The sequence below is a fragment of the Phyllopteryx taeniolatus genome, chromosome 8, assembly GCF_024500385.1.
Source record: "Phyllopteryx taeniolatus isolate TA_2022b chromosome 8, UOR_Ptae_1.2, whole genome shotgun sequence".
Taxonomy (NCBI): Eukaryota; Metazoa; Chordata; class Actinopteri; order Syngnathiformes; family Syngnathidae; genus Phyllopteryx; species Phyllopteryx taeniolatus.
Window position 1 is genome coordinate 16,886,617 of NC_084509.1, and position 70,594 is coordinate 16,957,210.

At 41.6% G+C, this 70,594-nt stretch overlaps 5 protein-coding genes across 17 annotated transcripts in view; 2 read left to right on the plus strand and 3 right to left on the minus strand.

The window, feature by feature from the left end:
- Positions 1-3,787: 3,787 nt before the first annotated feature.
- Positions 3,788-10,779, minus strand: exosc5 (exosome component 5). Of its 3 annotated transcripts, none has more exons than XM_061781774.1 (6): positions 10,608-10,779; positions 6,698-6,811; positions 5,403-5,524; positions 4,640-4,780; positions 4,171-4,260; positions 3,788-3,947 (listed from the first exon to the last, which is right to left on the minus strand). In XM_061781774.1, exons 1-6 carry the CDS (start codon positions 10,681-10,683, stop codon positions 3,849-3,851), a joined length of 642 nt encoding a protein of 213 aa, XP_061637758.1. In that variant the 5' UTR covers positions 10,684-10,779; the 3' UTR covers positions 3,788-3,848. The 3 variants fall into 3 exon arrangements, with proteins under 3 accessions (XP_061637758.1, XP_061637757.1, XP_061637759.1); XM_061781773.1 differs by lacking the exon at positions 10,608-10,779 and adding an exon at positions 8,471-8,628; XM_061781775.1 differs by lacking the exon at positions 10,608-10,779 and adding an exon at positions 6,889-8,408.
- Positions 10,780-10,888: 109 nt separating this feature from the next.
- Positions 10,889-23,042, plus strand: bckdha (branched chain keto acid dehydrogenase E1 subunit alpha). Of its 3 annotated transcripts, XM_061781770.1 has the most exons (9): positions 10,889-11,186; positions 12,900-13,076; positions 13,514-13,600; positions 13,680-13,788; positions 15,309-15,470; positions 15,637-15,843; positions 16,302-16,443; positions 16,579-16,701; positions 17,877-18,013. In XM_061781770.1, exons 1-8 carry the CDS (start codon positions 11,061-11,063, stop codon positions 16,688-16,690), a joined length of 1,122 nt encoding a protein of 373 aa, XP_061637754.1. In that variant the 5' UTR covers positions 10,889-11,060; the 3' UTR covers positions 16,691-16,701; positions 17,877-18,013. The 3 variants fall into 3 exon arrangements, with proteins under 3 accessions (XP_061637754.1, XP_061637752.1, XP_061637753.1); XM_061781768.1 differs by lacking the exon at positions 16,579-16,701 and having other exon boundaries at positions 10,891-11,186; positions 17,877-23,042; XM_061781769.1 differs by lacking the exons at positions 10,889-11,186; positions 16,579-16,701 and adding an exon at positions 11,364-11,485 and having other exon boundaries at positions 17,877-23,042.
- A 669-nt stretch (positions 23,043-23,711) lies between these two features.
- On the minus strand, positions 23,712-28,301 carry b3gnt2l (UDP-GlcNAc:betaGal beta-1,3-N-acetylglucosaminyltransferase 2, like). Its single transcript, XM_061781772.1, has 4 exons — positions 28,144-28,301; positions 26,544-27,100; positions 26,185-26,300; positions 23,712-24,513 (listed from the first exon to the last, which is right to left on the minus strand). Exons 2-4 carry the CDS (start codon positions 27,054-27,056, stop codon positions 23,916-23,918), a joined length of 1,227 nt encoding a protein of 408 aa, XP_061637756.1. The 5' UTR covers positions 27,057-27,100; positions 28,144-28,301; the 3' UTR covers positions 23,712-23,915.
- A 3,775-nt stretch (positions 28,302-32,076) lies between these two features.
- Positions 32,077-42,900, minus strand: napab (N-ethylmaleimide-sensitive factor attachment protein, alpha b). The gene is made up of 11 exons (XM_061782170.1): positions 42,659-42,900; positions 41,064-41,143; positions 40,868-40,984; positions 39,650-39,696; positions 39,478-39,555; positions 37,869-37,924; positions 37,689-37,773; positions 36,170-36,274; positions 36,021-36,089; positions 34,941-34,991; positions 32,077-34,863 (listed from the first exon to the last, which is right to left on the minus strand). Exons 1-11 carry the CDS (start codon positions 42,754-42,756, stop codon positions 34,762-34,764), a joined length of 888 nt encoding a protein of 295 aa, XP_061638154.1. The 5' UTR covers positions 42,757-42,900; the 3' UTR covers positions 32,077-34,761.
- A 6,745-nt stretch (positions 42,901-49,645) lies between these two features.
- bicra (BRD4 interacting chromatin remodeling complex associated protein) overlaps positions 49,646-70,594 on the plus strand; it is a 57,219-nt gene continuing 36,270 nt past the window's right edge. For 3 of the 9 annotated variants that reach the window (XR_009789701.1, XM_061781849.1, XM_061781850.1), the window contains exons 1-4: positions 58,240-58,285; positions 58,395-58,440; positions 60,903-60,968; positions 63,154-65,295. Coding sequence is in view for 8 of the 9 variants with exons in the window: in XM_061781849.1 (XP_061637833.1) it covers positions 58,245-58,285; positions 58,395-58,440; positions 60,903-60,968; positions 63,154-65,295 (2,295 nt within the window). In the remaining variant the exon portion in view is untranslated. Of the gene's footprint in view, positions 49,719-58,039; positions 58,158-58,216; positions 58,286-58,394; positions 58,441-60,902; positions 60,969-63,153; positions 65,296-70,594 lie in introns of those variants that run through there. The other 6 variants (XM_061781844.1, XM_061781843.1, XM_061781845.1 and 3 more) reach the window with 6 other exon arrangements.

The window sequence follows — 70,594 nt, forward strand, 5'->3', positions numbered from 1 at the left end:
GATCCCATCGAAATCTGATGTTGCATTTCACAACAAAAGTACCCTGAATTCTACATATTTCGCTGTCACTACCACTGACAACGTTGACATCAGCAAACCGCTCACCCACACGACGTCACACACCCTGTCTGCCATCTGCCCTGAACAGTGAAAACTGGGATTCATCCGTGAAGAGAACACCTCTCGAACGTGCCATACGCCATCGAATGTGAGCATTCGCCCACTCCAGTGAGGCCGGTTGGATGTACTGCCAAATTGTCTGAAACGCCTTTGGAGACGGCTTATGGTAGAGAAATTAACATTAAATTCATGGGCAACAGCTCTGGTGGACACTCCTGCAGTCAGCATGCCAATTGCACACTCCCTCAGAACACATCTGTGGCATTGTGCTGTGTGATAAAACTGCACATTTCAGAGTGGCCTTTTATTGTGGGCAGCCTATGGCACACCTGTGCAATAATCATCCTGTCTAATCAGCATCTGATATGCCACACCTGTGAGGTGGGATGGATTATCTCGATAAATGAGAAATGCTCACTAACACAGATTTAGACCGATTTGTGAACAATATTTGAGGGAAATGGCCTTTTTTGTGTATGTAGAAAAAGTTTTAGATCTTGGACTCCAGCTTATGAAAAATGGGAGCAAAAACAAAATTGTTTTTTATATATTTGTTTATGGCGGCACGGTGGGCGACTGGTTAGAGCGTCAGCCTCACAGTTCTGAGGACCCGGGTTCAATCCCCGGCCCCGCCTGTGTGGAGTTTGCATGTTCTCCCCGTGCCTGCGTGGGTTTTCTCCGGGCACTCCGGTTTCCTCCCACATCCCAAAAACATGCATTAATTGGAGACTCTAAATTGCCCGTTGGCATGACTGTGAGTGCGAATGGTTGTTTGTTCCTACGTTCCCTGCAATTGGCTGGCAACCAGTTCAGGGTGTACCCCGCCTCCTGCCCGATGACAGCTGGGATAGGCTCCAGCACGCCCGCGACCCTAGTGAGGAGAAGCGGCTCAGAAAATGGATGGATGGATATTTGTTTATATTTGTGTTCATATGTATATATATATATATATATATATATATACATACATACACACACACGCACACATATATACATACATACATGAATCCCCTCCTTGAGCTGTCACCTTATCGTGGTGGAGGGGTTTGTGTGTCCATATGATCCTAGGAGCTAAGTTGTCTGGGGCTTCACGCCCCTGGTAGGGTCACCCATGGCAAACAGGTCCTAGGTTAGGGACCAGACAAAGCACAGCTCCAAAACCCCCTATGATGTTAAAGATTTCAGGAAGATGTTTTCCCTTGCCCAGACGCGGGTCACCGGGGCCCCCCTCTGGAGCCAAACCTGGAGTTGGGGCTTAAAGGCGAGAGCCTGGTGGCCTGCACCCATGGGGCCCGGCCGGGCACTGCCCGAAAGGGTAACGTGGGTCCCCCTTCCCATGGGCTCACCACCTGTGGGAGGGGCCATAGATGTCCGGTGTAATGTGAGCTGGGCGGTCGCCAGAGGCGGGGAACTTGGCGATCCTATCCCCGGCTACAGAAGCTGGCTCTAGGGATGTGAAATGTCACCTCTCTGGCAGGGAAGGAGCCTGAGCTGGTGTGTGTGAGCTCGAGAGGTTCCGACTACATATAGTCGGACTCGCTTCCACACACGACTTGGGCTCTGGTACCAGCCCTCTTGAGAGGGGTTGGACTCTCTTCCACTCTGGAGTTGCCCACGGTGAGCGGTGCCGAGCAGGTGTGGGTATTCTTATTGCCCTCTGGCTCAGCGCCTGTACGTTGGGGTTCACCCCGGTGGACGAGAGGGTAGCCTCCCTCCGCCTTCGGGTGCACCAAACAGTAGTTCAGTGTACCCACACTTTTTGGAGTCCTTGAAGGGGGTGCTGGAGAGCGCTCCCGCTGGGGACTCCATCGTTCTGCTGGGGGACTTCAATGCTCATGTGGGTAATGACAGTAAGACCTGTAAGCGCGTGATTGGGAGGAACGGCCCCATCGATAAGAACCCGAGGGGTGTTCTGTTATTGGACTTCTGTGCTCATCACGGATTATCCATAACGAACAAAATGTTCAAGCATAAGGGTGTCTATACGTGTACACTTGGCACCAGGACGCCCGAGGTCGCAGTTCGATGATCGACTTTGTGGTCGTGTCATCGGACTTGCAGCAGCATGTCTTGGACTCCTGGGTGAAGAGAGGGGCGGAAGTGTCAACTGATCACCACCTGGTGGTGAGTTGGCGCCGATAATGGGGAAAGATGCCGGTCCGACCTGGCAGGCCCAAACGTAACGTGAGGGTCTGCTAGGAACGTCTGGGAGAATCCCCTGTCAGATGGAGTTTCCACTCACACCTCCTGCAGAACTTCACCCACGTTCCGGGGGAGGCGGTGGACATTGAGTCCTAGTGGAACATGTTCCATACCTCCATTACTGTGTATAGTGGAGATGGGGCGCTGCTGACCTCGACTCGGGACGTTTTGAGTCGGTGGGGAGAATACTTCGAAAACCTCAATTCCACTGACACGCCTTCCAATGAAAAAGCAGAGTCTGGGGTCTCTGAGGCAGGCTCTCCTCTCTCTGGGTTTGAGGTCACCAAGGTGGTTAAAAAGCTCCTATGTGGCAAGGCCCCGGGGGTGGCTGAGATTCGCCTGGAGTTCCTAAAGGGTCTGTGATATTGTAGGGCTGTCCTGGTTGACACCCCTCTGCAACATCGCGTTGACATCGGGGACAGTGCCTCTGGATTGGCAGACTGGGGTGGTGGTCCCCCTTTTTAAGAAGGGAGACCAAAGTGTGTGTTCCAACTACATGGGGATCACACTCCTCAGCCTCCCTGGTAAGGTCTATTCAGGGGTGCTGGAGAGGAGTGTCCGTCGGGAAGTCGAATCTCAGATTCAGGAGGTGCAGTGTGGTTTTCGTCCTGGCTGTGGAACAGTGGACCAGCTCTACACCCTCGGCAGGGAACATGGGAGTTCGCCCAACCAGTCTACATGTGTTTTGTGGACTTGGAGAAGGCGTTCAACCGTGTCCCTCGGGGAGTCCTGTGGGGGGTGCTTCGGGAGTATGGGGTACCGAACCCACTGATACGGGCTGTTCGGTCCCTCTACGACCAGTGTCAAGAGTTTGGTCCGCATATCCGGCAGTAAGTCGGACCAGTTTCTGGTGAGGCTTGGACTCCGCCAAGGCTGTCCTTTGTCACAGATTCTGTTCATAACCTTTATGGACAGAATTTCTAGGTGCAGCCGAGGTGTAGAGGGGGTCCGGTTTGGTGGCCTCAGTATTGGATCTCTGCTTTTTGCAGATTATGTGGTTCTCTTGGCTTCATCAAGCCGTGATCTCCAACTCTCACTGGAGCTGTTCGCAGCCGAGTGTGAAGTGGGCACTCCGGTTTCCTCCCACATCCCAAAAACATGCATGGTAGGTTAATTGACGACTCTAAATTGCCCGTAGGTGTGACTATGAGTGCGAATGGTTGTTTGTTTGTATGTGCCCTGCGATTGGCTGGCAACCAGTTCAGGGTGTACCCCACCTCCTGCCCGATGATAGCTGGGATAAGCTCGAGCACGCCCGCGACCCTAGTGAGGAGGAGCGGCTCAGAAAATGGATGGAGGGATTGATGGAAGACCTCATAAAGATTCCTACCTCGTGAATACAGGAGTTCTTCAAGCTTTCATCTCACTTGCGTCATTCCATCCCTTTGTATCTGTTCTAAAATGAACACGATACACACACAACACAAATGACCTAGAAGTGAAATGAAGCAGAAGAGGCCCAAAGTGTGTGAGGAATATTTTATTAGAAAAATTGGTCTTTGTGCAGCGGGTAAAGTTAAAAAAGATCAGACGACGCTTTTGGAGTAACGCCGCCTTAGTGACTCTCTGTGGAAGCTGAAGATCTTCTCGGATGCTGTTTGACTGACAGCAATGCACTGCTGCATCTGTATGCAAACATACACACGTGCGCACACACACACACACACTGGTTTATTATGTTTGTTTTATTGCCGCCCCAGTCCCCATATGTAGGTATGCACTTATATTTAAATTATATAACATAATAATTCATTACAAAAAGTATTTTGCGGACACCCAAGTCACAGCTCATGGTCCCCTGGGGGTCCCCAGAATCCAGGTTGAGAACCACTGTTTTATTTTACCCACCTCGTGCACTGAAAACGATCCTTTGGTTGAGGTCATCATCACTCGCCGCTTTTTGCTGTCGATAGCGAAGGTCATCAGCGCTCGACTCTCCTGATGAGGGCAAAAGCAGATGAGCACATTCATGAATTTAGCATTGATAGTACATCAGTTTCCTTTATAGGCCTCCATTTTATTTTGAAATTACATAAAGTCAAGTTTAAAACCTCAGACGTACTAAATTCTCAGGACAAATATGTCTATATAATCTACATTGTCCATAGGTACAAATGTAAGTGCTTTTTTTGTCTGAATGTCTATTGCAATTGACTGGTAACCAGTCCACACAAGCGTAATGGAAAATGGATGAATGGAACATGCTTAACTTTAACAGTTAATTTCCAGCTCATCCTTAGCTTGCAAAGCGAAAGGGCGACGTAATTCACTGACAACTCGTTTTGGACTCTCTCCGACACGAGAAATTCACACTTACCGCTTCCTGAGCAGCAGTCGGGTCAGTGATGATTCTTCCGTCCGCATGGATGGCGCAGGTGACGCCGCAGAACAGGCAACTCATCGGCAAGCCGGCGTCCATCATTGCCATGCAGGCGCCGTTTAGGAAGCAGGACAACAGCTGGACAACAGGTCAGGGAGCAAAAGACAGACATACTGTACATGCAGACCCCAGTCCACTCTTGTAGCTGAATGTGCTACCTTGTGAGATTAAAAATCATACATGGGTAAAGACATGTAAGGCTGACAATAGGATCATGTAAACAACACTGCCAGAGATGTAATGAGTTCATAGTAGGTGTATGACTGATCAACAGGGACACCGCTAAGGCGATTTTCGGGGGTTGAAGCACCACCAAAAATGTCCTAACCCAGCCCCAAAATGTTGTGTTGTATGTGGTTTTGTTAATTTTTTTTTGTCTTAGCCCACCAAAAAAAAAAAAAAATCGTACACAAAAATACAAATAAGATAATTCCTAAAAATAAACAATCCAAATATTTCCCTCAGCACCCAAACCAACACACACATTTCTAAATTTGGATCAAGGTCTCAGACTCCTAAGGTACTATACTTAGCGACACCCCTGCTAATTAATAAGCAATAATATTGGCAGAAATAAAGTGCGTCAAAATAAATTTTTGCTTCAGATCCCATTGAGGCGGTGGCCGGCTCTGTGTACACGGACAGGTTAGGCTGCATGGAAGAAAAGCTGCAGAAGTCTTGCTGTGTTAGCGAAGGATACAGACCCGTCATTATGGAGCTCCTGTAAAACAAGCGTGAGGGACGAGCGAGGGTGAAGGGACAGCAGCAGAGACGCCTCGCAACTTTCCCGCACACACTGTTCTTGAGCACGCTCCTTCACACCTACAAAAAGACAAACCTCATTAACAGAGATGCAGCAAAGTTGCGACATCACAGCCGTAAGTGTAGATACAGCATTTATCCGCTAATGCCTTTTATAGAGAATTCAAATGAGGACACGGCATAAGAGTCAGATAATGAAATGAGCGCCAGAGTCTAGTGTTGATGTATGAAGGATACAGTGGTACCTTGACTTACGGAGTTTTTGCAGATAGGAGCCATCGCTTGGTTGATATTTTTGCTAGACTTTACACCGATTTGATCGGCTTGGTCGGTATCGGCCGATAATTAGCATTTTATGCTGATCGGCTTTAATGTCATAATTCGCCGATCCGATAGATGACATCATTGATCCGTTCCGCAAAAGACATTTACTCCGCGTCGCCGTCGTACACAGTATATTTGAATCCAAAAGCCAGTTTATTTTTAGCCTTGTGGCGTGTCTTTTGACGTAATTTACGATCACTGGGCTTTGTCAATCAAACGTGACCTGATACACTCGTTACCGTGGCCACGAGAACAACAATGGATCGCGCGTGTGTTGTGTTGTGTTGGTAAAAAAAAAGAACAAAATGGGGAAAAACGTGTGGTGGTGGTGGTCACGGGTGCTCGGGAGAAGACGTTCGTTCAAGGATTGCTTGAGCTATGGTCACGTACTTTTAATACAATACGGCTCAAAAGCAGCCAACAAAACATTATCTAGCCTAGAAAGCTAGTGCTAGCACTAACGGTTGTACCGGCGTTCTGTTGAATCATGCTCTAAAGTTTCGTTGTGTGTGAAGTAATTTGATTACAATAAGTTAGCACCCATTATTTCTATCATGTTGTAATGTTGGTTTGACCTGACTGATTAGAATACATGACCTGACATGAAGATACTCAGTGTACAGTACACAAGTATATACAGCAAATGAACAAGTCATTTAAATAGACACATTGCTCCATCTTGTGATCGTTATCGTTTTTTTTTTTAAACTCGCACACCCCTGTCCCTCCCTACACACAGGCGCTGTCTTGTCTCAGTCAGACAGCAGCCTTTACAGGCAATATGAAAGCGGCTCCTGTGTGTAATTTACACAAGTATAGCTCGCTGACTCCACTTGGTGGTGACGCTTAGAATGACAGCAACAGACATTTCCAACAAAGCCCTTGACTGCTCGTTAGCTCATGACTTACTTGGAAGTCCAACTTTGGGTTGTATGATCACCTCCAGCGTTGCCCGGTCATAAATCTCCTTACTTACTTTGACTTCAGCTGGGCCGTACACTGCAGCCAGTACGCTTGTGTCACCTTTAAACAAACAATATTGTTAATTAAACAGAAAATATCCTTTGTGATCCAATTTTTGTATATGGATATACACTCACCAGCCATCACATGACATTACATACACAGTTATTGTCGTTGCTGCTGTCATCATGTAATGATTACTGTTGCTGATACGGCTGTTATGCTCATTGATCTCTCATCCCTCCATCAGTTGCTCAACCCCTCTATATCATGTTTTCTCTCTCAGGCTACCCTCTGTAACCCTACTCTGTCTCTCAATCTCAACCCAACAGGCCGAGACAGACGGTCACCCCACAGACCCTGGTTAAGTTTGAAGCTTCTTCCGTAGGCCTGGTACACACAAGGATTTTTTAAATCTGAAATGATTTTTTAAATCTGTTTCAGATCACATAAGTGAAGATACAAAATCAAGCATTTAACAGTTTTGGTCATACTGCGTGTGGTGTGCTCCAATAATCGCAACACGGAAGATCACACACAAAGATTGTGTTCTGCTGCCTCCAAGACACAAATCTCGCGTGATCTGAAACAAACACCTCCAGATATGTTGTGCCAATGTTTCCCCGAGTGCTTCCGAAGAGACAGGAGGCGGGAGTATTGCAGAATGGTGATATTGTAATGACTTGCTTGCTTTGGAAAATACTTCTTGCTGTCTGGGGAAATCCAATTTTATACAAAAAAAAAGGGTAGGACATGTTTGTTTTTATGTACGGCCATTTTGTTGTTCATCAGTGAAGTCGCTTCTTGATTGGCTACATTCTGTTTCACGACAGAATTCACAGTCATGAGTAGTCAGCTTTCTACACAAATGAAGATTTTTGGTTGTAGAAATTGAACAGGTTTAATATTTAAGCTTATTGGACTCTGTTATTGGGGGAACAAATTCACTCTTAACACACCTCAGACCATAGGATAATCTCACAGGATAATATACTAAACTAGTCTGGTGTTTGTCGTCTTTGGTGGGGATGGGGCAAAAACAGTCTGATTATTGTTACGCGTGTACCGGGCCTTAGAGGGAGTTTGCCCCTTGCCTCCATCGCCAAGTGCTTGCTGTCTAGCTTGAGGAATGTGGTTGTTGACTTGCTCAATGTGTAAAGTACCTTGACATAACTTTCTTTTGTGAATTGGTGCTATATGAATAAAATTGACTGGACTCCTAACAGCTATGACATTGTTTTTATCATAATAATGACAGTTTGACACATGGACATTTTTTAAAACAATAGATACATTGTGGTTGTTGTATGAAAGCTGTTCTAAAATGTGGACAATACTGTAGTATAAATAGTTCGAATGATGACGCAGTACAGTTGTACACCACTGCAAACTACAACCACAATAATTAACACGTTTTTGTATGAACATCTGTTTCATTCAGAAGTGAACTCTTTACATCTCATTTACCTCCCTAGTAATATACTATGTGGGCCAAATAGAAATGGGTCATAGATTTAAAAGCACGTGCTAGTTTAAGGGCTTAAACGTCGCAGTGTTTTGAGAATTGATACATCACGGCTGTCTGTCTTTACATTTGTTTTGAATAGCACAAATATTTCTAGAAGACAAACCGTTAAAATCATTAATATTCAAAATGACAATTAGCTAAATGCTAACTCTCTGAAACTGAGTCATAGTTATAGTTATACAAGTTGTTACCTTGTATGAAAGACGCCGAACCGTCAGGACGAGAAAGTAAATTTTGCTCGCAACCAAACTCTCTCAGAGTAACTGTGGACGAACTACACTCCTCCATCGTGCACACAAACGTGTGGGTCGCAGGGTATTGACGTCAATCGTGTTTACCGTTTGGGGAGGCGCTCACTGACGACTTCACAGTATTGCACACACTCCTGCTGTGCGCCATTCAGGTACATTCAGTGAATAAGAAAGTGGCGTGTTATTATTATAAAAGCTTATAAATACTGTAATGATATCAGGTAAGGTACATTCGTAAAAAGCTGAGTATATACTCTTTTATTTATTATAATTCAGCGATATGTTATACAGTTTGCAAACTCGTATTGCTGTGCAGCCCTATGGGTCAAATCGAGTGATGAGGCTAAAACTTGAAATTGAGGGTGTTATGGATAATGTAATTAGTGGCTATGCCCCACAGGTAGTGTGGATGTGACCAAGAGGTGAAAGAGATATTCCGGAAGGAGCTACACGAAGTAGTTCTGAGCATCCCAGACAGAGAGAGAGAGAGTCGTGACTGGTGCAGATTGCAATGGACATGTTGGTGAAAGAAACTGGGGTGATGAAGAAGTGATGGGTAAGTTTGGCATCCAGGAAAGGAACTTGGAGGGACAGATGGTGAATCAAAGTAAGACAGAATATATGTGCATGCATGAGAGAGGTGGAGGGGGAAGAGTGAGGCTACAGGGAGAAGAGATAGCAAGGGTGGAGGACTATAAATATTTGGGGTCAAACGTCCATGGCAATGGTGAGTGTGTTCAGGAAGTGAAGAAACGGGTCCAAGCAGGTTGGAACGTGTGGAGGAAGATGTCACTTGTGTTCTGTGACAGAAGAGTCTCTGCTAGGATGAAGGGCAAAGTTTATAAGACAGTGGTGAGGCCAGCCATGATGTAGGAATTAAAGACAGTGGCGCTGAAGAGACAACAGGAAGCAGAGCTGGAGGTGGCAGAAATGAAGATGGAGGTTCTCTCTAGGAGTGAGCAGGTTGGATAGGATAAGAAATTAGCTCATCAGAGGGACAGCCAAGGTTTGATTTTTTGGAGACAAAGTTAGAGAGAGCAGACTTTGATGGTTTGGACACGTCCAGAGGAGAGATAGTGAGTATATTGGTAGAAGGGTGATGAGGATGGAGCTGCCAGGCAAGAGAGCTAGAGGAAGGCCAAAGAGAAGGTTGATGGATGTCGTGAGGGCAGTTGGTGTTAGAGAGGAGGATGCAGGAGATAGGCTTACATGGAAAAGAATGACGCGGTGTGGCCACGCCTAAAGGGACAAGCCGAAAGGAAAAGAAGAAGAAGAAGAAGTCATTGCAGTCAAGAGTTGCAGTCAGCACAATGCAGACACACTCATGCAAAATACTGGAACGCATCCTCCCTGCAAATGAAACATCAATATATTCGAAATATGGGCTTGTACAATCTAAAAATACATACAAAAATATGTGATGACAAAATGGCAGTGGTGGGAAGTAACAAAGTATAAATTCAGTACATTATACTGTACAGTCATACTTTTCTGACGAGGTTTTACTTTTCCCTCCTAAATTTAAAAACATATCTCTTTTTACTCCTTTGTCAAAAATATGCTTGTTACTTTCATCAATTTCCAAAGATGACGACATGACGTAAAAAAAGACGAAACAGAGAAGTAGAGTCAATTGTGGTTGAGATTTTGATCATTCCAATCTTGGGGCCTTAAGGCAGAAAAACAGGCAGCGACATGGAGGAACGTGAACCAGGGAGCATGAATGACGATTCGCAGAAGCAAGATATTACCCATCCGTGGTCTTATTTCAGAGAATCGTGTGGAATGTGTCTTGTTTCAGCCTACAAACTGTCAAGTTTGTGCGTTCAATAATTCTGGGTCTAAGCCTGGAAAAAGACACATAACGTGTGTTTTTCACTTGTTATCATGAACTAATTTAGCTTTTGTGCTTAGTTCACAATGTTATCAAAGCTATGGGAACACGTTGTTTTGAAAATATTTCTTTTTTCTTTATTATAATTATTTTTACTTTGGTTGAATCCGTATTTTTATCTGAAGTATTCCAGCACCCGTATTTCTACTGCAGTACTGTACAAACGAGACTGTGGGTACTTACCACTGTAAAATGACAACAATGCGGAAAAGTTGAGTGCCTTTAATGTAATAAAGTCCCGATAATCTACCACGAACATACCGGAATTTTATGGTTGTAACTCCTGATTGAACATGTGAAAGATATATATCACTATAGTGAGGGGTAGTTATTGTAAGCCATTCATGTCGGAAAACGGCAACAAATGTGCAGCATTATATACGAAAACAAAAGAAAAATGACAGAAAACAAAATGTCTTATTTTGAAGCCTTCTTTGTTTTCCGTTGTGGTCTCGAAGCGGTGTGTGTAGCTTTTTTTCCCCCCCTCTCGCCCGGACTGTGTGCAGTTGCGCGTTTGAAAGTGACAAATCCAGTGTCGCGATCGGGTGACTACCATTATTTCTCAAGGACGTGCAACTGCCCATGACCACTGAACGTATTGCTTCTAAGTTCTAACTGTGTGCGCGGACGGTGCCAATGGCGGCTATTGTTAGCAGCGTTAGCCCTGCGAGCAAAATGTTTAGGACGTGTTTCCACGCTGCTTGTGGAGCGGCGGCACTGAATGCGTCGAGGCTCCCTCAACACAGAGCCTTTCGACTCAATGTAAGTAAACGAATCATGTTTCCATTTTGTGGCATCGCTTCGCTTAGCAACGAAGGTCGCGTTAGCGTAAATGCCCCCCAAAAATATGACGTGAGCCGGGACACCCGGAAGGGCAATTTGGACCACTAAAACGCGTCATTTCCCATTTCATAATGTGAGCAGGTGTATGGTTTAAAAAGAAAACAATGAGGTGGTTTGACTTATTTTTGCCTCGTTTCAATGAGCCTTCGTGAATAGCAGCGTTTTCAAGTCTCGCGATACTTTATAACCCACTTTGACGACCAACACACGCCAAACAAGTAAGTCTTTGTGTGGTCTAGCAGCAAAACATATGGCTTTTACACTGCAAACATAATACAATACGACAATGTCGCTTGTGATTGGACGAGCAGTGGGAGCGTCCGGAAATGTCGTCACAGCAACAAACGTGGTATAATAATAATAATACATCTTTAGCTTTACACAAAAACATATATTAGGCACCACTGTATATAGCTAAAAAATAGCTTGAAACCTTAACCCATGTTTGAAACTAAACCCTGGCTTGATACCACAGTTTGAAACACTAATATTGGCTTGAAACCCAACTTGAAACGCTTGTTATAATCCTAAAACAGGTTTCCAACCCTGTCTTCAAACAGATTGCAATGGTTCAATCATCAATCATGTAGCCAGTACAGTGGTATCTTGATTTACGAGTATGATTTGTTATGTGACCAAGCTTGTAACTCAATATACTCTTACATCAAAACATTTCTCATTGAAATGAATTGAATTCCATTAATCTGTTCACATTTTTTGTTCTGTTTTTAATAAAGAAAAATAGCATGGTATTGCAACTGACAATTATTTTAATAATTGACTGATCTGATGATTATTTTTTCGATTCATCAATGAAAAGGATTTTTAAAAAAAATATTTCCATTCCTTTATTTAAAAAAACAGGTCATTATTTCAAATTGACAGTGCAGAAAAGGCACAAACACAAATTAATCATGATGCAGTTACTGGTTTGGTCCGTAACATCTCAGAAAATATGCAAAAATGTTGATAATTTTTTTCAAAAGTAAAAGATGTTTGCAAATGTCTTTTATGATGAAACACAAACATAATCTGTCTGCTTTATTGTTATCCATCCATCCATTTTCCGTACTGCATAGCCTCACTACAATACATTTAATTATTATTATTTACTACTCAATTAGTATAATAAATATAATTATTAATATTTACTGTTGAAAGGCTGAAATTCTGAGGATTTGGACAATTTTAAGTTAATTTCCATCATCAAAAATTTTTATTGATTAGTTTAATAATCGATTCGTTGTCAATTAATCGATTGTTTGCACCTCTAAAAAAAAACATAATAAAACAATGGAGAGGAATAACTTGATTTCATAAAGCATAATTACTGCACATTAAGTGGGACAAGGTGCAAGTCAAAACAACTGTGCACCTGGCCTGTGTATCTTTTAAAGAGGCCTTGTCCAAGAGCCCGGCGCCAGGAAGCTAGGCGGTTCGCCTCCATGTCAGCTATGGGGTATCTAAAGTTTGCTTGTTAATTGAATTTTGTCTTGCAACACAAATTAAAAAAACAAAAACAAAACAATAGACGAGCGACAGCTTGTAACTAAAAAAACTCAAAAGTCGGGGCACTTGTAAGTCAAGGTACGGCTGGATGTAATTAATAATGCCCTGACTCGACCTTTCTAGGCAATGCATAGACAGCAGCCATTTGACTCAACGCTGGAGAAGCCTCAGTTTCCTGGTGCCTCTGCGGAGTTTGTGGACCAGCTGGAGTTCATCGAGCCCAATGTCATCTCGGGCATCCCGGTGTACCGGGTGATGGACCGCCAGGGCAACATCATCAACCCTTCTCAAGACCCTCAGGTAGAGCCCATCCACCTTATTGTCCTGAGCCGGCCCACGAAAAGCAAAATGTGATTTGGAGGGCCCTCTATTTCTGACAATAATATTGATATTTTAAGTTCCCCTTGAGGGAATGCAGAGTTGAAAGAAGTTTTGTCACAGGTGATATGGCATGACTCTTCCTTGTGACTCACTCCAGTTCAGCCCTATATAAATAATTTTCTGACTTTTTTTTGCCACGTTACAGAAAATCAGCAACAGGTGAGTTTTTCTCTGGATAAAGATAGGTTCCAAAAAAAATTAAATTCGCAAATGCCAAACTGTGAATATGCGGGGGTCAACTGAAATTGTGCTTGGGGGGCCCCCTATTGGTCACGAGGGCCTTAAGCAGCGACTTTGGTGGATTACTCTGTTACCGACAAATTGCCTCCTAAAACAAAAAATTGTGTTTTCTTCAGCTCCCCAAAGACACAGTTCTGAACTTTTATCAAAAGATGACCCTGCTGAACACAATGGACCGCATTCTTTATGAATCCCAGAGACAGGTACTTTCTGTCCGGCACTCGTTTCCTGTTTTTAAACGTTGGGCAAATATGAATGGTGTTGATTTGTTTCCAATCACAGGGGAGGATTTCTTTCTACATGACCAACTACGGCGAGGAAGGCACACACATCGGCAGCGCTGCCGCTCTTGAGCCAAACGACATGGTCTTCGGCCAATACAGAGAAGCTGGTGGGTCTTAGTGTATTTATTCCAAATATAACTCCTCAGCATTTTATTAAAAATATTTGTACAAACCTCAATTCAAATGAAATTTGGATGTTGTGTAAAATGTAAATAAAAACAGACTAGAATGATTTGCAAATCCTTCTCAACTTAGATTCAATTGAATACACTACAACGACAATATATTTAATGTTTAAACTGATACAGTTTGTTTGTATGCAAATATTCTCTCATTTTGAATTTGATACCTGCAACGCATTCCCAAAAAAGCTGGGACAGGGACAACAAGAGACTGGGGAAGTTGAGAAATGCTAAAAAACACTTGCTTGGAACATTCCACTGGTAAACGGGTTGATTCGAAACAGGTAAGTGTCATGATTGGGTATAAAAGGAGCATTCCTGAAAGGCTCAGTTGTTCACAAGCAAGCATAGGGCGAGGTTCACCACTTTGTGGACAACTGTGTGAGCAAACAGTTTAAGAAAAATGTTTCTTAATGTACTATTGCAAGGAATTAAGGGATTTCATCATCTACGGTCCATAATGTCATCAAAAGATTCAGAGAATCTGGAGAAATCTCTACACTTAAGGGGCAAGTCCGAAAACCAACATTGAATGCCCACAGCTGCCAAATGTTAGGGAATGTCCGTATTTTGTTATGAAAATCACTGAACGTTGTCTCGTTACGATCGCAACCCTGATTGCTCCAGTTATTGGACATTACCGTCGCGTCCACTTTGAACAGCTGCTTGGTGCACGCTATTTTATTATGCCCCCCGGTTGCCAAGCCGCGGAGGCGAAAGTTCTCTTTGCGTCTGGTGACAATGCATTGTACTGTAAGTCACTGATCATCGTCTCCATGGTAGCGAATAAGCTACACTTCTTACCATGCTTCTTATTAGTGTCACGAAGGGAGGATGAGGAGTGGATAGGCGAAGACGATGTCTGAGCCATGCTAATTGCTAACGTATCATTTTAAGCAGTCGCAAAACATCGAAATAAGTGATTTGGTGAAACAATACACTTGTCACATAGGTCTGGCTGGAACCGTGTTTTTGCAGAAAGTACTTTGAACAAGAAAATAACAGGCCAATTAATACATGTTTAGAGACATATACATAAAACAGTACATGTCCACACAGGATGCAGCTTTTTGGGTACGTGTTGCAGAAAAAAAAGTTTATCAGTTTGAACATTAAATATATTGTCTTTGTAGTGTATTACATTGACTATAGGTTGAAAGGGATTTGTAAATCATTGTATTCTGTTTTTATTTACATTATACATAAGGTCCCAACTTCATTGGAATTGGGGTTTGTAGGTGTGGACATAGTCATAAATAGCATGTATAAGGATTGTGATGTCTTATCCTAACCCTGGTTTGAAATCAATAGTTGAAACCTTAACCCAGGCTTAAAAACCTAATTTGAAACCCTAACCCTGCCCTGAAACCCTAGCCCTTGTTTGAAACTTGAAAACCTAACTTCTAACTTTCATGACCATAGAGCTTGTGTGCCCCCGTCCGCAGGTGTGCTGATGTATCGTGGCTTCCCCCTGGACTCCTTCATGGCTCAATGCTATGCTAACACCGACGACCTGGGCAAAGGGCGTCAGATGCCCGTCCACTACGGTTCACGGGACCTCAACTTTGTCACCATCTCATCACCGCTGGCCACGCAGATCCCACAAGGTGAGTTTGCCATCACACAAATTGGGGCAGAGTTAGCAATTAAAAGTTTTAGCCGACAAGACCCAAGTCCAAAAATTGGTGACTTAAGTCTGACTCCAATCAAGTCGTGACTGGAGTCCCTCACCTCTGGTGTACAGTGTGTAACGTCCTATTTCCTGTCATCCAGCGGTGGGAGCAGCGTACGCCATCAAGCGGGAGAACATCAACCGAGCTGTGATTTGTTACTTTGGTGAGGGAGCGGCCAGCGAGGGCGACGCCCACGCCGGCTTTAACTTCTCGGCCACATTGGAATGCCCGCTCATCTTCTTTTGCCGCAACAACGGATACGCCATCTCCACCCCAACCAACGAGCAGTACAGGGGCGACGGCATCGGTAAAAAAAAAAAAAAAAAAACTGCTCGTGTGGTTTTGTTTTTCCGTGTTCCACCCTTTTTAACATATTAGATAGATGGATCCAGTAGATTGATGGATGCTTAGATAAATATATAGAGTAGATTGATAAATGGTAGATAAAGTAGACAGATGGGTAGATAGACATAGGCAAATGTAGATGGAAAGATAGGTGGATGGGTAGATGATAGGTAGAGCGAGAGACTAGATGGATAAATGGGTGGATTGATGATGAAAAGAGTTAGATGATAGATGTACAGTATGGATAGATAGGTTGATTGATAGGCGCATGTATAGACGGATTGATACAGTAGGAAAATAAATTGATAGATGGATGCAAATGTGGATGGATGACAGCAAGCCCCTCACTGAATACTGTTGCCACTACTATTAATAGTAATCATAATAGTAATAACACTCATACTGCGTAATGGTTAACAGCTGCTCGCGGTCCCGGCTATGGCATGCTATCCATCCGCGTGGATGGCAACGACGTCTTCGCCGTGTACAACGTCACCAAGGAGGCTCGGCGCAGAGCCGTCGCCGAGAACCAGCCCTTCCTCATTGAGGCCATGACGTATAGGTGAGTGAGTGGAAGGGGTCATATGGCCGTACAATTGCCCCAAATACTAGAAATAAGTTCGGGCAAGGCAGCATTTATTTTTTTCCTCACTTTTTTGTCCTAATCTTTGTGCATGTTTTTGTCAAATATTTGTAGACTCACCAAGCTCGTGACGCAAAAAAACTGGTATCTCAAATCATCTTTCCCCATCGACATGAATGGAAAAGCTATGGATGTGTCTTTTAATCAGAGAAATGTACTTCATTAAAAAAATAGAAGGTAAAGACAAACAGTTTTGAAATCATGATTAAACCCTTTAACACCTAAGCCTCAAAATGTCTGCCTGGACATTTTTGCTTATTTTGACTATGAAAGGGTTAGAAAATGTCCTGTGAAGAAGTGCTTTTGCACTTTTTCCCCCAAAACTTGGAATTTTCAATGTCGAGCAGGTTAGGGTTAGGTTAGGTCACAGACGCGTCAGGGATAAAAGGTTGTTGCGGCTCCTTGTGTGGGTGCCTTGGCCACTAGGGGCCCAGTATAATACAGACATACAGCTACACACAAAGAAGACGGTCACAACTGCTCAGTAAGCTGCAGTAATATTAGTCATTTATATATGCCATTGACTATTGTTATATGTCTGTCTACATTGTTGTGCTATTGTTTGTGTTCAAATATTCGTTGTTTAGGCAGCATGGTAGCTGACTGGTTAGCACATCTGCCTCACAGTTCTGAGGACCTGGGTTCAAATCCGGCCTCGCCTGTGTTGAGTTTGCATGTTCTCCCTGTGCCTGCGTGGGTTTTATCCGGGTACTCCGGTTTCCTCCCACATCCCCAAAACATGCGTGGTAGGTTGATTGAAGACTCTAAATTGCCCCTAGGTGTGAATGTGAGTTTGAATGGTTGTTTGCCCTGCGATTGGCTGGCGTCCAGTTAATGGTGTACACCGCCTCTCGCTCGAAGTGAGCTGAGATAGGCTCCAGCACGCCCGCGACCCTAGTGAGGATAAGCGCTACAGAAAATGGATGGATATTCATTGCTTAAATGCTCAACATCAATGCTAGTTTGATGCTACACACGATGCTACAGTGTTTTGCATCGTGTGTGAGCATTAAACTAGTGGAAGGCAAAATTGTGTGGTTGTTTTAAATTGACGTGTAATCCTCTTTGTTCAATGTTTAGTTTGACAGTCAACTACAACTGGGAGTGGCAATTAACAGCCTGAAGCTTATTTTGTGTTCACTATCTGACAAACTGCTGCTACCGTCTAGGACTCGTCACTCAAATTTTTGCTTGCAACTCAAGACAAAAAAATGGCAGAGCAACAGCTGGTATTTCAAAAAACTCATAAGTCGGGCCAATCATAAGTCAAATTACGCACCTTGGCTCACTAAAGGTTGGGAAACACTGGTCTATACGTCATGTTAATATGTTTCTGATTTTTTTTTGTACAGGATCGGCCACCACAGTACCAGCGACGACAGCTCAGCGTACCGCTCGGTGGACGAAGTCAACTACTGGGACAAGCAGGACCACCCTATCTCGCGCCTACGCCACTACATGGCGTCACGGGGCTGGTGGAGCGAGGACGATGAGCGCGCCTGGCGCAAGCAGTCACGCAAGACCGTCATGGAGGTCTTCGAACGGGCCGAGAAGCGCCTAAAACCCAACCCGGAGCTGCTGTTCACCGACGTCTACGAGGAGATGACGCCCGCCCTCAACAAGCAGCGTGAGTCGCTCTTCAGGCACGTGCAACAATACAAGGAGCACTACCCCTTGGACCTCTACGACAAAGACTCTCACTAAATCATTTATACCAGGAGTTCTCAAACTGGGGAATCCGGAGTATATGACCCGTAGCTTGGGGATCTGCAAAAAAAATTGTAATCAGTTTTCATAACCTTTCAAAAAAAAGTGAATTCCTAAATATCAGTAGCCTGATAGCATACGTTGCCTAAGTCATTAATAAGTTACTGTATCAATAAAAACAACATTGTGCTTGCGAAAAATGTTTTTATTCTTTGTAGAGCAAATGGGCTGTTCATTTGGTCAATGTTTTTTCTTGTTTTCCCGAAACTGTTCAAGTTTGACTTAGGCAACTACAGACACTTTCCCCAAAATTTGCCTATGATGGAAAAATGTATTTATTTCACGAATTCAATTCAAAAAGTTAAACTTTTATAGATTCAGGTCCCACAATTTAAACAATTTTAAGTACCTTAATTTCTCATGTATAATGCGCACCCATGTATAATACGCACCCCCAAAGTTGACCTCAAACTCCTGGAAAACCCTTCTACCCATCTATAATGCATTTTTACAATGCACGATTTTGCTTCTACCCATATGATTAAAACGAAGTATTATCCGAATTTTCTTAGTTTTTTTCAAAGAATGATTCTGTAGTTAAGCACTTTATTTGAACCCGTAATCCTTTTTTTAATTTACTTGCTCTTCTTTTGAAATTCACAGCCCTACGTTTATTTAGTAAATTAAAAAACAAAGTTGTGCTCATATGTTCGATTACCCCGGCAGAATTTGTAAGATAGTACAATTCTTGAAAGAAACGAAGGACCAGGCGAAACACATTTAATTTTTAATTTAATGGGATTCAAATTAAACAGTCAAGCATTTCAGAAAAGCATTATCATTCAACAAAAATAACCATAAATAAATTAATGATGGTTGTTGTTCAGTCATCAGTCATATTTTAAAAAATAAAATAAAATTTTCACAAATTCTGCCAGGGTATGTACATTTATGAGCAGAACTGTACATATATGCAGTCATACGTACCCGTGTCATATTGGAATGAAAGTGTAGGCGACACCTTTTTTTATAACCACTAGGTGGCGGTGTCATTTTGGAATGAAAGTGTACAGCTTTTTCATAACCACTAGATGGCGGCATACATTTATAAAATGTGAATGATTTTTCCATTTGCCCCTATACCTATGTATAATGCACACTATTGACTTTTGACAATTGGGGGGTGGGGGGTGCGCATTATACACGAGAAATTACGGTATTTATTTTCACATAATTTGGGAGTCCAGCTCATAAAACCCACAAAATCTGGAATAAAAAAAATGTGTACACTGTGAAGAAATCAGCCCAAATTTTGCAGGCCATAAATGTTTTAAACCGAGTGTCACACACTAATCCTCTACTAAACTCAAAGCACCTGCACAGGTTTCTGCAGGTATTATTCAATTGCTTCAATTTGGTTCAATATGGGGAAGACTGTAGACTTGACAACTGGCCAGAAGACCATCATTAATGATAGGTCAGCCACAAAAGTTCATAGCTTGGGAGGCTGGCTGTTCACATAGTGCATATCAAGCAGATCAATGGAAAGTCTAGTGGAAGGACAAAATGTGGCGGGTGAAGATGCACCAACAAGAGACATGACCGTGGGCTTCAGCGTATTATCAACCAGAGAACATTCAAGAATCTAGCAGAGATCCAGAAAGAGTGGAATGAGTCACAGCTTCAAAAACCACCACATTCAGACGCATCCGGGAGATGGGCTACAACTGTCGGGTTCCTTGGGTCAAGAACTTGTGAGCCTGAGCGTCTCAACTAGGCCAAGGAGAAGAAGGACTGAATTGTTGGCCGGTGGTCCAAGGTCTTCTTTTCCAATGAAAGTAAAGTGTGTCATTCATTCGTAAATCAAGCTCCAAGGGTCTGGAGGAAGACGGGTGAAGAACAGAACCCAAGCTGCTTGAGCTCCAGTGTGAAATATCCAGTCATGGGTGTGAAATATCCAGACATGGGACGTAAAAAGTTAGGAAAAGAACATATTTCATAGATTTATTCAATAAATAAGACATGACTGTGATCTATTTGGACATTTGAACGATCTTACATAGTGAAGTCAGAAACAAATATTGGAAATGGATAAACATTGCGTCTGTATGAAGCACCCGTAAAATTTCCTTTTCCACAGTAACTTGAATAAAATTAAGTCTAAAATTAGATTCAATTAGATATAATAATATAGGTTAAAATAAATGCAACAAGACAAAAGAATTAGCTCATGAATTTATTAAGAATTGTCCCACAATGAAGTCAGTTTTTCGGTAAGAGATATTGACAGAATCATATTACATCCATGTGAAGCACCTGCAAAATATCTGCTGTAATTTTCTGTTCACTGGATCATTGAATACCAATTAAAGTTCGTTGAAAGAGACATGGCAATGATGATGCATTTTATATAAATTATGTAAAAGTCTGCAGATATTATTATATTTAAAAATATAAGTACAATGAAACCTCAACTGGCATTCAGTATAAAAATGATGAGTTCTTTTTTTTTTTCTTCCCAAAACCATCCTTATCAAAATTAAACATGGGGTATGAGAGTTATTGCTTGATATGAAACATAAAATCAATGAATTAGCTATAAATAAAAACAATTGTAGGTGATGCCCCTTCTCTGTATTCAATCTTAAGTACAAAACAGAGAGCTGTACATCTTTGGAACATTAATAATACATTCAGTGAATTTCATTTCAATATGATACCTATTATCACGCTAGACATGCCATAACTGTTCCTGTAGACTATGTTACAGTGTACAAAACAATAAGGTTATGGTTGTTTAATCTTAGAGGAAAGTTCACCAATATGTGTGTGAAATGGCCCTGGTCTGCTCAAGACAGTTTCTTCGCTAAACCGGAAGTCAAAAAAATGAAGACTTGTGTGAAAAATATTGGCGCTGACCAGTGACGTCAACCACACGGTTAACTTTGACGGTGGCGTTAACCAACGACGTGACTAACCATGTTTTGAACAACGCATATTTAACAGTCGGTTAGCTAACGGTTGGTTAAGAATTTAACCGGTGGTTAGGGGTGGTTAAAATAACCGAGTTTTGAACAACCAGGCCCAGAATGTTTTCGAGGACTTCATGATTCCTTCTGCTGAGGATCTGTATGGAGATGCAGATTTCATCTTCCTGCTCATACCGCCAGAAGCACCAAAACCTGCTTTGATGCCCATGCCATCACAGTGCTTGACTGGCCAGATCTAAACCCCATTGAGAATCTATGGGGTATTGTCAAGAGGAAAATGAGGGGCCACCAGACCCAAAAACAAAGAACTGACAGCAAGCATCAAGGAAATCTGGGCTTCCATAACTCCCAGGCAATGCCACAGGCTGATTGCCTCAATGCCACGGTGCATCCAGGCAGTGATTAAAGCAAAGGGATTCCCAACCAAGTATTAAGTATTAAATAAGATTAACATATTGTTTTGAAAGTACCATATTTTGATTGATTTAATGTGACACTGATTTCTTTTTCCCCCCCTACAAAAACAGGAGTAAATGGTGATTTCTTCACAGTATTCTAATTTTTTTAATTCCTGATTTCGTGGGTTTTATGAGCTGTAAACCCAAATTATGTAGAAATAAATAAATACTTGAAATTGTGGGCCCCGAATCTATGAAAGTTTAACTTTTTGAATGGAATTATGGAAATAAACTTTTCCATAATATTCAGATTTCTGTTTGGAAAGGGTCTATATGATATAAGACTTATATGGGTAACTTAAACCAGTTTCTCCTCCCTAACTTGGCTTTAGGCCAAGTCAAAGCTCTGCTATGATAATGACATGTCACTGCATAACTCTGACCTCCCTGTATGAAAAACGTTTAACAAAAGGTGTTTTGTTACATGAATCGTCTTTTTTCAAGAACAAATGGCCTTTTTTGTTTTTAAATAAATGCGTCTTTTCCAGAACAAGTCGTAAAATGTCAAACCAAAAACTTTTTCTTTTCTTCAAAATTTACTTGTTAAAATGACTCTTCGTCAAACTGAGTCAAGTAGCACAAAATTACGAATATCTTGAAAGAATAAAACTTGTGACTTTTTATACCGACAAAAAAAATGCCTTTGTTCTTGTAAAATAAAATTTCTTTTTTTAAGTATGACTTTGTTATTGTAACAACTTTTTTTCCACTCAAATAATTCCTTTTATTAGTAGGTGCCTTTCAGGGCACTCAAGGCCACCGTAAAATAGGAGACTTCTTAATTCTTATGTCATTTAGGGGTACACGTCACTAGCCTAATCTCATGTTATTTTTAACTTGCTGTCACAATATCAAATAATACCAATGTGGTTGTCAAAAAACAAGGTAATCGGCACAGGTTGAATTATTCTTCTTTTTTTCCCCCCTTTTAACCATTCAAATATGGCTGAAGCAACTATGCTTTTAGGCCAACCACATTTTGTTGTAGTTATGTTAGGATTATAAAGGGCTCCTTGGAAAATTATATCCCCAGTACGTGGTCACTAGACCCAGACGGTTTGAGAACGCCTGCTTTATACTGACGCACAACAATGTAGTTTTGATGAGGATTGTGTGTTTTTATAGATGTTCTCCTGCTTGGTGCCTTACGGTTAGCATACTTCCTTGTCATATATCACGAACTGTAAACAGAAGGATACGAGTGGACGCCGTGCGAATAACGAAGTTGAATATGTTACATGTATCCTCGTCTGGTTTATGTAATGGTTTTTAGTGGGTTGTATGAAACTCATCGATAGCACAACGATGTAGCTTCTTTCTTGCCCTGTGTTTTGTGAACAAAATAAAAACATCCAACTTGAAACTTGTAGTTTTGTCAATTTTTTTTTCTAATTGAAAATCTTTTCCAGTATTTGTGAATTCATTTTTCCTATTTGTTATCCAATATTGTATTTGTCCATTTATTTTTTTCCATTTTTCTGTTTGTATTTTTGTATTAATTCTTCCACTGTTTTTGTATTTTTCAATTGTCCTTTTTGTATTTCTGCCAAATATTGTTTTTTCTAATATTTTCCACACCCACGACCCTAGTGAGGCTAAGCGGAACGGAAGCTGAATGAATGAATATATATTCTACTATAAGTATTTCTCTATCCTTTGTATTTTGTGGTCAAGTCTTAGTTTGGTTCACAAACTATCAGTCCAATGGGTTGTGTTGTATTAATGAACATTTCAACATAACTTTTTAGACATAAAGAGTTCCATCTTTGGTTGTTAGCTACAGACTACCTCCAGGTTCACAGAGGCTGACAAAGACGAATTTGAACTGAATTTGTTTTTTAACTAAACTTCCTCACTTTATCAAGTTGCATCTTTGTTGGCGAGCAGGCTACTTTCTGGTTGTTTGGCAGCAATTTTGATCGGAATGTTCCATTCACACCAAAGTCCTCGATGTGCAAATCTGAGTTGTTGGTTATCATTTGCATTATCTTGCAAACCGGCAAAGACAAAAACAAATAAAGTGCAACAAAAATACTAAACCGAAAATTTTTTTTAATAGTCCCACTGAAATGTACTGCCTTGGTCCTTGTGTGCAGCAAAATTATTTTTTAATTATGTCACAATGTTAAACAAGGTCTGATCCAACATTTAAATGTTTCTGTGGCTGGAAATGTGATATTAAACCACGCTGTCCGACGTTTCACCCTCAACTCCTCCATCCCTAAAATATTCCGCCTCAACAGGTCAGCAGGGGACTGTGGATACCCCTCCAAATTCTCTTCACCTGCTGGGGGGACCGGCGGTGGACCAGGATCAACTTCTTGTAGGCGCACAGGTTCTCACGGTCCCTCTCTCGAATGTCGAAGGTCTGGAAGCCGGCGTGTGCCTCGGGCGAGACCCCCAGGGCACTGAAGCACATGCCCACGTAGACGTCGTCAATGGGGAAGAAGGGAATGACTTCGCAAGTCGAATAGAGCGGTGCCAGCAACGCCCCCGAGATGACGAAGCCTCCGCCGCCCACGTAGGCCGGGTATGGGCCCTCATAGAAGCTCATGGGGATGAAGTACTTGCTCTTGGGGTCCCGCAGGGGGCTTGCCGTCTTTATCACGTGTCCGGCGTACAACCGTGAGGCCTTGGAAGAGTCGAGAGAGAGGAGGTAGACCAGCAGAGCCGGAGTGTTGACCACAACGTCGTCGTCTCCGCTGAAGATGAAGGAGACCCGCGGACACCTTTCCAGGGTCCACTGCAGGAAGGTGTTGATCTTGAGGGTCAGGTTGAACAGGGACTCATGGAAGTCTGCCTGCAGTACGTCGCCGTAGCGCTCAGCTTCAAACCTGAGCCATTTACGCCAATTCAGCACTTTTGTTGCTAGATGGAGAAACTTTTTAGACTCCCTTTGCAACTTTTTGCTCGGGAGGGGGGGGGGGGATAAAAAAAAATAAAAAAAACCTACCAACAAATCTAGCCACTTACTCTAAATTAAGAACAAATACAGCAGATTTAATAAGTCCACATACCACTGGTCAAATGCCGTGTTTGTGTGCTATAAAACAATGAGACCAAGACAAAAAAAAAATTTATCTTTTCAATAGGGGAAATAAAAATTGTGTGCACACCCTCTTAGAACGTGGGATGTGGCTGTGTTCAGAATTAACAAATCACATGAAAACTGAAAAAGGGAGTCAGCACGCACCTGCCATCTTTTAAAATACCTCGAATTAACCCCAATTAAATTTCAGATGTTCTATTAGGTTTTTGCTGACATGTTTTCCTCTCTCTAACAGGAGCCTGAAGCTTTTGTACCAACACTAACTGCTACTTGGAACTGGTCATAATTCCCTCCACCTTGACGAAAGGCCCTTTTTGGTGTGCAGGCTTTTTAAATCCACTTAAATCGCAAATCAAGGCAAACTACTCAGAGATATTTCTTCTTACCAGGCAGTTTTGTGTAAGAGCATTTCACTTGCTTCAAGCATTTTCCAGTAAAAAATCTGAAGGTGTTATAACTTTTTTTTAATTTATTTATTTTTTTAAATGGAGATTATATTTTTGGATATGATTAACTTTATCTTAAAATAAGAAATGCAGTGATTAGTGATGGGGCTGAGCCCAGCTGGGAATAGCAAACATCCGCAAGTAATTGAAGTCCCCAAATCAAAAGGATTTGTAATTGCATGCAGATGCCACAAGGTGGCGGAAAGCACTAATTTCGCCAAAAAGCCCAATTAAATTCAAATTGTTTCCTTGGCACCAAAATACCACTAGATGGCGCCAAATCTACTATTAGCGATATAAACTATTATCGCTTGCTTTGGCCGAAGCGCAAAGATAAGTTTTTCAGCAAATAATGAAGGATAGGTCCACCCCCCTCCCCCAGAATTAAATACATAAATAAATCAAAAACGCGAATATGCTGGTGTTCACCCTACCATGGTAGGTGTAAGTACAGTAGTAAAATTATACCAGGTTTAGTGTGGGGTTTTTTAAGGCTAAAAACAAGAAACAAAAGTAATTAAATTGGGACTGTATTAATTTCAGCAAAATTACCCATCTATAGAACAGGAAAATTTGGCTTGACAAGATTTAAAGAGTAAATATACAGTAGCTAGCCTCAAAAATCTAAACTGATGTCTGAAAATGTAGACTACATAAACCTGTAGGATTTTTATGTTCCTTATTTGAAGACATACCTTTTTATGAATTGGAATAAAATCTCAATATCAAATTTTCAATATAAATATTTTGAATGGACAAACTGCTTGAAGCAAGTGACAAAAATGACACGAAAATTGCCTGGTAAGAAGATATTTTTTAATAAGAAATAAAAAAAATTAGAACAAGAAATGGCAAACAAAATTGAAAGCATATTTTGCCATGATCTCAGATTTTTAATCTTGGTTAGTTTTTAGTTTCTGCAGTGATCAATTGCGATGTCATTTAGCAACTTCTAGAACCAAATATTGCCATGCGCGACACCCCCTTAAATTTAGCAGGCAACACTTAACTGTAGCAGTGCGCTGAGGTCCGGGTCGTCCGTTGAGGCGGCGCCCAGCATGAAGACGGTCCTCACACGTAGGCCACCATCATGGAGGCGCTCCCGTCCCCAGGTGTCACGCACCGCCTGTGTAAAATAAATAACATTCAAAGTAGGCCTGTAAATAAAGTGCCACAGAAATATATTTTAGCTTTGCCTTTGTCAGTGACGCTCAAAGTGTGGTACCGCTAATGCCTAGTGGTCCACAGGCTTTCTCTAGTGGTAAGCAAAAGAATCACTGCCTAAGTACAGTTCAGCTGTATTCAACTTTTAATGTCAATACATTTGCATTTAATTAAGTATTTTAGAGAACGATTTAAGTGAAAACACCTGCCGCTGCTCAAAGTGAGCTGGCATGGACTTGATGGCGAAGAGCAGGAAGGTAGCGTTCTCTCCACACTTGTCGGGCTGGTCCATGAGGAACGGAGGCGATCGACACTTCATTCCCCGCAGAAAATGCTGCAGCAGAAGCGGGTACGAGGCCAAATTGTGCACGTTCGTGTCCATCAGTTCCTGATTGGTCTCTCGGCAGTGATGCCAAGGCGGATCCCGGCTCAACGGGTCCTTGCCCTTGTCTGTGTGTTTGAGACCAGAGTGCAGAAGCCGGTTCCAGTACGCTCCATTTACTGGGATGGAATTCCTGAACGCGGAAGATACGTTGATCTTCGGCGGGGTTGGTACTTTGGTTCGGACCGGGGTTCGAACCGCCGTTTGGCGCACCAAGGCACGCTTTGGAGCCTCTTCCGCTCCAGAGACTACCTCCTTGCGTACAGTGGAGTAGAGGAAGACGAGGAACAACGCAGACAGGAGAAGCATCGCTTGGAACCTCTGAGTGAGTCTCATGAGGGCGCTAGGCGTGGATCATCATCTACGAGTGAAGGACCAACCTGTGTGCAGGGAGTGAAAGATGAAAGGAGTTCAGGTAGGTCAGTCCAGAATTGGAGGTAACTGGAGCAGCTCAAAGGCATGGCGGGACTATTTAAAGATTTTAAAACAAGTAAAATAATATTAAATGAACTCGAAAGTGTACAGTGGAGAGAGGCCTGAATCTGAGTTATGTGCTGCCTCTTACATGTTCCCGTAAAGAGCCGGGCAGCAACATTTTGAGCCAAATGGAGACGTTTTGAGGTAGGGCTGGCTGTGTCCAAATGAAGTGCATTACAGTAGCCTAGCAGTGATGTGATAAAGGCATGGATTACTGTTTCAAAGTGCTAAGGTTTATTAAAAAAAATAAGCAAACACCCTCACTCCCGTTCATAATTTCCTTCCTGACCACTGGTTGGAACCAAACTGAATCTCAGCTGTTTCCCTGGACCACAGCGGCCTTGTTCATTTTACTGGTCAGCGGGAATCCAAACAATTTTGAGGCAAGTCGATGGAATATCTTACAGGTGGGGGCATTTTCCCCAGACTAAGATGCCCCTATTCAAGACTTGACATTTTGTTTTACAAAAACAAAGTTGCAGTTTGGTGTGATTTCATTGTTGTATTAATTAAGTGATTTAATTGCTCTGTAAGTTAGCCATTCTAATATTTTCCAACAAAATAGACATTTTTTCTTAAAGGGTGGGGGGGGGCATCTTACCCCGCTTCCCTTTAATTTTAATTGAGGGGGGCTTAAATCGACCTAACAACACCATTGCAGACAATGAGGTTAATTTCGTCCCAAGTCCAAATTGACAAACAAATTAGCTTCCATTTCAGGAGTGTCTGTTCCATAAGTTGTTGTGGGGGCGGCGGTGGTGGTCTTGGTTACCCTCTCCACGGGTGTACATGGTGTGTTAAACACCATGCAATTAAGCAGGGACTTCCTAATTAGAGGCGCTCGGCTCAATAGAAGCAGAAGCAAACAAGCTCGCATATGAACGCTATATTGAGGCGACTTAAACATACATTGGGAGGGGGGAAGAAAAATAGCAACCAAACTTACTGGAAGGTGGTTGCCCGAGGCTGCTTGCGGTTCAACGACGCCGAGGATCACGTGACCTTACCGAGGAGGTTGGTTGAAAACAGCCACAGTTGTAGGTGGGGAGGTACTATTGATGTAATGGTGCGCAAGGGACTAGCGTACGCGGCGGAGGTCGAACACCGAACACGTGGTTACGCAGCATAAGAAGGCACGCTCAGGCCAAGTGTTTTTCATTTGCTTTATTATTTATGGTATACAAGTATGTTTTTAAATACTATTTACTGGAATTATGACGTTAGTGTAGTTTATTGAATAGTGATGTAGGCCAAATTGCGTATAAAATGGAACCTGAACTACTTTTTATTCTTGAAAATAATACACTCCCCCCCCCCCCCCCCCTTATTTCTCAGGTATAGCACTTTTTATGTTATAAAAAAAAATCTGACTTCAGTCTTGTAATAATATTTTTTCTCAAATATCATTAACCTAACCGGCACAGTGAACGACTGGTTAGCACATCTGCCTCAGAGTTCTGGGGACCGGGGTTCAAATCCCGGCCCCGCCTGTGTTTGCATGTTCTGCCCCGTGCCTGCGTGGGTTTTCGCCGGACACTCCGGTTGCCTCCCACATCCTAAAAACATGCATGGTAGGTTAATTGACAACTCTAAATTGATCAGATCTAATACACATTTGATATGGTCTTGGGGGCCAAATATAGTTGCATCGTGGGCCAAATTTGGCCCCCGGGCCTGAGTTTGACATATGTGCCCTAGGCCGTAGTTCGATGATTGACTTTGTGGTTGTGTGATCTGACTTGAGCTGTCAACCGATCACCACCTGGTGGTGTGTTTGTTTCGATGGTGGGCGAAGATGCCAGTCCGACCTGGCAGACCCAACGTATTGTGAGGGTCTGCTAGGGAATGCCTGACAGAGTCCCCTGTCAGAGGGAGTTTCAACTCTGAAACCTCTGACAGAACTTCACCCACATCCCAGGGGAAGCGGGGGACATTGAGTCCGAGTGGACTCCTCCATTGTTGCGGCGGCTAACCGAAGCTGTGGCCGTAAAGTGGTCGGTGCCTGTCGTGGCGGCAATCCCCGAACACGGTGGACACCAGCGGTTAAGGGATGCTGTCAAGCTGAAAGGAGAAGTCCTATCGAGCCTTTTTGGCCTGTAGGACTCCCGAGGCAGCTGATGGGTACCGGCAAGCCAAGCAGAATGCAGCTTTTGTGGTCGCAGAGGCAAAAACTCGGGCCTGGGAGGAGTTTGGTGAGGCCATGGAGAATGACTTCCAGACAGCTTTGTGGAAATTCTGGTCCATCATCTGGCATCTCAGGAGGGGGAAGCAGTGCACCATCAACACTGTGTATAGTGGGGATGGGGCGCTGCTGACCTCAACTCGGGACGTTTTGAGCCAGTGTGCTGAATTCTTCGAAGACTTCCTCAATTCTACCGACATGTCTTCCCAAGAGGAAGCAGAGTTGGGGGGCTCTGAGGTGGGCTCTCCTATCTCTGGGTTTGAGGTCACTAAGGTGGTTAAAAAGCTCGTCAACACACGAAGGCACATTAAGTTATTTACTGTTTCATTTGATTGTTTCCTATTTATGGTCTTCAAGTGTTTTTTGTTCAAATATTTATTGTAATTATGAATTTGCTACTGTGTTAGTCATAGACTACAGTGACTAAACCAAGGACCCATTTCAATATATTTTATTGCATTCTTGGCAGCATCTTTTTTTTATCATCAATATAGAGAACCTTCAAAGTCTAACAACAACTACAACAAACAAAATTTCAAATCATGCATGACATCACCTGCAAACCTTATTTGACTTCAGCTCAGTGGGTATCTTAACCAGACAAATCAGGTTGCCATGTAATATGCACATGTACCACTTCAATTGTATACAGTCACCCACCTTAAAATCATGGTCACCTATTACGGCCCTGCTATGCAGTATTGCAAATTTTTATGTTAAACATTAAATTTTTTTTCTTTGTCCAAGTAATTTACAGTGTAGTGAAAATCTATTTGTCCCCTTCTCAAATTCTTATATTTTTGCATAGTTTCACCACTTTAAGATCATCAAACAATTGTAAATATTAGACAAATATAACCTAAGTGAACTTAAAATGCTCTTTTAAATCGTGATTTTATTTATTAAGGGGGGGGGACTAGTCAATATTACCTGGCCCTGTGTGAAAAGGTAATTACCCCCTTGTTAAATCATGAATTAATTGTGGCTAATCACAATTTTTGGTTAATTTTCACTGATCACACCCAAGCCTGATTTCCTCCAGACCTGTTCAATCAAGAAACAGACACAGTCACAATCACTTAAACAGAATCTGTCCTAACAAAATCATGTCAGACAAAAATTTGCAACAAAATGAGACGATCCAAAGAAATTCGAGAACACTCAAGAAATAAAAGTAATTGACATCTATCGGTCTGGAAAGGAGAGAAAACATGGAACAGTGGTGAACCTTCCCAGGAGTGGCCGGCCCACAAAGATTACCCCAAGAGAACAGCAATGAATCATCCAGGAGGCCAGAAAGGAACTCAGGACAACAACTAAAGAACTGCAAGCCTCCCTTACCTCAGTTAATGTCAGTGTTCATGACACAACAATATGGAAGAGTGGGCAAAAATGGCATCCATGGCAGAGTTCCAAGGCGAAAACCACTGCTCACCAAAAACAGCAAAGGCTCATCTTACTTTTGCAAAAAAAACATCTGAATGGGTCACACAATATTTTTGGGAGAATCTTATATGGTCTGACGAAATGAAAGTTGGGCTTTTTGGAATGTGTGTGTCTCATTACATTTGGCGTAAATGTAGCACAGCATTTCAGAAAAATAACATAATACCAACAGTCAAACATGGTGGTGTGATGGTCTTGGGCTGCTTAGCTCTTTAAGGACCTGGACAACTTGTTGTGTGATTGATGGATCCATGAATTCTTCTGTTTAACAGAAAATCCTGAAGGAGAATGTTCAGCCATCAGTTTGTGACCTCAAGCTGAAGCCCACTTGGATTCTGCAGCAGGATAACGATCCAAAACACACCAGCAAGTCAAGTCCTGAATGGCTTAAAAAACAAAATGAAAGCTTTGGAGTGGCCTAGTCAAAGTCTAGACTTGAATCCGATTGAAATGCAGTGGCATGACCGTAAAAGGGCCGGTCATTTTCGAAAACCCTTCATTTTTTTCTGAATTCAATCTATTCCGCAAGGAAGAGTGGGCCGAAATATCTCCACAGATATGTGGAAGACTCATTGTCAGTTAAAGAAAACGCTTGATTTCAGTTGTTGCTGCTGAAGATGGCCCATCCAGTTATTAGGATTAGGGGGCCATTACTTTTTCCACACAGGGCCAAGTAACTTTGAATATTTTTTTTCCTTAATAAATGAAATTACAATTTAAATACAGCATTTTAAGTTCACTTGGGTTATATTTGTCTGATACATTTGTTTGATGATCTTAAACAAAGTGGGGAAACTGCAAAAATACAATAATTTGAGAAGCGGGCCAATACTTTTTCCACGGCACTGTACATGTTTTAAAAGTCTCGTTAAGTAAGTTTCAATATGATTAAAGCATGTGGGAAGGGTATTTTAAGGCTTAGACCAGTGATTCTCAAAGTGTGGTACACAGGCTACCTTTAGTAGTACCCGAAAGCATCACTGCCTGAGAACAGTTCAGTTGTTTTACTTTTAAGTTCAATACGTTTGATACGTTTAACTTTTTTTTTTTTTTTTTACACATTTATTCGGGTACAATTTAACTTTTTTGTGCAATATTTTTATTGAAACATAAAATATTATACTTTTTAGGTCATTTTTTATGAACACTTGGGCCTACTATGCTAGCGTATTTTCATGATGGTAATGATAGTGGTACTGGGAGATCCAAATATTTCCTTTAGGTGGTAATTGGAAAAAATTTGAGAGCCACTGGCATAATGAAAGTTTTTATTTTTTATCCCATTATTTTTATACATTTCAAATCGCTGAACTGGAAGCTAGTCAATCTTTGCTCTTCCATCCATACTGTCCTTCTAATGGGCAGATTGGTTGCGTCAAAATGGATGTAAGACAACCCTTAACAAAACCTGAGTAACTATATTTGTCATTTTATTTTAAGATACAATTTGAGAAACACACAGTGCTTAACTTGATCAGTCTGTACCTATAAAAGGCCATTAGGTCTCAGTATTGCTTTGCAAAAAGGTCCTGTTCCCTCTCCATGACCAGCTGTCAGGGGCATACAAAGGGTGAGCAGTTGTACTTTAGCTTTATTTGCATTATACAGTGGTTAATTGCACTAGTATGACAGTGGGGAATATTAAAATGTGACTTAAAACATTGCCTGTATAGTAAAAGGTTTTTACATGATTTCCTGGGGCGGGGGGGTGGGTCACTTTGAAGGTTTCCACTCTATCATCAAGCCTCTAGAGTAAAGATGTTCACACAAACAAGTCACACGTAAAACAAAAACAAAAAAAGGAAATTGGGAGGTGGAGAACTGCTACTCTACTGCTCTTGTCAAAAACGATGCAAATGTTTGTGACTTGTGGAACAAAAACATACAACGTTCTTGAGGGGAGAAATGAGATTCACATCCTGAGGAGCTGAGATGAAGAAGTCATGGTTATTATTATTAGAGGAGCTATACCACTAGAGGGCAAAATCCATGTGAGGTAACAAAACATTTAAAGATCAGATGGGTCTCTTATACAGAAAGAAAAGTGATACAGTAATCCCCCACACAGTTCCCAAACCTGTCCTCTGTTATTTGCTGAAAAACGTATTGTGCTCTAACACCCTAAGATGGTGCCAAAGTCCTGTCTAAATAGGAAAGAAGTACAGTTGGTCGTGGGAAGTATGTTTGTAGTGATTCATCTCGACTGAGAGACAAGCTCTACATGTTAGGGAGGAGCTAAGTTTAGTATAGGTTGTTACAAAGAGTCTTTGCATTTTGCTCAAAAACGAATCATACATAAGCCACTTATTTAAAGGGTAATGTTGCAAAATGATATTCAAGTGTTTTGGCATCATAGTTGGTTGTACATTTATGATTTAAACTCTTAACATAGGCAATTATAAATCAAAATTAGGCAGGGGGTCAACTGCTGGTGATTATTTGCTGTTCATGTATCCCCGATAAATGGCATAGTCACAATTCACTATTTGTGAATTCACCTGTTTGCGTTTTTTTTTTTTTAAACCTATCCTCCTTTACTCGCAAAAAAACAGTGGACAAAACAATTTTGTGCAACAAGATGGTGCCAAAGTACAGGGTGGGTGGACAAAAAGTAACTACCGATACACATTATAAATTGCTACTAGAATTTTTAGTCTCACTGAAGTAATATATAAGCAATATAACCTTCTGCTCACGACCCTAATTAAGGTCACAACTACTCCCGCTATCGTTACATACGTCATGTGACCAAATGCGGAAAACTGGTTCTCAGACTTCCTGTGTATGCTGCGGGTTGCTGACATGATAGTTTGAACCTGCATTTGCTAAAATGTTGTTTAAACGATCATGTCAGCAACCGCAACATAAACAGGGAGTCTGCTAACAATAAGTTTGCCGACTCAGTGTATGCTTCCAGGTTTGGTAAAGTGAGGGGGTTTGTTTAAACATTTTAGCAAGTTCAGGTTCAAGCTATCGTGTCAGCAACCCACAACATACACAGGGATTCTGGAAACATGTTTTTTTGGTTTGGTTCCTGGTTTGGTTCAGCATCGGTAGTTGTGACGTTAATTCCGGTCGCTAGCAGAGGGTGATATTGCCTCAAATGGCCACCCCCCCGAGATTGCAGGAGAATGATGAATTATTCTGTTTCGTTGTTATTCCATGAATGCAATATTAACCAGAATATCATGTTTTGATTAGTAGTGGCACATGCAAAGTATTCATGAAGGAAAAAAAAAATCGCTTCCATGTATTACATGGTATTTTATTTATATTTTGCAGATGGCCGGTCTTCTGTTTTGGTTTGCTGTTGACGCCACTGGTGCTTACGTTGATATATGGAGATTTTCTGTAATTTTTTGCATGGAATAAACAACATGTACCATTTGTTTCAATGAATTTGTAATAGGAATATAGATTTTTTTACCAATTTTTAATACCAAGTTACTTAATACAGTTGGTCCAAGAAAGTGTTGTTGAAATGATACATCTGGGTTGTAAAAGAGAGTCTTTGCCACATGTAGGCACGCGCCCGCTCAGGGTGCAATTTATCTGTAAGCCATTTATATTTAAGGGTAATGTTGTAAAATGAGTTTGAAATGTTTATAAACTGTTTTGGGATCATAGTTTGTGGTACATCTATGGTTTAATCTATTAATATAAGGAATTTAAAACATATTTGGGGTCAGTTACTCATGTTTTTTCGTGACTTACGGCAGGGCTTGGGCCTGATTCTCCGTGAATAGCGGGGGATTACTGTATTCTAAACGTGCTGGCAATATGGTAACAGACTAACAATTTAATGTACTCAGGAGGATTGTGTTCATACTGTGATATCAGATCCTGTGGATGTTACGAAAGGGGGATATAAGGGCTTAAAGGTAAGGGAGAGTCAAGGCAAAAACAGGAGAAGCTGTGGTGAGAGCGGAAGGGAGGTCAGCGCAGGTCGCTCTCGTCCTCCTCTATGGTCTTCTTGATGCGCAGGAGCATGGAGGTGAGCCACTGATCCAGCCGCGAGATGGTGTCATACTCCTTAACCTGTGGAAAAGAATTAAATAAATAAAAATACACTTACTTTTGTTGAGACTTAAATAAACACAAAAGGGTCCACCCACCGAGTCGGTGTAGGCATCCACATTCTGTTCTTCGTACGCACATAGAAGTTTCTGGTGAACAAGAATATAATCATTGTGAGTCTTTAAAAGAATGGCCAGTATGACTGTACAGTGAACACTCCCTATATTGTGGCGTTTTAGCGATCGTTTTATTATGAGTTTTTACAGGATACATGCAAGCCTAAATTTAGAGTTGCATGCCACCACGCCTTCAGTGTAGTACAATGATGTATGTTAAAGTAGCAGTTGCTTTAAGGTTTAAAATTACCATAATATCCAAGCTAACTGCGGTTAGCCCATCTATGACATTTCACATTATATGTTAGCATTAAGCTAGCAGATTTTCATTAAGACAAAAATATGGTTTGGTTGAACATTTTGGTGTTTAAATATGTTTAATTCTCCTTTGTAAGTGTTGCCTCTGTGTGTGCGTTAGAAGTAGCAATTGTTTAAACGCTTATAATTATCATCATAATTATCATAAGCACGTCTATGATGTTTCCCATTATATGTTAGGATTTAGTTAGCAGATGTCATGAGAGAGTAATATGGGTTGGTATAACATAATGGTGTTTAACGATACAATTTTTAATTACATTTTGTTTTATGTGTCAGTTTTACAGTAAAATTAGGAGTGACACATTTTTTAAGAAAGCACACTTTTCCATCAATGCAATATTAACCAGAATATCATGTTTTGATTAGTGGTGGCACATGCAAAGTATTCATGAAGAAAAACGATACAATTATTAATATTTGTACAAATGTGTGAGCAAGAGTTAGAACTAAGGAAGAATTTAATAAGTTCTGTTTAATAAGAATAATAAATGAGTTTGAATGTGTTTAAAGCGTGTGGGAGGGATTAATTTTTTTTATATGGTTTGGTATAGTCACGGTTGGGTTATACATAGCCGCTGCGATAAAAGGCGTTTTACTGTACTTTCCACTTTCAGCTGGTATCACATGTATATAAAAATATACAGCACAGTAAAACATATTACCTGTCCGAATCTAAGTATGGGTGTTTTGACTGCCATTTGAAAGAGAAGCAGGCAACCCACCTGCAAAGACAGAACCTACCTTTACCAGTTTGCACTCTCGAGAGTCTGAAAAGGCTGGGAACATTTCTTCATACTTCTGCACAGCCAGCTAACATGGAGAGAAATGAGTATTATTACTGTGATGGGCGCAGCAGTTAAATGCGTTAAGGCAGCGCCACCGCAACTCACTTTGGCATTCAGCATGTCCACGCAGAAATGACACAGTGCCGCCTTAAAGAAGTGATCCTTGGCGCTGTATTTGAGCAGCGTGCTGTCCATTGCATGAGTGCCCACCTTTAAAAGTCAACAAAACACTTAATTTTATTTCCATTACAGTAACCCCTGTATATTTGTGGTTCGGCATTTGAGAGTTCACATATTTGCATTTTTGTTATTTCAGAACATATCCTCCATATTTGCTAACAAACTTGTCTATATGCTGTTTTTGTGCTCAAGACAATGAATGCCATTGAAGAATTACTTTGGTAATATATTGTATATTTATATAGTATATATATTGTATATATTTTCTCATTTAGTAAATAAAAGTAGGGCTGTGAATTTCAAAATAAGATCAAGTAAATAAAAAAGAAAGTATTATGTGTTCAAATAAAGTGCTCAACTTTAGAATAATTATTTGAAAAACTAACAAAATACAAAAAATACTTAATGTTTTGATCATATGGGTAGATGCAAAATCATGCATTGTAAAAATGCATTAGACAAAGGTTGAAGGGTTTTCCAGAATTTTTAGGTAAACTTTTGGGGTGCGTATTATACATGGGTGTGCATTCTACACGAGAAATTACGGTAACAACAATCAAATACACTTTTTACGAAGGAAAATAACAAAAATAGTGTGGCGACAGTAAAATCATGCATTTCTTTGCACTTTTATGGTACTGTACCGTCACTGCATTGTAGAATCAACAATCACCTCCTAAATGTTTTCTTATGGTTGTTGAAATATGAGCTGTCTGTGTGATGGTTAAATGCTATTGAATAGCTGGACAGCGTTTTGGAAGCTAGCCACAAATTAGTACTTGGTGAGAGACATTGGCAATTCAAAAGTAACTATTGCTGATTTGGAGAAGTAACTGTAGACTGATTATTTTCACGGGAAAAGTAATGGGTTACTTTGCTCGTTACTCAAAGTGGCGGCATTTTGGATTAACGAGTTATCGGTAACACTGGTCGTGCCTGTGTGTTGAGATACATGCATGTCTCTAAGAGGCGGGGCCCGGTGGGGTGTGACGTCGGCGACTGGGTATAAATTGTGGCTGAGAGCAGCTCCAGCGTGAGCTGTGCTCATTGTGTTTATGTTTCACTGTACTCCTGGCGTTCAATAAATGGCTGAAGAGTGCATTGGTGACTGTGGCTCTCCTTTCCCATTTGCAAGGGCAAGTCAGTAAATATTCCAAGAAAAACTGATATAGCGGAGGAAGACTATACTTGTCTGCTGTGGAAATCCCGTTTAGAGCTTTTTTTTTTCAGCAATATAAATACTGTGCAGCCATTAAAACATAAATATTGATTAAAATTTCAGTAAAACATCAATAATGAACATTTAAGCAGTCTCGAAGGATATTCATATTCTTGGGCTCTGATTTACTGCTAGTAACATCACGTATTGTCAGATACAGCTCTTTTGAGTGAGCCAGTGAGTCAGTGTATTGGAGATTCACGCCGCCGGCGAGTGTCAACTGACCTGCTCGTAGATCTCAATGGCTTTGGGGTATTGCTCCAGCTGGGCGGCATAAGTGGCGACCTTCAAAAGGCACTTGTTGGCTGAACTGAAAAGTCAAGCAAAGAACGGCTCAATGACTAAAAGGAACCTTACGATGACAATGGTAACACTGCGGATGGGGATTTCAAGGGCATTATTCACCTGGTGGATTCTTCGCCTTTGTAATAATCTGCCGCTTGTTCATAGTGAGCGATGGCCTGCAAGGAGAAGAAACAGGTGGGTCATTTTATTTTATGAAATATAGATGGAAAGGTTGGCTTTCGTTGTATTTCTCATTAATGCCACATTTAGCATCTCTGAGAGTTGTAGTGTTTCCAAACAAAAAATATAAAGGTTGCAAACCATAGAAAAATAGGAACGTGGCTTAAAAGAGGACGTTCAAAGCATACGTTACGGCATTGTGAAACATGGCAGAAGGCAGCATAGTGTGTGTGTATAGATAGATACACAGACAGACAGACAGGGACTGGTTAGAGCGTCTGCCTCACAGTTCTGAGGACCTGGGGTTCAATCCCTGGCCCCGCCTGTGTGGAGTTTGCATGTTCTCCCCGTGGCTGCGTGCGTTTTCTCCCGGCACTCCGGTTTCCTCCCACATCTCAAAAGCATGCATGGTAGGTTCATTGACAACTCTAAATTGCTCGTAGGTGTGAATGTGAGTGCGAATGGTTGTTTGTTTATATGTGCCCTGTGATTGGCTGGCAACCAGTTCAGGGTGTACCCCGCCTCCTGCCCGATGATAGCTGGGATAGGCTCCAGCACACCCGCAACCCTCATGAGGAGAAGCGGCTCAGAAAATGAATGAATGAATGAATGTCTGTCTCTGTCTCTCTCTCTCTCTGTCTCTCTCTCTCTCTCTCTCTCTCTATAGTCAGCATTTTGGATTATTTTCCTGATATTGCTGTATTTTTCATCACAAAGTGGGTACATTTGTTTGAATGATAATCTAATATTTACATATCTTGTATATTTGTGAATTCTTTTCTTATAGTTCTGTATTTTTCATCGAATATTTCCTATTTTTGTCTACTATTTAGCATTTTCAGTATTTTGTATTATTTTTAAATATCCTTTAATATTAGTCTATTTTAGGTCGCAAACTTTTGTATTTTTGCTTCATGGCTGTGTATTTTTTTCTAAAATTGTCATTAAAAAAATGGTTTTAATTTGATCTATAATTGTGAATTTTCCAAATCTTAGATTTGTGTATTTTTGTGTACTCTACAGTGTCACAGCTACTTCCAACAGCGAAAATCACAGAGTAACTGAGGCACCCCAAAAAGTTAAATAATTGCCTATCAATGCCACAAGTTGGCAGCAAACCACTACTTTCGTCTAAATTAAGATCCTCAACTCACTCCAACATAGTTCCTTGGCATCAAGATACCACAAGATGGTAGCAAATCAAACCCCTATTGTTTTGGACTTATCACAAAAAAAAAACAATGAATAGGTGCGTTTTCAGCAAATAATAGGATAGGATCCCCCCAAAAAATCTGTAATATCTGAATTTGTGAATGCTGAACCACAAATATGCTAGGTTCACTTTATTTTGTATTCACATTTAATATCTATAATATCTCATCTTTTCTTCATATTTTTGTCCAGTATTTTGTTATTTGTGCCTGTTGTTGATGTTTTGACTTGTGGCACTAATAATTCTGATAACCCAGATAATTTTGCTTAATGTAATGTACGAAATGTTCATCGCATTTCATCTTCAACATAAAATGCTGATCAGATTGTGCCTCACTTTGTCAATGTCCACCATCTCTGTCTCATAGATTTCGGCGATGCTGATGTGATGTTTGGCCGCGATGGTGAAGCGGCCCTGAAGTGACCAAGCAAAGACAAAATTAAGATCAAACAATCACGTAACAGTGGATTTAAAAAACTAAACATAAAACAAATAAATCCAAACTCACCATATCTGTGTATATCTCGATAGCTCGGTTTAGACAGTTTGTGGCCTCTGTTGAGACAAGAAACGAAAAAAGACCCCCAATCTAATGAGAGATCCAATTCAGTAATCTCACACATATTTGCAGATCACTAGTCACCAATTCACCTAGTCACATTTTTACTGTGGGACATATCCCCAGCTATTTGTTAAAAAGTCACGTATTTGCATTTTTTGTGCTCTTTCTGAAATGCCTTAAGATGCCACAGGATGCCACCAAAGCCCTGTCTCAATAAATGTATCAAAAATGTCTCTCTATTGCAAGACAACCTTTGTATGTCAGAGAGAGCAAACTTTACCTGGGTTGTTAGTGGATGTTATGGAGAGTTTTCCCACATGTACATGCGCACTTCCGGCACAGTCTTTAGGAATTAAATAATCTGTAAACCATGTACTTATAAGTGTAATATTATAATGTAATAAATTTGAAATTATACTAAAACTATTGTAGGACCAATGTTTGTCGTATATTTATGGTTTAAACTAATACTATAGGCTATTATAAACATTTGGGAGTGTCAGTTACTCAGGGTTTTTTACTATTCGGGATAAATCTCTGTCCTTATTTGCGGGGGATTACTGTACAAGAGCGATAAAAATTCTGCCTTTTCCAAGATATGCTCACATTTGATTGACATTTGATTGACTGTCAGATAGATATTAATTTATCCTATGTTTATTATTGGAATTGTCTGTAATATTGTGTTATTTTCATTAGCTTAGTAACCACAGCATAGATCATTTTACACTTGAGACTATGTGAGTACCGGGATGCACATGTCATGGAAAGAATGAGTCCCAACCCGGGAACAGTGAGTCCCTGCAATTTATCACAGATACAGTAATCCTATGCTATATCACGATTCTTGCTTTGCTATATTGAAGATTTTTCTTATAGGTTTTACTCAATTTTTTATACTGTTTGTACAATATTTTTGTGTTATCCATTGCTCTTGTTCACTCTCAGTATATGTTTAGGCCTGTCATGATAGCAAATTATTTAGGACGATATATTTCCCTAGAAGCTATCACCACAAACGATAGTATTGTTGCTGTGTTTTTATGCCACTGATATAATCATATTAGAGCGTAATAATTCAAGTACATCCTTTTCAAGAACAATTCACTTTTAGTTCTAATTCTAATGATGAACACTGAAATTAAAATGTAGAGACCATTTTACCTTGCGGATCGGCTTTTTTGAAGGCGTTTCCGGCATCTATGAAGTTGGTGGCTGCGTCGTGTTTGCTCTGCATCTGCAGGTGGAGGCGGGCCGCCTGGGAGAAGGCGTTCCCTGCCGCTACGAAAAGAGGACATTCCGTATTAAAACAGAAATAAAAGAGGAGCTGAGGTGTTGAAGTTTATGAAAATCATCTTACCACACCAGTTCTTGGCCATCTTGAACATGTTGGCGGCCCTCACATACAGGTCACAGGCCTCCTCCTGCTTGGAGGAACCCCTGCGTGCGACACAAAGTTATTAATATTCATCATTGTCTTCTTAAACAGCTGACTCGTAATTTCATAGTGGTATTTTAAGCATCTATGTAGTGCCATTACTACTGTAGTCATCCTTGTAGCGCTGTCACTCTGCATCATTTGGACAATTCTGTTGTTGATCAGTATTACAACACTGTCGCAGACCTTATATTGCTTAATGCCGCTCTATAGGGACGAACTGTTACAGATACCAGGATTGCCCATACTTTAGGTCTCTACTCGTTCTTAGATTCCTAAAAATGCCCCGATACTACGACACCAATACCGCTTCACCAAACTGACATATACCTTCCGGGTAGGAGCCATGTCAGCAGTGTGGAGATACTTGAAGGTCAACACGAATGACAACCCTTTTAGCCGACTGCAAATTATGCTTTGCTCGGATGGCGGCTACCTCGCGAGCCGCCCGGCAAGCACCGAGTTTTGAATCTCACGAAGCCGTGACGGCACGTCAAGTGAAGAGAGGTTAGCACAGGTGTGATAAGAAGTACCACTTTAGTTGTCCTGTGACAGTTTTGTTTGATAAATCTGTTGTATACTCAAGAAGCAGTCTTGTATTTCTTTTTACTCCCTTTAGTTTGTCGTTAACACACAGTGGTTACATGTCATCCTACGTGTGTATATCCACCAGAATCTACTTTCTTCTTTGTCTCGACTCCTTTTACAGTGCTCCCTAGCATTCGGCGTGAGACACCACATAACAGAAATACTTTGTGTTACTACATTTAAGTGAAATGTGTTTCAAGACTGACAGAAAAAAAAAGGAGTCAGATGTTAAAATGTCAGTAATGACAAGTTGTAAATGTAAAAAGTGTTATATTTGAGGAAAACCTAGTAAATGTTAAAGAAAAGTTTGAGCTTTTTTTCCATCACAAATTGCACAACGTAGTGGCAATGCAACAGAATAAGTCAACAGGCCCACATTTCACACAGATAAATTCAGTGATAATTATTTAACTAAGCATAACTTTTGTAATTATTTTTTTGTGGTGTGCAGTGAGATTTTTCTACTGTAAAATAAGTATGCACCTAAGCTCAATAAAGGTTGGGAAACACTGTTGTAAAAAAATGACCTGATACTCCCTGGCATGTACGATCTTCTCCACTAGGAGGCGCAATCTGACGACCATGTTTCGTCTTAGTATTGAAATAATCCGTTTTAATCATTCACAATACTTGGGAAGAGCATAATGAAAAGCAAGCAGTCACACAACAGTAAGCCATTGACTAATTTTGTGTGCATTTGCCATTCTCGTGCTAAATGCAGCTCATACGCTCTTTGTCTTTCTTTTAAGTGGTGACCACATTAAGCATAAATCTCTTACATCGATCCATAACGACCAAACGGCACTTATGCTACAAACAGTGAGAGTAATAAAGAGAGTTTTAACCAGATGTTTATGGTCAAGTCTCGCTAACCACCTTTTCCGCTTAGTTGGCCCTTTAGCTAACGCGGCTACAGTGGTGCAACTCACCCGAAAAGCCCCCCGAGAAACGACTGCGAGGACTTTAACTTCTTCTCGGCCTCGGCCATCAAAGCCGTGGCTTCCTTCTCTTTGCCGCTGTTGTCCATGTTGGCGGCGAGTCTCTCAGTTTGGAGAGAGGAGGTGACAAAATAGCGAAACGTCAACAAACTTGTAGCATTAGCGGCAGCCGTTGATTTGTCACTAGTAGTCACCAACTCCTCTGTCACGTGATATGAGAATACCGGAAACGCTGTCCTGGTGTGTTCAGAGACTGTCAACAACGACAGTATCCATCACCCATCAGTGAATCTCAGATTGAACTGTTTTATTACGCTGACTTCGGGCGAAAGGCGGACTACACCCTGAACTGGTCGCCAGTCAGTCGCAGGGCACATATCGTTACGGACAACCATTCGCACTCACATTCACACCGTCACTGAGTGGGAACTGAACCCACGCTGCCTGCACCAAAGTCAGGCGAGTGTACCACTACACCATCAGTGACTGTTTTATTACTCCAAATAACTAAATAAATAAATACTTAGTTCACCAAGAACCCTCATAATGTCCAATATTAATTTACAGTAGCGTACTCGGCACGAGTGCTAATTAAAAAACAGGCAGAGTTTATATTCCTTAAACGTATAATTAATATTATTGTAAGTCAATTTAACATTGTTAACGCTGTGCGTCAAGAGAGAAAGATAGAAAAAAACTGTACACAAATAATGATTTAATCGAAATGTATTGCACTTCATAGTTCAATAAAATACATGCCTTAATACATTTTTGGGAAAAAAGTTATAGAAGATTAAATAAAAATATTATGCATGTTAAAAGTTAAATGCAACTAAACTTTACTGTTTCGGATTTTAAAAAAAGGTTTAAGATGTTCTAACATTATGCACAGTCTGAACATTAACAACGTGCTTAAATAGATGAAAATGAAAAACGACACAAATAATGTTTCAATTAAAATGTATTGCACATAAAAGTTCAATGAAAATGGTACCTAAATGTTTGGGGGAAAAAACGTTCTGAAAGATTAAATAAAAATGCAATGCACTTAAAAGTTAAATACAACTGAACTGCACCTAACAAATGCACTGTACTGGATTAAAAAAAACTTTAACATGATGCAGAGTTTTAACGTTAATACTGTGCTTAAATGTAGGGGAAAACGTGTGCTAATAGTGATTCTATTCAAATGTAGTGCACATAAACGTTGAATAAAAATGGTACCTAAATAAATGTTTGAAAATAAACCTTTCTAAAAGATAAAATGCAAATGTATTGAACTTAAAACTTAAATACAACTGAACTGTACTTAACAAATTTACTGTACTGGGAAAAAAAAGTTTAATGCGCTGTAACATTATGCAAAGTATGAACATTTAATTCAGTGATGAAGTGGTGAACCTCGCCCATCCTTGCTTGTGAGCAACTGAACCTTTCAGGGATGCTCCTTTTATACCCAATGATGACACTCACTTGTTTCCACTTAACTTGTTAACCTGTGGAATGTTACAAACAGGTGTTTTTTTTTAGCATTTCTGAACTTTCCTTTGTCTTTTGCTGAGAGCAAAATGAGAGAATATTTGCAAAAAAAACAAACATCCATCCATCCATCCATTTTCTGAGCCGCTTATCCTCACAAGGGTCGCGGGAGTGCTGGAGCCTATCCCAGCTATCATCGGGCAGGAGGCGGGGTACACCCTGAACTGGTAGCCAGCCAATCGCAGGGCACACATTAGCAAACAACCATTCACACTGACATTCACACCAAGGGGCAATTTAGAGACTTCAATTAACCTTCCATGCATGTTTTTGGGATGTGGGAGGAAACCAGAGTGCCCGGAGAAAACCCATGCATAAACAAACAAAAAAAAACAACGTTCATCAGTTTGAACATTAAATTTAGTTTATTCAAATGAATATAGGTTGAAAAGGATTAGCAACTCATTGTATTCTGTCTTTATTTATCTTTTACACAACATGCCAACTTCATTGGAATTGGGTTTTTTAGAAGTAGTGATACTTTGGAAAGTATATATAGTATAGTATCCCTCATTTATTAACTTGCATATCTCTCGTGATGACAAGAAATAATATCACCGGACACAGTTTTGCTGCTAGCTAAATTCTGACAGGATTATCTGGAATTAACTGACATCATGTTCTCCATGAGCAAAACACAACAATATAACTAAAAATGCTAAATTACCTTAATACTCGAGCTCAGTACCGACACCTGAAAAATCAACTGAAGTACAGTAAGGAAGTATTTGCACTTTTTGACTTCCCACGACAAGCAACTTGAGTCATTACAACTTGGGTTTGAGTCGTGTCGAGTCACAGTTTAGATGACTTGAGACTCGATTTGGAAGTAAAGTACTGAGTAGTTGATTTGAGACATGATGAGGTGTTATACATGCAGGACGGTGCAATAAAATGACCAACAATATAATTCTCGGTCTTCTCTCTTCAACAGATATTGCATGAAAGACTGTTTTAGTGAGATGACTTGACCTGGGACTTGATTTGAATTATCACAGGACCTGACTTTGCTACAGTATACAGTACTTGCATAAGACAAACTGACTTGAAACTTACTTAAGACTTGCACATGAGTGACTTGATCCTATCTCTAGCTCTTTGCACAATGGACTTGTTTTCATGGACCATGTTTTTTTCCAATTTATTCCAAATTGTATTTAACTCAAATGTATGTTTTTATATGGCTATTTGCAGGCCCTAAATCAAACTCATCAATGGGCACTAGATTTCAGTATTTAAATCAACATGGTCCTGGCAAAGTAACATATTAAAGTATCTAAAAATGATTTATTGTTAAAATAGGGTTTGATTTCTGCAAACTAATCTACCTGAGTCTAAGAATAGAAGATACTCAAGGCATAAAACTCTACTGGGGCACAGGCTATGGGCTGAAATATGTGCCACCAAGAACTGAATTTGAATCATTTATATTTGAATTTGAATTGCTGAACTTGAATAATTTAATTAAAAAACTGAATTTAAGAAAAATAATTTAAATTTGCATTGTTTTATTTAAACATTGCATTGAAAAACTGAATCTAAATAGTATAATTTGAAATTGAATTTATTATTTTGGAACTGAAGTCCAATAAACTTGAAAATGAATGCAAGATTATTTGATCCGTGATGAAAATTCAAATCTATATAATTTCACATTTCAGATACAGTTCAACAAACTCACTTTCAAATTAGCTGTGACAGACATCCGGGTACGTTAGGAATAGCAGTCAATTGGAGATACACAGATTTCCTCTTCGGCCAATCAGCGCTTTTGTTTTTGAGCAAGTGACATAGGGCCTCTGCGGAAAGCAAAATCTTCTAACCAGCTACAGTAGTTTAGCCTTTATACCTCCTTTCCTTAACCTTTATGGAATGTGTCATCGGGTCAGAAAGTAGTAAAAAGGTCCTTCCTTTCAAACATAGGAAAGGAAAGTGTATTGTTGTAGGAACATATCACACCAAAGTGACTACGTCGTCTTTGTTGGTGTTTTTTCTTCTTCTTAATAACATCATCCAGGCATTGAACTCCATGCCCTAGGCTTTACCTACACCTACACCTACCTGACACGCGTGTAGTTCACCTACTGCTCTGAACACAGCAATGATCTCCGAGTGTGGGGAGGGGAGGGTCGTGTCCGTCGCGAGCCGGTTGCAAATCAATGAATGCATCACTAACAACTGCAAAAGTACTTTTTTTTGTTTGAATTCCGGCATTGGGCCACCGGGAAAGCTCTTGGCACTCCCGATGAGCAGTCCACGCAGGATTCCGGGGCACAATCAAAACCTGGGACATGATCCAATTCCACTTAATTGGTCAGAAAATTCATATATATTTACAACAAATAATGTATCTTTGGTCATCTATCTGGCCAGTACGGAAGCGTATTGTTGCCCCCCCCCCCCCCCCCCCCCCCCCCCAAAAAAAAGGTTCACTATCACGTTATAACATGATACCTTTCATGTTATAATGTGATATGTTTCACGTTATAATGTGATAAATTAAATAAAGAGTTTCACGTTATAATTTTTCACGTTATAACGTGTAATTTATCACGTTATAACGTGAACCATATGACGTTATAACATGAAACGTATAACATTATAACGTGATAGTGAAAGCAGCAATACGCTTCTGTCGGCCACCGACATACGGTTTCCTGAAAACCTTTTTGCCACCTTATCAAATTCTTCTTTTTTTTTTGCATAATTTCCCCACTTTAATGTTTAAGATCATCAAACAAATGTAAATAATCAGCTAAAGATAACCCAAACAAAGATAAAATACAGTTTTTAAATGATTATTTTATTTATTAAGGGGAAAAAACGTATTCAAAGTTACATAACCAAACGTTAAATCACGAATTAACTGACTGCTATTATCCACACATGGAGAAAACATGGAACAGTGGTGAACCTTCCCAGGAGTGGCCGGCCCCCCAAAATTACCCCGAGAGCACAGTGAAGACTCACCAAGGAGGTCACAAAGGAACCGAGAACAACAACTAAAGAGCTGCAGGCCTCCCTTGCCTCAGCTGAAGATAACCCAAACAAACATAAAATACAGTTTTTAAATGTTGATTTTATTTATTAAGGAAAAAAAAACATTCAAAATTACATAACCAAACGTTAAATCACGAATTGTTGAGTCATGACAATAAGGAAGAGACTGGGAAAAAATGGCATCTGTGGAAGAGTTCCAAGGCCAAAACCACTGCTGACCAAAAAGAACATAAAGGCTCGTCTTATTTTTGCAAAGAAAACATTTGAATGGGTCACAATATTTTTGGGAGAATCTTATATGGACTGACGAAATGAAAGTTGAGCTTTTTGGAATGTGTGTGTCTCATTACATTTGGCGTAAATGTAGCACAGCATTTCAGAAAAAGAACATCATATCAACACTCAAACAAGCTGGTGGTTGTGTGATGGTCGGAGGCTGCATTTCTACTTCAGGGCCTGGACAACCTGTGATTGATAGAACCATGAATTCTGCTCTTTACCAGAAAATCCTGAAGGAGACTATTCGGCCATCAGTTCATGACCTGAAGCAGAAGCGCACTTGGATTCTGCTGCAGGACAACAATCCAAAACACACAAGCAAGTAAACTTCTAAGGGCCTTCAAAAAATGGTTTTGGAGTAGTCTAGTCAAACACCAGACTTCAATCCAATTGAAATGCTGTGGCCTGACCTTAAAGGTGCCATATTTTACCAAAACAACTTTTTTTAGTATTTGGGATGTAATATTGTCCCTATGGTGCCTCAGTAAACATCCATCCATCCATCCATTTTCTGAGCCGCTTCTCCTCACTAGGGTCGCGGGCGTGCTGGAGCCTATCCCAGCTGTCATCGGGCAGGAGGCGGGGTACACCCTGAACTGGTTGCCAGCCAATCGCAGCTCAGTAAACATGTGAAATATTAATTTAAATCATCCATGCATTCCTGAGTTCCAGACGTATTTCTGCCGAGAATCCTGAAATCGGGATATTTGAATTTCTCAAGCTTATCTAGGTCACTAGCAAAGATCTCTGCCTACCCCTCCGGTCCCGAGCCAGCGCTGTCAACATAACAAACGTGTGCTCTCAAAAGTGGGTCTTCTACACGAAGGCAACCAATCAGAAGAAAGGGCGCAGTTTTAGCCAAATATGGACAAAGCGGCGTAGCTGTCAGAGGGGCTTTTTCGGGACTTTTGAGGTTTTTTTTTTTTTTTTTTAAATGAAATTTGACACGCGGCACGGTGGACGACTGGTTAGAGCGTCAGCCTCACAGTTCTGAGGTCCCGGGTTCAATCCCCGGCCCCGCCTGTGTGGAGTTTGCATGTTCTCCCCGTGCCTGCGTGGGTTTTCTCCGGGTACTCCGGTTTCCTCCCACATCCCAAAAACATGCATGAATTGGAGACTCTAAATTGCCCGTAGGCATGACTGTGAGTGCGAATGGTTGTTTGTTCCTATGTGCCCTGCGATTGGCTGGCAACCAGTTCAGGGTGTACCCCGCCTCCTGCCCGATGACAGCTGGGCTAGGCTCCAGCACGCCCGCGACCCTAGTGAGGAGAAGCGGCTCAGAAAATGGATGGATGGATGGAAATTTGACACTTTATACGAAGTCTAGCGGCACGGTGGGAGACCACCGATGTTAGTACATCTGCCTCACAGTTCTGAGGGCCCAGGTTCAAATCCAGCCTCGCCAGTGTGGAGTTTTCATGTTCTCCCAGTGGGAGAAACCTGTGTAGGTTTTCTTTGGGTACTCCGGTTTCTTTCCACAAACCATGCTTGGTAGGTTGATTGAATCAGAATCATCTTTATTTGCCAAGTACGTTGAAAACACACAAGGAATTTGTCCCCGGTAGTTGGATCCGCTCTAGTACGACAACAGACAAAATCACCATTTAAAAACTACATTTTAAGTTTGCTTGGGTTATCTCTGTCTGATAGTTGCATTTGTTTGATGATCTTAAATATTAAAATGGGGAAACTGCAAAAAAAATTTAAATAAATTAAAATGGGGAAAATACTTTTTCACGGCCACTGCATAGTGACAGCTTTGTGTTCAACAAAACAGGCCAGATTTCACACTTTGTAAATCTGTGAGAAAATTCAGACATAGTCATTAATATTTTAGGATATTTTACTTTTTTGTGACATTTTGATTGATGGTATGCCGTCCATTTTTTTCGAATGTATATGTGCCTGAGCTCAATGAATGTTGGGAAACACTGCACTAGCCCACTGTGCTGCCGTATTGACATTTCGTCTTCCCTCTTTGTTTAGCAAGAAGAAATCCCTTTAAAAAATAGAGATTTTTAATTAATATATTTTTAAACACATTTTCAGCAAAATTCGAGAGAAAGGGAAGAAAATAAATCGCTGGTGGGAAATCACAACATTACCAAGCGGCGATTTTAAAACAGGCAAAGCGGAGATCGCCTAGGTTCTCTGCCTGTAGTTGGGTCCTGTGCAGCAGCCCGTGCGAGGCCGTCCTGGAGACCCCGCACTGCCTGCACCTCAATCGTCTCGGGTGAGTTTGTTACAATGTAGCAATTTCTCTATTAATCGCAATAACTCCAACAAAGCTGCATTTATTCACGCACCGTGCCGGCCGACGCTTCGTGCACGGCGGGTGGCTTCGACTCGCCACACTGCCGCACGGCCCGCCAAAAGCGGGATGCTCCTATCTCCCAGCGAATTCCCAAGCATACCCCCCTCCATCCAAGAGTATTCCAACATTAACTCATATTTTTTCGCTCACTAGGAGACATAGTTTAGCTCTGTGCGCATTTGGCCGTCTTCCACGTCGCAACTACGCGTTGCGTCTCGGCCCGAGCGTGGACGTGCAAGCCCGGGCGTTTAAACCGCCTCCGCTGGCGGTTTGTTTTGAATGTCAAAGGCTGTCGAGCTAGCGATATACGTCCGAATATTGTTGGTAGCCTAGCTTGGGCTAACAGGCTAACCAGCTAAGGCTAACCAAACAGAGCCCAGGAGATGCGACAAAATCCCAGCGTTACAGTTGGAGGTTGATAGTTTTATTGGCCACGCGGACATCTTGTGTTGGTTTTGGGGTTGTTACTCGTAAGCGGAACGTGCCCAAATAAGTGTTATACGCAGGCTGAGATGTTTGGGTGGGAGGGGGGGGGGGGGGGAATACTAGTTAGCATGGATCTAGCAGCGTCTCTCATTCATATCCTGGGCAGTGGTGCCGCTAATTGGCTAATATCCGCTGCCTTTATGGAGAAGGCGAGTGTGGGGGACGTTGGGTTCTCGGGGTACAGGCTGGATGGTGTATTTTTGTCTATTTGTGTTTATTCTGGGGCGACGGCGAGAGACCGCAACCAAAACCTGCTCGGGATGCGTGGAAACCGCGCGTTTTCAGTTTGTTGTCTTTTTGCCTTACCCTATCAGACGCTTTGCCGTTAACTTGGGGAAAAACTATGACCAAAAAAAACAACAACAACCATAATTAAGACGCTTTGCCTTTAAAACACACTGATGTGGCTCAAGTACTCATACTCTGTACTTGAGTAAAAGTACAGGTACTACTTGTGTAATAGAGGACGGGTAAAATAGAAATACTGATTCAACAAAGCTTTGCACAGAAAATAGTTTCTGTCTTTTATTAACTTGCATAGTGCTCATTCCGAAAAGAAAACAATTTCACTCGGCACGCTATCAAAACATGTTCAAATAGCTTTGCTAACATTGTGAACTGACTAACAAATAATGATAAATTAGCTAATAATATCAACTGAAAAAAGATTATAGGATTTTCAGGGCTTTTTTTTCCTCGTTCTTCTCATGCCAGTAGCTGGTGGTTTTTAGGCTTGCCTGCTGGATTCACCATGAATCATTCTTGGAGCCAACCACCTATAACAATTAATTTATATAAGGCCATGGATGGGGAATATCTAGCTTCTCCGAATCTGTTACGTCATGAATGTTTCATGTTTCTCCATGTTGTTGCTCTCCCTGTTTTTTGCACCTTATATAACGCCAAGATCTCAATCACCATTGACTTTACCTCTATATAACGCCAAGATCTCAATCACCATTGACTTTACCTCTATTTGTCTTTTTTTTACATGGTGTTGTCATCTGTGAAGGTTGAAAAAAGTAACGGCTCTATTTTGACAAATGAGAAGTGCTGATATTTTTGTATTTGTACTATGTTACTTCCCTATGGGGAATGCAGCCCAATGGGGGGCACAAGCCGGTGCAAACTGTAGGCCGGTCCCAACCCCGGATAAATGCAGAAGGGTTGCGTCAGGAAGGGCATCCGGCTTAAACAAATATGAGCATTCATCCAAAGAATTCCATACTGGATCGGTCGTGGCCCGGGTTAACAGCGTCCGGCGCCGTCGACCTGCAGGGCGCTGGTGGAAATTCAGCTACTGTGGGTCGAATTCGAAGAAGAAGAGGTGGAAAGCAAGCGGGTTCTTCGGGAGAAAGAGAAGAGGAAAGCACAGAGCCTAGAACTGAATGTGGGGACTTTGAATGTTTGGACTATGACAGGAAAATCTTTGGTTGACATGATGATTAGGAGAAATGTTGATATATTGTGTGTCCAGGAGACTAGGTGGAAAGGCAGTAAGGCTAGAAGTTTAGGGGCAGGGTTTAAATTATTTTATCATGGTGTAGATGGGAAGATACATTGAGTCGGGGTTATTTTAAGAGTTGGCTAAGAATGTCTTGGAGGTGAAAAGAGTATCAGATAGAGTGATGAGGCTGAAACTTGAAATTGAGGGTGTTATGTATAATGTGATTATTGGCTATGCCCCGCAGGTAGGATGTGACCGAGAGGTGAAAGAGAAATTCTGGAAGGAGCTAGACGAAGTAGTTCTGAGCATCCCAGACAGAAAGAGAGTTGTGATTGGTGCAGATTGTAATGGAGATATTGGTGAAGAAAATAGGGGTGATGAAGAAGTGATGGGTAAGTACGGCATCCAGGAAAGGAACTAGGAGGGACAGATGCTGGTAGACTTTGCAAAAAGGATGCAAATGGCTGTAGTGAACACTTTTTTCCAGAAGAGGCAGGAACATAGGGTGACCTACAAGAGCGGAGGTGGAAGCACGCAGGTGGATTACATCTTTTGCAGACAATGTAATCTGAAGGAGGTTACCGACTGTAAGGTAGTGGTAGGGGAGAGTGTGGCTAGACAGCATAGGATGGTGGTGTGTAAGATGACTCTGGTGGTGGGGAGGAAGACAAAGGCAGAGGAGAGAACCATGTGGTGGAAGCTGAGACAGGACGAGTGTTGTGCAGCTTTTCGGAAGAGGTGAGACAGGCTCTCGGTGGACAGGAGGAGCTTCCAGAAGACTGGACCACTGCAGCCAAGGTGTTCAGAGAGGCAGGGAGAATTCTGAGTATTAGGTGTATCTTCTGGCAGGAAAGGAGAGAAGGAGACTTGGTGGTGGAACATCACAGTACAGGAAATCATACAAGGAAAAAGGTTGGCTAAGAAGAAGTGGGACACTGAGAGGACTAAGGATAGGCGAAAGGAATACATTGAGATGCGACCTAGGGCAAAGGTAGAGGTGGCAAAGGCCAAACGAGACATATGATGACATGTATGCCAGATTGGACACTAAAGGGGGAAGTTAGAAAGGCATTAAAGAGGATGAAAAATGGAAAGGCAGTTTGTCCTGATGACATTCCTGTGGAGGTATGGAAGCATCTAGGAGAGGTGGCTGTGGAGTTTTTGACCAGCTTGTTCAATAGAATTCTAGCGTGTGAGAAGATGCCTGAGGAATGGAGGAGAAGTGTGCTGGTGCCCATTTTTAAGAACAAGTGTGATGTGCACAGCTGTGGAAACTATAGGGGAATAAAGTTGATGAGCCACACAATGAAGTTATGGGAAAGAGTAGTGGAGGCTAGACTCAGGACAGAAGTGAGTATTTGCGAGCAACATTATGGTTTCATGCCTAGAAAGAGTACCACAGATGCATTATTTGCCTTGAGGATGTTGATGGAAAAGTACAGAGAAGGTCAGAAGGAGCTACATTGTGTCTTTGTCGATCTAGAGAACGCCTATGACAGAGTACCCAGAGAGGAACTGTGGTACTGCATGCAGAAGTCTGGAGTGGCAGAGAAGTATGGTAGAATAATACAGGACATGTACGAGGGCAGCAGAACAGTGGTGAGGTGTGGTGTAGGTGTGACAGACAAATTTAAGGTGGAGGTGGGACTGCATCAGGGATCCACCCTGAGCCCCTTCCTGTTTGCAGTGGTGATGGATAGGCTGACAGATGAGGTTAGACTGGAATCCCCGTGGACCATGATGTTTGCAGATGACATTGTGATCTGCAGTGAAAGCAGGGAGCAGCTGGAAGAACAGTTAGAAAGACTGAGGCATGCACTGGAAAGCAGAGGAATGAAGATTAGCCGAAGTAATCAGAATACTCTTTATTTGCCATGTCCAAAAACACACAACGAATTTGTCTCCGGTAGTTGGAGCCGCTCTAGTACGACAACAAACAGTCAATTTACAGAACACTTTGGAGACAGAAAGACATTGACAAAAAAAAAACAGTCACTGAGCAGTAAAGGGTTGCTAGTTATCTGGTAATGCTGGTACATTTTTTCTATTTTTTTTTTGGACAATTGTGCAAAAAGATGCAGAGTCCCCTAGCACTTAGAGCAGTTCGAATGACTAATATTGCAATAGTCCGGTGCAATGACCATTGTGCAAAGGGTGCCGAGACTTCAAGGAGTGTATGCGGTTTAAAGTGACGAGTAGTGCGATAGTCTGGGACAATGTTGGTTGTGCGGATGTTGCAGATACTCATCAATCAGTGTGCAAATGGAGCAGATGCTACTCTGGCATGAGTGGCCAGTATATGCAAATAGTGCAGCATGGCGAGACAACTACAGTGAGTGCACGAGTAATACATAATTGGCGGCACAGAAATGTGACAACAAACTCAAGTCAAAAAATTGCCAGCATGTTGTAATGAAATTGTAGGTTAGGTGTTTAAGAAGTTGTTGGAATGTCTGCTAGTTCTAGTTTGCATTGATCGGTAGCGCCTACCTGAGGGAAGGAGCACAGAGAGGTCCGAGAGGATTTTGCACACTCTTGTCTTAGTTCTGGCAGCGTGCAAGTCCTCAATGGTGGGTAGGGGGATACCGACAATCCTTTCAGCAGTTTTGATTGTCCGTTGCAGTCGGAGTTTGTCCTTTTTTGTAGCAGCACCAAACCAGACTGTGATGGAAGAACACAGGACTGATTCGATGACCGCTGTGTAGAACTGTCTCAGCAGCTCCGGTGGCAGGCTGTGCTTTCTCAGAAGCCGCAGGAAGTACATCCTCTGCTGGGCCTTTTTGAGGACGGTGTTGATGTTGGTCGCCCACTTCAGGTCCTCAGAGACTGTAATTCCCAGGAACTTGAAGGTTTCGACGGTTGACACAAAACGTGAGGGGCAGCTGTGGCGAAGGATGCCTCCTGAAGTCCACTATCATCTCTCCCGTCTTGAGCGTGTTCAGCTCCAGGTTGTGTTGGCCGCACCACAGCTCCAGCCGCTCCGCTTCCTGTCGATATGCAGACTCGTTACCGTCCTTGATGAGGCTGACAACAGTGGTGTCATCTGCAAACTTCAGGAGTTTGAAAGTCAGGTGCGCTGAGGTGCAGTCGTTCCTGTCGAGAGAGAAGAACAGCGGAGAGAGGACACAACCTTGGGGCGCCCCAGTGCTGATGCTGCGTGTGGATGAGTTGGCCACAGAATATATGTGCATGAATGAGAGAGGTGGTGCGGGAAGAGTGAGGCTACAGGGAGAAGAGATAGCAAGGGTGGAGGACTTTAAATACTTGGGGTCAACCGTCCAGAGCAATGGTGAGTGTGGTCAGGAAGTGAAGAAATGGGTCCAAGCAGCTTGGAACGGGTGGAGGATGCTGTCAGGTGTGTTATGTGACAGAAGAGTCTCTGCTCGGATGAAGGGCAAAGTTTATAAAACAGTGGTGAGGCCAGCCATGATGAAATGAGCTCATCAGAGGGACAGCCAAGGTTCGATGTTTTGGAGACAAAGTTGGAGTTAGCAGACTTCGATGGTTTGGACACGTCCAGAGGAGAAATAGTGAGTACATTGGTAGAAGGATGATGAGATGGAGCTGCCAGGCAAGAGAGCTAGAGGAAGACCAAAGAGAAGGTTGATGGATGTCGTGAGGGCAGTTGGTGTTCGAGAGGAGGATGCAGGATATAGGCTGACATGGAAAAGGATGACGCGCTGTGGCGACCCCTAAAGGGACAAGCCGAAAGGAAAAGTAGCAGTACTACATTATTTCCCACTATTGGATTATTATACTGTGCTTGCTTTATTTCTGTTAGCGCTAGCTAACTATGGTAAATGTATTTTTCCCAAAAACGGCAATGATATCATAATTGGCCAACGTTGCGTAAAATGCAGATACTCTGAATTGAAATCTATACATATTGATTTCATTTCAATTATTGTGACAAGTAGTAAACCCTACGGTGTAATGTTTATTCTGCTTGCCAAATAGTTTTCTGTCACACTAATCAAACGCTCATGAAACAGTGGTAGCGACACTGAAAAGGAAAAAGATTCATGAGAATACAGCTGTAATAGGAGGGTGAAAAGTCATATTTTTATGGGAAATTGTAATATAATGAGGACAAACATATAGTGGATAAGCAGTATAAAGTCTTCACACCCCTATTCGAGTGCCAGATGTTTGTGATGTAAAAAAATGACACCAAGATGAATAATTTCAAAGCTTTTTGCAACGTTAATGTGACCACTAACATGTACAACTCAATTGGAAGAGAGAAAGTAAAAATAAACAGGTGCGATAATGTGCTTGTGCAAGTGTGGATACCCCCTCTTCTTATAACTTGGGATGTGGCTGTGTTCAGAACCAATCACATTTAAACTCTGGTTAAATGCATGTCAGGAAACATCTGACACCATTTAAAGTTCTATGTTAGTAGGCCTTTATTGTCATTTTTGTAGTCCTATCTATGGTAGGCAGAGAGTACCCACAACATCAAGGGTATCTCACTGTTCAGTTATCAGTTCGGAGAAGGGTACAATAAAAGTTTCAAAATGTATTACGGAAAATCGTATAGACAGCCAAGTGGAGAAAAAAGAGTGACATTGCCAAGAAATGTACATCCCTCCAAAACTGATGAAAAGACTAATCGTAGAAAAGTGTTCAGGAAGGCTGCTAAAAGGCCGATAGCAACATTGAGGGAGCTGCAGAAATTTCTGGCAAGTACTGGCTGTTTAGTATATGTGACAACAATATTTGTCAACTTCATACTGTATGTCTGTGCTATGGGGTAGGATGGCAAGACAGAAGCCTTATCCTGCAAAGAAAAATATCTAAGCCTGGCTATGTTTAGCAAAAGCACTTGAAATCTGCCAAAACACATAGGAAAATGTGTTATAGGCCGATGAAACCAAGATAGAACATTTTGGCCACAATTCCAAAAGGTATGTTTGGCGCAAACGGCACTGCTCATCCCCAAAAGAACACCATATCTAAAGTGAAGCATGGTGGTCGCAGCGTTATGCTTTGGGGCTGTTTGCCCTCCGCTGGAACTGGGGCCTTGGTCAAGGTGGAGGGAATTATGAACAATTCCATCTGTGGGGTGATCTGAAGAGTGCTGTGCACAGAAGATGCCCTCACAATGTGACACATTTGCATTGTTTTTTGCAAACATAAGTGGGCAAGTGTTTGTGCAAGATGTGCCATACTATTAGATTCCTACCCAAAGAGACTGAGTGCTGTTGTTTAAGGTTGTTTAAGGACTGGTGTGACAAAAGATTTATTCCAAATCCAGACTACACACTTTTCACTTTGATGTAATCCCCTTGGAGTCTAACACACTTTCCCAGCCTTCTCTGAAACTCCTGGAAGGAATCTACCAAGATCATGGCCATCTTGATGTCGTCCACGTCTTCAAAACGGGTCCCCTTGATGACCCCCTTGAGCGAAAGTGGAAAAACAATCACATGGAGTCATGTTGGGTGAGTAGGGAAGTTGCTCCAGCATAGCAATGTTCCTGTCAGCCAGGAACTGTCTCTTAAGGCATTATGAGCAGGCGCCTTGTCATGGTGCTGCCGCAATGGGTTGTCCTGCCACAACTCTTGCCTCTTCTCATGAACTGAACCAAGTACACACCACAGGTGGCACAGGATCACTTTGTACAAGTGTTGGTTGATCGTCTGGCCCACATTAAGGGGGAAGACGTGTTGTTTGTAGTTTGGTTTTGAAACATATCTTTTGTGATGCAAGTCCTGGAACCTTTCAGACACACATTGTAAGACAAATTTGCTGCAACACAGTATTAGTTTTAGGGTGTGCGTTTTTATGCAACCAGGTAGATTTTGTTTTAAATTTTCCCCCTTAAAGGATTTGAAGAGTTGTACAGGTTATAGGTCCCATTAATGCTGAGAAAATGTTTTTAAATGATTATCTTGGTCTTGATTATTTTTTTTTTATATCACAAAAAACCTGGCATTTGAACAGAGGTTTGTAGATGTTTTAAATCCACTGTATTCCCTCCTTAAAATTATGACTTTGTCATCAAACAATTTTAGAAAAACGGTCTTGTTCACATATCTGTAGCTGTACTACATCATTTTTGAAATGTTGACACTTTATTCTTGTAACATTGCAAACTTAGTTTCGCAAAGCCTTTTGTGACTGTTTTCTCATAACATTGTCGAGTATTCCTAGAAATCTTATAACTTTATTTTTTAATTATGACTTTATTCAGGTGATGTGACAGTTTTTTTTTCTCACAACTTTGACTATTTTTTTCTTGTTACATGAATTAGGATAGTATTGCTACTTCATTGTGGACTTTTTTTTATTCCTTCTTAGTTTGGCCTTACTACTCATTTCACTATCGATCATTTTAATACTGTGTTGTTGTTTTACTGAATTGGTCAAGTCCTGTAAATGCAAAACCTTGATTGATGAAATCTCAATATTCTTTTCATGTACGAGTTCTCTGGTACAGTACAATGCATTTCTTTGTGTGTTTCTGTGATGACTATAGCAGTTTCATGTCGTCTTAAACAGTTGTCATGGATGATGAAGACGGGAGGTGCCTTCTCGATGTGATTTGGTAAGTTCCCACAGAGAGTTTTCAACTTTTATCTTAGTGTTTCTCTTATTTATTTTTTTTACTTGTCGTCATGCATGGTTGTGAATCCTACTCTTGTTTTCATTTGCAGTGACCCAGAAGCTCTCAATGACTTTCTTCATGGATCTGAGACCCATGTGAGTATGACATAAAGCGGTTGGGCCTAATGATGATGAAAAGGAGGAAGGTCCCTTTAGAAATTGGTAGAACTAATGCTGGATTTACACTGCAGGTCCAGTTTTGTGCTGCAGGTCAAATTTTAAGATGTTTCTGTGTACAAGCATTTTCAAATCCGATATTGGTGGTATTTTATTTTATTATTATAATTTTTAAACTTTTTACATTTGACACCTGAAACACCTGAAATGACCTGAATGTACACACGCGCAAAAAATTTACTTACCATTTCACACGTCAGCACAGGGCAGTGACAACATAGAAGTAAATAATATTACAGCTATATTGCAGATATTTTTTTATTATACATTTTCTTTCTGTTGAAAACTTGAAATACATGAACAATGTGTGTTTAAGTTTCAGTTTGATACAGTGTGTGCGAGGTCATTTAAGGCTTAAACTATAAAACATTACTATTTTCTATACATTTTATACCTTCCAATTTTTTGTGTTGACATACATTTACAATGTGTTCAAAAATTTTCAGTAAGTTTAAAAGTTTTCAAATTGTGTGGGAGTGGAGTTTTTAGGCTTATACTATATAGAAAATGTTTTTATGTGGTGTTTCAATAGTTCGGATTTTCACCTATTGTGGGTGAGTCTGGAATGTAATCCCCACGATGAACTGATATCACTCTGTACCGATCATACAAATATAAACATTAGATGGCTTTTAGACGGCCTGAACTGACCCCGATTGCTTTAAATGCTTGTGACCTCCACATTATGCACATTTTTCTATTTATTATTACTTACACCTCTAATGTACCATATTTACATCATATTTAATGGCCTATATACGTCTAATATACCATATTTACATATTTAATGTCTGTACACCGAATGATGTACGATTAACGTAGCCGTTAATCATAGAGCAGCTAATGACCCGTTTCCACTACACGGCACTTGTTAGTCTTAGCCCACAACTCGACTCGCCAAAAGTCTCTTTTACACAGAGATCCCACAAAAGTAGGTATGGTATTCTAGTTTTCATTTCTGTTGAACTTCTTTAGCGTTCTTTGGCCTGAAAAATTCAATACATCTCAATCAATCAATCAATCAATCAATCAATTTCCAGATTACACGATAAATTTCAGTCCACATCTGTCGAACCTTTTCTGAATTCTCTGTTGTCCGGCACTCTTTGATTAGCCATTTGCCAGGGTTGTCTGAAAAGAAAGAATAAAAAAGGGAATAAAGAAGATGATGAACTCTGTATATCGCTTACAACTGTATACCTACTTCTGCACCCTCCCTATATGGGACTGATGATCACATCTCACGTTACCTACAAATGTTCTTACTCTGTATGAAATCTGGGCCTTTGTAGTTGAACACGAAGATGTTATTGTATAAATGGTCACAGATGTATACACAGGTTAATTGTATCTTCAGCCATCTAGTGGAAGACCATTTATCTGTTCTGCCTGTCACTATAAGTCATTGTCGTAGGTAGATGAACAAAGATACATTTGTAGTAAATATTTGATAATTTTTCAGACCGGAATTTTTGGAAACTGCTGCTCTCGTAGTCAGCCAGCTGTGGCTCCAAGTGTGCCGAGCCGATACTATATGGGTGACAACGGCTGATCGCTCATTGGTTGAGCAGATTTGTCATCGAAATGTACCTTTTGAGGCTAGATGGCTAGAAATGTCAACAATAAACCTACCCACCAATGATAGCTTACCTAAATGCCATGCCTTAGGTCTGGACGCTGCAGGATTATACTCAGTTTTGCTGCGATGCTCAATTTTCATGCAGCCCCCAGTTTCCAATTGGATAAAATTCTCTCTCCTGACCAATAACCACATGCTGAGGCAAAAATACAGGCGAGTCTCGTTTTTGCCATTGTGTGCTAGCTTGTCTCCTTCCTATGTTCAGTATGTAATAGATTTTATAATTTCTGGGAAAACTATTTTGAAAACTATCAGTGAGTAGAGCAGAGTTGAGCAGTGGAAAACATCAATCGACACAAGGGTTAAACTATAAAGCTGCCTTTAAATAGGACTATATTAGCTCAGGCCTACTGTGACTAGTAGGTTATTGGTTGATGCACCTTGCAGCCATATCCCTTTTTGCTTACTCTTTTCCCTCCCACTGTTTTGGCTTTGTTTGCTTTTTGAATGCACTGTTGATGGTTTCAGCCTGTCATTTCCCATTTTACTCACAAAACTGAGAAACTAACGCTTCCCAAGTCTGCAAAACCTGTCTTTGTGCCTCTCTTTCCCTAATCTTTTGGCTGGTTCCTTACAATCTTGGTTCTCTTTTCTATGTTCTGTCCTCTTCCTCGCCTCCCCCTCCTCCCTACCACCTCCTTCTCTGGTGTTATTTTTCCCTGTCCTGGTGACTTTTGCCTGCTGGTTTTGGGGGGCCCTGGGGGTTCTGTCTGTCCTATCCTCGGTGGGCGTGTGTCTGTAGTTGGACACTGACGACCTTTTGGATGGTTCGGGTGATCCCACCAGCTCGTTCTTCTCTACCACCGGGGTGAGTAAAATCCCCCAATTGCCCTCCACCTTGTTTTCGATCTGTTTGTGTGGCATGCATGACCAATCCCTCCTCTGCCTGTCCCCTCCACTAACAAACCTACAAGCTTTGATTTGCTTGTTTGTGGGTTTTCGCGTCTGTGGTTATGAGGTACATGTCCGAAGTTACACTTCTCCACTGTATACATTCACCTCAATTTATTAGTGGTGGGAAGGACTGGGAGTAACTCGCGAAATGAAATGCCAACTATCTTACTCAGGGCTCTACACTAACTTTTGCACTAGTAGCACTGGTGTAACCAACATTTTACAGTTGGTTGCACCAGCGCATGATTTGGTGGCACCCTTTTTTGATTAGGTACAGCATAATCATGGCATATCATAGTTCCGTATGAAGTAAACATAGACAGTGACTTGAGATATATTTACAAAATATTTTACTGTGAACAAAAAGTTTGTAACAAGCAGTGGCAGACAAAATGGGTCAATACAAGAAAAAAAAAAAAAAAAAAAGGCTTTACTTTTATTTGATCATTTGTTCAACTCCGAGGGGCCAGCTCTTAAGATGAGGGCTCCTAACCCTCTTCACCTGGGAATACCACTTATTTTTTAGCATTAGCACAACCCTATGATTGGCACATATTTAAAAATGATTTCATAAGAGTGCCAGCACCATATACTGTAAAAGTACAGTTTAGGATTATTCACACTGTTTTGCAATGTATTTAATAGCAAAACAAACCAATGTACCTATTTAAAATCATAGTCCCAAGCAGAACATGGATAAATTGTTTTTATTGCACTTTATTTTAATGATAGTTTGTTTTCCTATACAATCCTCTTTAAAGGAGTTTGGGCTTTTTAACTTTGGCCTTATGTCTATGCTGTAAACAGGGTTGAAAGTGTTACTTAATTTAGAAAGATTTGCTAGCTAACCCTTTCACATGACTGTATTTGTTATAACGAGTGAAATGAAAACGAGAGACAAATGAAGCCGCCAATCTTTGTAGTTAGCGTATAGCCCCCCAACACATGCACACACCCTTGTAATTTTGAGACGTGACCTCTGATTTTATTCATGTGACAAATTTAGCAGCATTGATAATTTTGTGTGTAAAAAGAAAAACTGTGGGTGAATTGCGCCGGGAGGAATTTACCAGTTTACTGGACTTTACAAGGTAGGTGCGGGCTAGCTAGCTTGCTCACCAGTAGTGCAGATGAGTTGAAGGCTCACGCTTGTCGTTTAAAATGATGAAGTAGCAGCCAGGGAAGCGTCAATATAGTTACGAGGTGGCCACTGGCCAGACAACGGCGTACTGGACTGTCTGTGACGTGCAAATGTGGGGCGCTTTTACGCGACGATGTGGATAATAGTATGCGTCCTATTGCTTAATTATTTAGTTAATTATTTTGCAGCAGCCAGCCAGTCACATTGCAGCGAGTCGGTCGCTTTTAACTCATTGAATTCATAACAACAACAACAATCGAGCTCTCTCTCTCTCTCTCTCTCTCACACACACACATAATGTACAGGAGGAGAGATTGCAGTGAGAAATGGGAAACTTTCAACCATTTAAAGCGTGCGCAAGTGCGACAAGACGACATTTTTAATCGCATTAGCTGGAAAAAAAGGTCGCATATGCGACCAATTTGGTCGCAGTCTTGTGCCATGTTACCATACAATTATGCGCATATCAGTCATATTTGGAAAAATATATAAGATGAATCACAATACATACCATATAAATTAAAGTCTCATTTGTGGTTCCACCTGCTTTTAATGATAGTGAGTAACACTACATGCAAATTATCCAATGCGTATTGTGTTATCAATGCTTCAGCTTGGTATTTTACATTATCAGTTATCTTCATTGTTAAATGGCAAATTTACGCACCTGAGGAACGACGTATGAGCGGCAATCAGACCTGTTTCAGTGAAATTATCTTTTATCGTCTACCATCATCTTAAAGTAGTAAGTTTTTTTATCCAAGATTGTCAGCACTTGTCTTATTTAAACCAAGTAATGGCAATCAACTGTGTTCTTGATGGTGAATTGACTTTGCTCTTAAAAAAATTAACATAGCAGCAAATCAGCAGTAGCGCGAGGATAGTGAGATTCACATAACCTTAAGTTAAAATTTCCCACGCCTAAATTCAGCTATCCTCTTTTACTTCTCACTTCAAGGGCCATGTTCCAGAGGTCCAGCCTACAGTCCAGCTCTCGGCCAATGAGGCGGCAGGCCTGCCCAGAGTCAGTGTTGACCTGGACTTCCTGGAGGATGACGACATCCTGGGTGGATCCCCCGACGGGGAAGGCGGGAACAACGGCATCGGGACGAACCACGAGCCCTGTGACATCCTGCAGCAGAGCTTGGCCGAGGCTAACATCACCGAACAGAGTTTACAAGAAGCCAATGAAGAGCTGGACCTGGAATCCTTTGGGATCCCCGGCCTACCGCAGGTGGTTCAGACGCTGCCTGACACCAGCCTCTCGGCAGCTGGGGGCGCAGCCGTTGGTGTAGGCATCAACGTCGGGGGGGCGGCGGCGATCTTTCCTGGGTCAGCCCGAACTGCCAACGCTACCCCTCCGAACGCTACTGCTGAAATGCTGGGCTCCGTGCTAGCTCAGCAAGGCCTTCAGCTCCAACCACAGGTCATGAATAAGGCCATCAGCGTTCAGCCTTTTATGCAGCCCGTGGGCCTCGGGAATGTGACGCTTCAACCGATTTCAAGTCTTCAAACTCTCCCTAATGGGAGCCAGTCTGGACATTTAGGGATTGGACAGATTCAGGTTGTGGGTCAACCCACAGTCATGACTATCAATCAGTCTGGGCAGCCCATCCTGACAAAAGCCATGGGTGGCTACCAGCTGCATCAGTCTGGGACAGAGGTTTCAGGGGCAACTACTCAAACAGGGGTTGGGGCATCAGGAGGTGGACTTCTCATCCAAAGCAACAAAACCACTTTGGGATCCCCAGCTTTAAACGGACCGGCCACGGTTGTTAGCAGTACAAGCAGCACCAGTGGCGGCACCATGACTGCTCCTGCTGGACTTTTGGGCTTTGGAAGCACACCTCTGAGTTCGGGAATGGCATCCCAGTCTCAAACTCAAGGCCAAATCATGCACAATGTGATTATCCAGCGTACACCAACACCCATACAGCCTAAACCTCCTCAGGGGGGAGCCCTCCAAACAAAACTCTTCAAGCCGCAGCAACAACAACAACAGCAGCCGGCGCCCCAAAATCTGCAGAACGATGCCACCAAGGCTCTTGGGCTTCAACAAATTCCTGTTTCTGCAGCTCAGAATGTAACTTTCCTTACTGGAAAACCCGGCTCGAACGTTGTACTCAGCACTCAAGCCACGACGCAAGGCTCGCAGTTCCAGCAAACGCTTTTCAAGCAACAAGCAGCGCAAGCGCCAGGCAAGCCTCTCAGTCTGCATTTGTTAAACCAATCGGGCAGTATTGTTATTCCCTCTCAGACAGTTCTGCAAGGTCAGAACCACCAGTTCCTCCTTCCACAGTTGCAAGCAGGCGGGCAGATCTTGACCCAACATCCCGGGAGTCACATCATAACCAGCCAGGGCCATGGTGGGCAGCTCATTGCCAACCAGATTTTAACGGCAAACCAGAACATCAACTTGGGTCAAGTGTTGGCTTCCCAGGGACATCCTGGTGCTGCCCACATCCTATCCGGACCCATTCAGCTCCAGCCTGGCCAGATGGGCACGCCCACCCTGTTTCAGATGCCGGTCTCGTTGGCTCAGACGCAGAGCCAGGCGCAGACCCACACCGTCTCAGGACATGGCCCAACGGTCATCCAGGGAATGCCGATCCAGAACTCCCTGACCATGCTTGGTCAAGTGGAGGCCTTAAGCCCTGCGGTCAGCCTTCAGACAGCCCTGCAAGCCCAGACAGTGGGAGTCCCCAGCAGCAGCAGCAGCAGCAGCAGCAGCAGCAGCAGCAGCAGCGGTAGTGGTAGTGGTAGTGGTAGTAGCAGCAGTAGCAGCAGCAGCAGCAGCAGCAGCAGCAGCATCATCGGCGCAGCCACAATGGCCCAAAGGCAACCAGGAGAATGTGTCACTGTGTTGGGGACCTGCACTGACCAGGCCGCCCAGCAGGCCTCCATTCTTGCCATGCAGCAAGCTCCCTCTGCGGTCACCACCGTATCGTCCTCCGCTCCGTCCATGTCCACATCTTCGCCAGTGACCGCGGTCGGACTGGTCCCTCACCAGGCTCATCACAGCCCAGGGAGGCTTTTGTTCACCAACCAGGGCTCGAGCATGATCCTGAGCCAGGAGTCTCTGCAGATGTTCCTGCAGCAGGTCAGTTTCTTCCTTTTTGCACGCTTAGTCTTAAAACGTTCATTAACATTGGCACAATGTGGTACAATGTGGGCTGTGTTGGGAATCACTCCCAATCCACTATACAGTATCGTGCTCTACAGTTGAAACCAAATGTTTACATACACTATATGAAAATACACACTTTTGTTTCCTCACTGTCTGACATTAAAGCAGATTAAACTTTTCCTGTTTTTGGTCAATTTGGATTACCAACATTATTTCTCTTTGCTAAATGCCAGAATAATGAGAGTGTTTTTTCCCTAAAGAATTTTTTTCATTCTTCAAAGTCAGATGTTTACATACATTTAATTAGTATTTCGTAAAATTGCCTCTAAACTTTATTACTTGGGTCAAATGTTTTGGATATCCTTCCAAAAGCTTCTCACAGTAGTTGGAAGAAATTTTGGCCCATTGGTCCTGACAGAAGTGGTGAAAATGAGTCAAGTTTGTAGGCCACCTTACTCGCCCATGCCTTTTCAGGTCTGCCCATTAATTTTTAGTTGAAACAGGGCTTTGCGATGGCCACTACAAAACATTGACTTTGTTATCCTTAAAGGTCCCCTTCTATCCCTCTTCTATTATTTAATTTTGATAATCTTTGATGTACTTTCTGGTTTGCATGATAATTTTGGTTGGAAATGCCAAAAATCTCTTCAAGCTATTCAAGTCGGTCAATTCAATCTGGCATTTGAAACGGTCGGATTTCTCATTATTATGTGACCTGTAATTGAGCTTCGCTCAGATTTGCACGCTCATCTTCCCAAAGTTAAATATGGAAAACAGCTTGGGTCTGCAAGGCTGGAAATACTTATTTCTTCATTTGAGGAGCAACTTTCGAATTTTGAGGAGCAATTTTTTTGTGGGTTAATCATACAGGGCCCCAAAGCAAGGGTTTTATTAAAAAATCAAAACATGACAATATAATGGGGGAGTTGAAAGTAGCACTGCAACTATATTTTAGAATTTGAGTATTCTACTGAAAATGATAACGAATAATCAAGTATTTGGATAAACTATATTTTTTATTGGTTAAAGAGCAATTATGAATACAAAAGAGAAAATAAGACCTTTCACTTGATAACAAACAACCACTAGTTTCCTTTTGTGTATGGTTTTTATTTCTTCAATTCGCACTGCATAAAAGATAAGGCATTAATTTAAAAAAAATAAAAATAAAAAATAAAAAACAGCCTTTGCATCTTAACAGTTTTCAGGGTTACATTTTTGGGAGTTAATTTTAACTCCCAAAGAGTAATTTTAACATTTAACAATTTTGGGGATTTAAATGGAGTCCACTGTTCAGAGTAGGTGTTATTTCACAGAGTTGATCAAATGGTGTTAGATTAACTCTTCAGAGATGTAATTAAGCTCCACCTTTGCAGCTACACTTATTCTGTGAAGACAGGGCGGTGATTAATCGAGTACCGTAATTTCTCGTGTATAATGCGCAGCCATGTATAATACGTACCCCCAAAGTTGACCTCAAAATTCTGGAAAACCCTTCTACTTATGTATAATGCATTTTTACAATGCATGATTTTGCTTCTACCCATATGATCAAAACATGAAGTATTATCTGTTAGTTTTTTTCAAAGAATTATTCTGAAGTTAAGGACTTGGTTTGAACACTTAATCCTTTTTTTAATTGACTTGCTCTTATTTTGAAATTTACAGCCCTACTTTTATTTTGTAAATTAGAAAACACACAGTTGTCTTCATATGTTTGATTTCCCAGGCAGAATTTGTAAGATGGGTACAATTCTTTAAAGAAAACAAGAAGGGTCAGGCGAAACAGATTCAATTTTATTTTAATGGGATTCAAATTAAACGGTCAAGCATTTCAGAAAAGCATAATCATTAAACAAAACATAACCATAAAGAAATTTATTATGCATATATGCAGTCATGCGTACCCCTGTCATATTGGAATGAAAGTGTAGGCTACACATTTTTTATAGCCACTAGGTGGCGGTGGCATTTTGGAATGAAAGTTTACAGCTTCTTCACAAGAAGAAGATGGCGGCATAATTTATAAAATGTGAAAGTTTTTTTCTCTTTCCATTTGGCCCTATACCCATGTATAATGCGCACCATTGACTTTTGACAATTTTTTGGGGGGGGAAAATTATACATGAGAAATTATGGTACTCGACGAAATACCGAAATATCATCTTCACAAGGTCTTTTACTTTTTTTCTTGGGTGATGTACACATTTCGGACCAAAGGACGTTTATCTCTGGGACACAGCACCGTCTCCGCCCTGAGCGGTATGATTGCTCGACGTTCGCATGGTGCTTATACTCTGGTCTAATTCAGGGGTGGGCAAACTTTTTGGCTCAAGGGCCACATTGACATTTAAAATTTGACAGGCGGGCCAAGCCAGGACCAGATGCTTGCATATTAAAAAAAAAAAAAAAAAAGCGTAGTGTTAATTCTTAGATTTACTTTTAATGGGAACAGTGTTGTTCTGTTGATCACCTTTTTTGCCAGTGCATCAAAGTCTGGTGTTAGTTTTGTTGTGGCAATTCTCAGAATACATCTGAGGTGTTCATCACTCAGCGGGGATCTGTAGGATGTTTTTTTGGTGTCCATCACACTAAAAGTCAGTTCACACATACATGTAGAGCCAGACATCACCAGCCTCCTCTATGCCATCTTCCGGATTTTTGGAAACTTAATGAAGCATAAAACTCATCCAGTTTGAGAGTTGAACTTCTCTTTTAAGAGAGTATCACATTGGAGATCAATCAGTTCCATCTGCACCTCCCGTGGCGCTGTTTCAGGGTCTTGTGTGAGGGGACATGACACCAGCTGAAGTGACTTGTCGATTTTTCCAAAATCAGAGAACCAATGGCAGAATTCTCCATGCAGGTCATTGAGTGATTTCCTGTATTTTTCAGGTCGAGGAGCCTAGTTCAGCGTAGCCAGTGTGGGGAAATGAACATATGACTTGTTTGGCATTTGAGAATAAAGCTCGCTTGGTTTTGAAGGCTATTTTGTTTGTACAAATTTCATGCAAAAACTGGTCTTTCCCTTGTAGCTTTTCGTTCAGCTCATTCATATGTGTCAGTATGTCCACAGCAAAAGGTAAATCACAAAGCGAATCTGTGTCACTCAGCTCAGGAAAATCGTCAGTTTTCTCCAGTAACGCCAAAAAAAAAAAAAGATCCTGTTTGAGCTCCCACACTCAATGGCACACTTTCCCCGAACTTAACCAGCGGACATTTGCGTGGTAAAGCAAGTCCTGGTGATCAGCATCAGTTTCTTCGAGAAACTTAATAAACTGACAACGCCAAAATGCCCTCGCACGAGTAAAGTTAATCACTTTTATAACTGGCTTTACTACATGGTCAAGCTGCAGTACAAATTTACACAGTGCTTCCTGGTGGATTATGCAGTGTAGGAAAATTACCTCCTGCCCAGGGCTGGCCTCTTTTTAGCAGCCCAATGTTTTTTTCAGTCAGATTTGGCAATGTCTATCCATTCTCAACACCACTTATACGGTTCAGGGTCATGGGGCGCTGGAGGCTATCCCAGCTGACTTTGGGTGAAAGACGGACTAAACCCTGAACTGGTCGCCAGTCAGTCGCAGGGCACATATAGACAAGGAAAACCATTCGCACTCAAACCGTCACTGAGTGGGAACTGAACCCATGCTGCCCGCACCAAAGTTCGGCGAGTGCACCACTACACCATCCGTGACTGATTTGGCAATCCATCTGTGGTAATGTTGGCATGTGTACTCCAAGGTAGCTTGTGCCTCTTGATGACACAGACACGCTGTCATACAAATCCTCTCCTCGCGTTTTTCCCTTCAGGGATTCCATGGCCAAAAACTCCTCCGTTATCTCAAAATTGTCATTAATCCCTCTGATAAAAACTAAAAGCTGAGCGGTATCCTTTATGTCATTACTTTCGTCCAGTACAAAGATATACAATGTAAATTACTCTGCTTTTTTTCATTTTTTATTTAGCTTCTTAGCTCAGTCAATATTAATTAGCTCAACACGGCGAGTCACTGTCCTGTGTGATAAGCTGATCTCAAATTTGTTCTTGCTCTCAGGAGAGCAAGATACTTGCTGTCTCTACCATGCATTCTTTCAGAAACTCTCTTTGGGAAAGAAGCTTGATGGTCTTTGCTAGTTTGAATGCCATCAAAAAAACTAGCCTTGGTGACTGAATCCTGGATGGCAGTTTGTCAGATAAAGGTGTTTTGCTGAGCCTGCAAGCTTGATTTTAACCGCTGAGCCGTAGCAATCAGTTCCTGCGTTGATTGGCTGTTAGCATAATCAGCATGCTTGGTAGAAAAGTGACGGCTGATTTTATAGTCTTCTAAAATCACAATGGTTTCTCAACAAATTAGACATACAGCCTTTGACCGGACTTCATTGAAAAAGTATTTTATTAGTCCATTCTATATTAAACACTGGGCACTCACTGTCGACTTTTTTTTTCTTTGGCCCATCATGGTTGAAGAAGGGTTCAGAGCAGTAGCAGAGTAAAAACAAAACAGCCAAAGTCAAGTCAATGTATCAATGTACCAACTGCGCTACCTGGTGGAACCACTGGGCGTTACAGGACAACCTGGTGGAACCACTGGGTCTTACAGGACAAGGTAAAATGAAAGTAGTCATGATTTTGATATGGTTTGGGCGATTCTGTACCAATCTCTACCGGATTGAAATGATCAACGAGCCGGATGTGGCCCGCGGGCTGTAGTTTGCCCACCCCTGGTCTAATTGTATGACCAGATGAGCATGTCATCGTCAGGCATCTGGAAATTGCACCCAAGTCCACAAGTATCTTCCTGATATCTTGGCTGATTTCTTTTGACTTTCCGATGATGCTACACAAATAAGCAGTGTTTCACGTGTGCCTAGTTCAAATACATCCACAGGTGTGTCTTTAATTAATGTTGTCAATACACCTATCAGAAGCTTACAAAGAAATATCATCTGTGTTTTCCGAAATTATTTAACGGCAAAGTAATCTTACTGTATGTAAACTTCTGACTTTGAACAAAGTAATGGAGAAATTGCCTGAACAGTCCTTTATACTGGCATTTAGCAAATATAAATAATTTTGGTAATCCTAATTGACCTAAACAACAAAAGTTTAGTCTGATTTCATGTATTGCAGTGGGGGAGGGGTATGTTTCTTTTTATGTAGTCTATGTAAACATCTGGTTTCAACTGTTTGCCGTTTTGTTGTGAGCACAGGTAATCCCCTATATAGTGCCCTCAATCATTTTGAAAAGTAGCGAAGAGCTGATGGTCA

Coding starts and splice junctions, on each gene's coding strand:
- exosc5 (XM_061781773.1), bottom strand. CDS start 8,567: ATGGAGGAGTGTAGTTCGTCCACAGTTACTCTGAGAGAGTTTGGTTGC. Junction 5,525..6,697: donor ACCCAAAGTTGGACTTCCAA/GTAAGTCATGAG, acceptor GTCTTTTTGTAG/GTGTGAAGGAGCGTGCTCAA. Junction 4,781..5,402: donor AGCTCCATAATGACGGGTCT/GTATCCTTCGCT, acceptor CCTGTTGTCCAG/CTGTTGTCCTGCTTCCTAAA.
- bckdha (XM_061781768.1), top strand. CDS start 11,061: ATGGCGGCTATTGTTAGCAGCGTTAGCCCTGCGAGCAAAATGTTTAGG. Junction 13,789..15,308: donor CGGCCAATACAGAGAAGCTG/GTGGGTCTTAGT, acceptor CCCCGTCCGCAG/GTGTGCTGATGTATCGTGGC. Junction 16,444..17,876: donor ATTGAGGCCATGACGTATAG/GTGAGTGAGTGG, acceptor TTTTTTGTACAG/GATCGGCCACCACAGTACCA.
- b3gnt2l (XM_061781772.1), bottom strand. CDS start 27,056: ATGAGACTCACTCAGAGGTTCCAAGCGATGCTTCTCCTGTCTGCGTTG. Junction 26,301..26,543: donor CTCACTTTGAGCAGCGGCAG/GTGTTTTCACTT, acceptor TATTTTACACAG/GCGGTGCGTGACACCTGGGG. Junction 24,514..26,184: donor GACCTCAGCGCACTGCTACA/GTTAAGTGTTGC, acceptor TAAATGGCTCAG/GTTTGAAGCTGAGCGCTACG.
- napab (XM_061782170.1), bottom strand. CDS start 42,756: ATGGACAACAGCGGCAAAGAGAAGGAAGCCACGGCTTTGATGGCCGAG. Junction 41,144..42,658: donor TTTCTCGGGGGGCTTTTCGG/GTGAGTTGCACC, acceptor TGTCGCACGCAG/GGGTTCCTCCAAGCAGGAGG. Junction 39,556..39,649: donor TCGAGATATACACAGATATG/GTGAGTTTGGAT, acceptor TGGTCACTTCAG/GGCCGCTTCACCATCGCGGC.